Here is a 72,089-nt window from a genome sequence, read left to right as displayed (position 1 = left end):
AAGAGAAAATGCTGCCATGGTAGACAGAAATGACTGTACTTTCGGGACTGCCGATGATGGCAGAAATGATTTGCCGCCGCACGCAATATATATAATGAAAAATTATGTTTTAGTAACTTTCTGAGGCGATGTATTTTGTTACGAGCAGCCACAGGTGGCAGTATCAGTGTTTGGACACCCCACCCCTATCTGCCCCTGGACCCCTAATACAACCCTGAAAAAAAATAATTCAACACTCTAAGGCTTACTATAAGGTACCAAATACAAAACCACCGATGAAATTATATAAAAAAAAAAAAATTCCACTATCAAAATTATAGTTATCCAGGGGCAGATAGGGGTGGGGTGTCCAAACACTGATACTGCCACCTGTGCGAGCAGCGTAATCGCGAGACAGGAGTAAGCCCCGGAAAAATACTACAACATAATATTCCAATCTATTTAGTTTCACCCGTTTTTATTCATTCATTCATTCATTCATTCATTCATTCATTCATTTATTTTCGTTTAGGGCACATGTACATTATTTGATTTTGGGACTGTATGCCGCGTTTCATGGAATGACACACGTTTAGAGACCGATTCTAGGACTTGGCAACGGGACATATACATTTATTGGTGTTTGATTATAGTTTTGTTTTGGGTTATTTAATGACTTCGCACTTTGAAGGGTTTAACTCCATGCCCCACTGGTTCTCCCATAGATAATCAAACCATATTGTACACGTCTAGATCATGTTGGAGTGTTGGGGGTCTGAGGAGGAATTTATAGTTAGGTACGCAGTGCAGTATCATCTGGAAATGATCTTACTTGAGATCTATGGAAAGAAGAAGGTAGCTTGTTGATACGGAGAAGAAAGCAAAGGGGCCCTAGCTAGGACTTATCATTTGGCACCCAACCCTGTAAAAATGTAGTAACAGTCTGAAGCAGTATTTTCAGATAGTTTATGAGAGCCACGCAAATCGGCTGTTAGCAGTCCAACGCATGGGCACAAGAGAAAAGGTCGCACATACACAATTTCAAGTGTAACTTTTGGAAACTGAACAGGAAAATTTATCATATATTCTGATCATATTTAGTTACTTAGTACCCTGAATAAAATACTTTAAATTTAGTGGTGCTTTACTTAGTACTCAATCGCATCTTCTCGGCCCGTTCCGTCAAACTTCAGATAAATTAGAAACAGGGATAATCGACGAGGTATCCAAATGTTACGAAGCCACCGGAAACAGACTGGCGGTGCATATTCATATTTATTCTAGTGGCTCGATTGACCTTCGAAATAAAAACAAGAAAAATGTTCTCCAGAGTAATAGCCAGCACTACCAGAGCAACAAGAAAGTTTTCGACTACGGCCCGAAAATTTGAATATAATGATGAACTTATGCCTATGCATGTAAGAAATAATTTAGGGTTTTTTTTTTTTAGAAAAGCGCCCTCTCCAAAATTAAATTTTTTCTGTCGTAGTGTCCTAGTAGGGAAGTCAAGAGGTCTTAGAATCTAGCTGTTAGGAAAACCTTGTGGTATATTGAATTTTGTGTAAAACTGCATAATTTTCAATACTATTCTATTGCGGTACGTGCAGTTTAGGCAGAGAATGAGAGATGTTAAACCGCCTCTGTGGTGGAGGGGTTAGACTTAGAGTCGATGACTTGTAATCCAGGTACCTCTCTGGTGTGGGTTCGATCCCCAGGAGATGCTTTGGTAGTTAAGCGCGGAGGAAGGTAGTCTAGTACTGGTGTAACTCTCAGGGTTCTCGGGGACGCTTATTTCGGCGTCCCGGTACGCATGTTTATTACAGCTGGACGCAAATATTTCAGAGCAAGGATTCCACGTACGCTTAATTTTGCCCGGGGACGCATAAACATTACCGATTGTTTACAACCACAAATACACAAATGCGTCAGCGCGTGACAGTCTATATGTAGGCGGTCCTATGCACATCGACCCGTGAAGCGATTAGCCAATCAGCGATAACGCTTTCGATCATTATCACGCAATAGTGATCAGACTAATGTATACACGCGCTGTACAGTACATGTAATTACCAGATATAAAACGAGGTGATAATTTTATATCTTAGATCAACAGTTGATTGGAAAATTAGCAAATTTTACCGACAAAAGGATAAAATTATCGACTATTTACGCCGCAAGTTTAAAGACTGTTTTCTCAAATTACAAATGAGTGTAATGTTGAATGATTGTCGAATATTTTCGGCATTTTCTAGGCACAATTTTGCTTTAGTTTCATTCTTGCAAAAACTTTCGATAAGACTATTAAGAATTTAAGATATTGTGCCGAAATGCCAGGACAACAAACCAAAATACACATACGCTTTTCTTTGATATTTAGATTCAATCCGAAAATTGATCCCGAACATCGGCGATTTCACGTTCGCCAGAAACCCTAAAATTTCGCAAAAATTCTCGGTTTCCAAGCCAAACATGCGAATGAATTATTCCTTTATTATTTAATCTACATTAAATCTTTAAATATCTATCTTCAATTTGCCCCCTTTTGAAGATATTTGCTAAAATAATTGTCGATCGGATGAATCTCTTACACACTGTTTGAAGCTGTACACGATTTTCCTATTCATTCCGCTAAACACTGCCTATATACATTTACGTTTTTTTTTACAAATATAAACTTTTTGTCTTTAGAGTGGACTTATTTAACCAGAATAAAATTTGATTTGGTATAAAAGTGAAAAAAAAAAACGATTTCCATGTGTGGATGCATTATAATGAAATAATTTCATAATAAATATCAACAACAAAACAATAATTATACTATGTAGTTAAGAGTTTCTTTTGAATCACTATAAACTTTGGAAGTCTCTTGAAGATTCAAAATATCAGCAATGCTATTGTGAGCATTGAATAACTAATCTGTAAACATATTAATTGCGACGCGCTTTTGGACTCCAACTTTTTCAGGGTTGGGAGTCCATGGACTCCATGTTTTAAAGTCCTAGTGAGAACCCTGAACTCTCCAGGAACGATGGTTAGGAAACTACCCGCCTATATGACTGAAATACTGTTGGAAAAATGCATAAAATAAAACAAACAAACAAAAGAGAGATGTTAAATTGTAACAGAGATAAGCAGTGCCTATATACTGCCATTATATATAATCCATCGTGCCTATCAAAAAATGAAAAATTAGGCATTGTGTAACAAATTAAACTTACTATAAACTTTTAACTATGTTAAATAGGCTGGTGAAAATGCCCTATGTCATAAAAATCATATTTCTAGAAAGGAAGTGGCTAGCCGTACGGGCCCGTTGGGCTAGCCAAAAGTTCTAGCTGTACGTGAGTCACATACGACAAGCAAGGACACACTGTATTGGCTAGCCTTACGGCACTTTTCAAAATTATATGAAACAGGAAGTCGAAAATGCATATGTTATTTTATGACTACGCGAGGATTTTAACCAAGAAACAGCAATTGTGTTCTTATGTTTTAGAGATTAATCGCCTTGTTGGCTACAGTAAAGAAAGATCGAATATCGATCTTTGCCATCTCAAGACGTCGAGGAATAAGAGCGTTTGGTGGCAGTTAAAAAACATCAATTGAAATAGTTTACAAAATTTTGATAATAATCTTTTTTTGTTCCATTAAGTTTAATTTTCGACACCCTTAAAATGAAAAAAAAAAACAAAAACAAAAAAAAACACCGAAAATAATTAATTGTTGTTGGGCTCTGATAATTGCGTCAATTCAATTACCGACGGTACTGTATAGAAGTTTGTCCATCATTAAGGAAAGTTTGCATGTTCTGTGAAAATTCTATTGTCAGTCCCTGGGTACAGTAGGCTTTTAAATTAAGGCTTATTAATTGATTGTGCTTTTATGTTCGATATTTTTATCTTCTGTATTTGGAAACTATACAATTATTTTTTCACCGTTTTTTTTTTTTCAATTTTCTTTTTATTTATTTATTTATTGCACTCCGATCATTAATATTTATTTGATCCATGTGCTTAATTAACAACAATTTCATCTTTCATACAAATAAAACAACAAATCATGAGCATGAAATCAACGACGTTATAACTTAAATATAACATGCAACTTTGACACTTTTATCAAGATAGATTATACAACGCTTGTTCGTATTCATTTTTAACCAGGTTTTCCGAAGGAAAAACTGGTTATTAGATTGAGGTATGTCGGCGGGCGGGCGGTCGTAAACAATTTCTTCTGTGCACAACTCCTTCTACATTTCTCAACGGATTTTGACCAAACTTTCACAGAAGCTTTGTCATCAAGTGCCCTGGCGCATATTGTCAGGGTTTTGTGATTGGATAATATTTGACCTAATTATGGCCCTTTGTTTTTTTTCCTTATACAGTATATATAGTGAACAATTTCTATCGTGCGCAACTTCTCCTACATTTGTCAACGGATTTTGACCAAACTTTCACAGAAGCTTTGTTATCAAGTGCCCTGGCACATATTGTTGGGGTTTTGTGATTGGATAATTTTTGACCTAATTATGGCCCTTTGTTTTTTTTTTCCTTATACAGAATTATCAATATATTAGTGAACAAATTCTTCTGTGCTGAACTCGTCCTACATTTCTCAATGGATTTTGTTCAAACTTTCACAGAAGCTTTTTCATCAAGTGCCCTGGCACATATTGTCGGGGTTTTGTGATTGGATAATTTTTGACCTAATTATGGCCCTTTGTTTTTTTTCCTTATACAGAATATATAGTGAACACTTCTTCAGTGGCAATTCTCCTACATTATTCATGTTTTACATTGCACATAGTTATATTGTTTGTTGCTTGTACTTGTATTTCAAATACAATATATTTATCTACAATGGTGATAATTGAAAACCTGGTTTCATGGCATTGCCATGTTTCTTGTTATTAAAGTGAACACACGAGGACAAATGCGGAGACTTAATTAAAATCCTCGTTTAAAGATACAAAATAACATATGCATTTTCGACTTCCATATAATTTTAAAAAGTGCCATACGGCTAGACAATACAGTGCGTCCTGGCTAGTCATACGTGTCTCACGTACGGCTAGAACTTGATGAAGTTGTTGCACACATTTCTATTTAGAATTTTACATTACAATATAATTTTTATGACCTTAAAATATTTTGATTTTAGAAAATGGGAAAAAGTGAAATAATTCTATGAATATAAAAGATAACCAAACTATTTTTATTTGTATCATATATCAATGCTTGATAAACAAAACAAGTGAGAAAGAAGCATATAAGTTATTTTTCTAGAAATATGATATTTTATGTCTTCAGCCTGATCGGGCATTTTTCACCAGCCTGTTAAAATATTGGAAGTGGCTATCCATACGGGCCTGTACTGCTATGGAAAGTTCTAACTGTATGTGAGTCATGGAAGTCTAGCCTATTAACCATTTTACAGAATATTTATATCTACTTAACTAACAGACTGAATCCATTAAAAAAAAATTCTTTGAAAAAGAAGTCTCCTGTCAAAATTTATCTTGCTGTCTATTGGACAAGTTTTAGTGCTAGGAGATTTCTTATCCTTTCAGCTATCAAAACAAAGAAGTAGCTTGAATTTTAAATATTGTTAATGAGCAGTGAAAACATAATTACATGTGATGTGTTTAAAGTGCAATTAAGTTTGAAAGATTATTGTAATGTTACATTCTAATGACCTAAATCCCAGATTTTTGTTTGCCTGTTTGCAACTATAAAAGCTGATGCTAAAATGCTACTCCAGTTGAAATTGAAGGTTTTTATCTTCATCCTTGTTTCAGTCTGTATTTTGATCAACGCCAAGAACTTTACTTGGTTACAGGCCTAGTTACAAGTTGCAAAATAGTCATTCACCACACAATTAATATAGTACGTTGTCATTGTTTAAGGGCCTGCAATACTTAAGCTAATTGACAGGTTTATCAAGAGAAAATGCCTACAAGCAGTAGTCTAAGTAGTACTGGGGCAGTTTGACAATAACCCCAACAGCGCCACTTTTACTTTATGTTTCATTAGCGTAGATTCATAAAGTTTCAACATAATGTAAGCAATCTGACATACTAATATCAAGGAAACTAGTTATTTTACTAGAATGAGAGAAATAATATTTTATAGATTAAAACAGTATCTTTACTAGTTCAATATCTACAGTCTTCACGAAAAACTTTAAAAAGCACAGGACATTCGGGCCAGTAAAATTTTAATTTTTTCACAGGAAAATGTAGTCAGAAATTTCAATGTGTTTCATAAGGCTAAGGCAGTTTTTATCTTTCTCAAATACATAAACGTTTTTGACTACAACATACATTAAAATTTTAATGAACACCATTATGTCCACATTTTTACTTTTCCAAGGATGAGCAGTCAGAAATAGAGTTGAAGTACCTTTAATGATATTATGTATGCTACATGATATTATTTTCATTTCAGAATATGCCATTCAAGACAGACAACAAATACAAGTTCACCTTCTTTTTTGCCCTATTCTGCAGCACAGGTTTCTCAGGTCCATTCTTTATTGTGAGACATCAAACTTTGAAGAAAATGTAAACAACAAATAGGTAAGAATGACATTCTTTGCTTAATTTTTCTAAGGAAAAGGCTACATGTGATATTATATATCAATAGAGCTATCTTTTTCACATGTGCATCATTAAAAGGGATAGTAATAGTATGAACTGCTCATGGTGAGGTTATGTGAACACTATTTGTCTGGTGACAATGTCTGTCCATCCTTCCTCTGCAACTTTTATTTTCAAACAATATTTCATCTAAAACCACTGGGTCAGACTTCAGATTGTTTACTCCATTACTGTAGGGCCTAAGGCTTATTATTCGTATTTAGTTTGCAGCATTTGTAGTGACTCTAGTTGACTATCAATATCAGACTAATGAATACCAAATGCATGTTGTCAAGGTCTGAATGCCCAATGGCAATGCATATTGTCAAGGTCTAAGTAATCATAGAAGTCCTTTTAACAAGGATCTGTTGTGTAATACTTATCTTTGAAACGTTTAAACATGGTTTATATTGGAGCCAAATCCTAAAAAAACTTTTTATGCCCCCAGGCATATAGTGATTGAACCGTCCGTCCGTCTGTCCGTACGAGGTTAACCTAGAACGACAAGTTGGATTTTTCTTAATTTCTACCTGTACCAATGGCTTCATAGTTTACACATTTACTAATCAATACAAAGTACATGATCTGGGCAAGTTACATAACTCTGGCTTTCATATTTACCAAGTTATGGCCCTTTTCATCACTTCGAAAATGAATAATGGTTAACCTAAAACGGCAAGTTGGAAATATCTTAAGTTCTATCTATACTAATGGCTTTATAATTTCCACACTTACTTATCAATACAAAGTACATGATATTGCCAAGTTATATAACTGTGTCATCCATATTTCCCAGTTATTTCCCTTTTTTCACTTTAAAAATAGGGCCTTGTCTGGTTAAACTATTTCGGCAAGTTGGATTTATCTTAAATTTCTCCTAATTGCTTAATTTCTTTAATGATATCTTTCATATTTAGTAGGTGGATACCTTTGATGGTATTTTTTGTGGAGTAATCGGTCTCTAGGGTCAAGGTCACTGGTTTAAAAAATAATATAAACATTTTTGCTCATACAGCCTTTATATTTTAGTTGATGTTTTAGTTTAATACAAACATGGGAGGTTCTCCTTCTTTGGGTGTAGTAAGGGGTCATTTGGGTCAAGGTCAATGTTACCAATGTCAAGGTCACCAATGTTAAACTTGATTTTTACAATTTTACAGGTGTATTGACCTTCTTCTTTAGACAGATGTTATTTATAATTGATATAAACATAAACTTTGATGGAGTTAGTGGTCAGTTGGGTCAAGGTCACCAGTTCTAAAAATAGATTTTTACACATTTGCTCATACAGCCTTTATTAAGTGACAAATATATTTTATATTTGGTAGGAAGATAACTTGCATGGTCATCATTTTGATTGGGGTAGGGATCAGTGGGTCAAGGTCGCTTGTGCTGAAAATAGATTTTTACACTTTTGCCCATACAGCTTTTATTGATTGACAGATGTATTTCATATTTGGTAGGAAGATAACTTGCATGATATTCTTCCTTTGAATGGAGTAAGGGGTCAGTTGGGTCAAGGTCATCAGTGCTAAAAATAGATTTTTACACTTTTGCCCATACAGCCTTTATTTATTGACAGATGTATTTCATATTTGGTAGGAAGATAACTTACATGGTATTCTTCTTTTGGATAGAGTTAGGGGTCAGTTTGGTTAAGGTCACCAGTGCTAAAAATAGATTTTTACACTTTTGCCCATACAGCCTTTATTTAATGACAGATGTATTTCATATTCGGTAGGAAGATAACTTGCATGAAGTTGAATATTTTTCATCTTCACAAGTCAGAGCAATGACTTGACAACTTATGTTTCTCACAATTACAAAATGCTATGACTTTGTCAAGCTATATTACTTGTGTTTACAAGTTTTTGAGTGAATGGGTAAACATTTTTATGCCACCGCAGCATCTGCGATGCGGTGGCATATAGCGATTCACCTGTGTGTGTGTTTGTTTGTTTGTGTGTTAAATAGATTATATAGTGAACTTAAAAAATCTTCTTGTGAAAAACCACTAGTCCAATTTAGACCAAACTTGGCAGGATTGATCCTTGGGTGAAGGGCTTCCAAAGTTGTTCAAAGAATTTCATTCCATGCAGAAATCTGGTTGCCATGGCAACCAAAAGGAATTATAAGAATAAATTTAAAAAATCTTTTTGTAAAGACCCAAAAGGCCTAGAGCTTAGATATTTTGCAATAGGCATTGTCTGGTAGACCTCTACCAAGATTGTTCAAATTATAGCCCTGGGGTCAAAATTGGCCCCGCCCCAGGGGTCATTGATTTTCACTATATGTACATATTGTAAAAACTTAAAATACCTTCTTGTAAAGACCCAAAAGGCCTAGAGCTTAGATATTTTGCATAAGGCATTGTCTGGTAGACCCTTACCAAGATTGTTCAAATTATAGCCCTAGGGTCAAAATCGGCCCCGCCCAGGGTGTCATTGATTTTCACTATATGTACATATAGTAAAAACTTTAAATACCTTCTAGTAAAGACCCAAAAGGCCTAGAGCTTAGATATTTTGCATAAGGCATTGTGTGGTAGACCTCTACCCGGATTGTTCAAATTATAGCCCTGGGGTCAAAATCGGCCCCGCCCCAGGGTTCATTGGTTTTCCTTCTATGTATATAGTAAAATCTTATAGTCAAAACTTTAAAAAAATTTCTTCTAGCAATTGACAAATGCTAGAGGTTAGATATTTTGCATGAAACATTGTGTAGTGAACCTCTAGCAAGATTGTTCAAATTATAGCCCTGGGGTCAAAATTGCCCCCGCCCCGGGGTCATTGATTTTCAATATATACATATAGTAAAAAATAAAAAAATCTTATTGTCTGAAGGTACAAGGCTTCAAAAACTTAAAATACCTTCTTGTAAAGACCCAAAAGGCCTAGAGCTTAGGTATCAATACAGTGGCATAGCATTTTTCTCAAATGCAATCTTGTTTGAAATATTGCTACTGACAAGAATCTGAGCCGGGGGCATTTGTGTTTAACAAACACGTTCTTGTTTAGATATTATTATTCTTTGTATACAGTAACAATTCATGTTGATGATAAAAAGTTCATCATGTAGACACAATAATTGTTGTAATAATTAAGCAGGAGCATTCAAAGAAATGATTGGCAGTATGAAATACATCTGTATTGCTTTAAAGGTTGAATTTTTGAAAAGATAAATTGTTTCTGATGAAAAGAAAAAAATCTTAATATTTCTTTTCTTTTATTTTCAGGATATTTGGACCATCTGTGTATATTATGTCACTTCTGAAAACAAGCTTCATTACATGTGGAAACTATATGAAAATATTTGACATTTTGATTATAAATACTTTGAGAGAGAAAAAAAATGTTAGAAAAATAGAAAGAAGTGATAATATTTTTGAAAAATTTGTTGCAACCTGTTAAATTTTTAGCATAAACACATAAATTACGATTGAATATACAAAATAGAAATGGAACATGTTTTTACCTTTGTTTGAATTATTAGATCCACAAATGGGATTTAATAAATTTGATAAAAAAAATTAAATATACTAAGATTTTCTTGTTTTTATATGAATTTTGTTTTATTTGGACAACACAATTTTTATAGAGTCTATTTTGGTGTAATTTACTATACCTTAACCACATTATGTGGAGGAGGTTTAGTGGAATCACTTTGTGGTGTCAATTAGTTTGACCCTCTGTCTTCATTGTGTCCATTTTATAAATCCTTTATCCCTTAAAAGATTTTCTTTTACCTTTGCTCAGATGTTCACTTCTACAATTACAAGGTGATGTGCAAAACCCATGCCACCGCAGTGCCAAGTCAAGGTCACCCCTGGAGGCTAAGGGTCAAATATCGGTCATCCTTGGAGATCAAATATCAGACATTTTATGTCTACTCTAAAAATCCTATACCCCTTTAAGAATATTGTTCAAACTTTGCAAAAATATTCATCTTAACAGAGCAATGAGCAGAACCCATGATACAACCTTGCTGTCTCAAGGTCAATGCCACACTGATCAATGTCAAGGTCAAGTGTCAACAATTTTGTGTCTGCTCCATAAGTTCTATGCCAGTTGAAGAATTTTCTTTAAACTTGGTTCCCCTCAACAAGGCAATGTGCAGAATTGTGCTTAAGGTCACCTTTGAATGTCAAATGTCTGATAAGTTGTGTCGCTTTATTACTCTGTTACATTTTGAAGGCTTTTTAGCTCACCTGTCACAAAGTGACAGGGTGAGCTTTTGTGATCGCTTTTCGTCCGGCGTCCGTAAACTTTTACTTTAAATGACATCTCCTCATAAGCCACTGAGCCAATTTCATCCAAACTTCACAGGAATGTTCCTTTGGTGGTCACCTTTAAAAATTGTTCAAAGAATTTAATTCCATGCAGAACTCTGGTTGCCATGGCAACCGAAAGAAAAAACTTTAAATATCTTCTTTTAAAAAACCATAAGAGCTAGAGCTTAGATATTTGGCATGAAACATCTTCTAGTGAGTGTCTATCAAGTTTGTTCAAATAAAAGCCCAGAGGGTCAAAACTGGCCCCGCCCGGGGGGGTCATTGATTTTCCCTAAATGCATATAGTAAAAACTTAAAAAATCTTCTTTTAAAGAACCCAAAGAGCTAGAGCTAAGATATTTAGCATGAAACATGTTCTAATGGGTGTCTACCAAGTTTGTTCAAATAAAAGCCCTGGGGTCAAAATTGGCCCCGCCCCAGGGGGTCATTGATTTTCCCTATATGCATATAGTAAAAACTTAAAAAATCTTCTTTTAAAGAACCAAAAGAGTTGAAGCTAAGATATTTAGCATGAAACATGTTCTAATAAGTGTCTACCAAGTTTGTTCAAATAAAAGCCCTTAGGTCAAAATTGGCCCTGCCCCAGGGGGTCATTGATTTTCCCAATATGCATATATTAAAAACTTAAAAAATCTTCTTTGAAAAAAACAAAAGAGTTCGAGCTAAGATATTTGGCATAAAACATCTTCTAATAAGTGTCTACCAAGTTTGTTCAAATAAAAGCCCTGGGGTCAAAATTGGCCCCGCCCCAGGGGGTCATTGATTTTCCCTATATTCATATAGTAAAAACTTAAAAATCTTCTTTTAAAGAACTCAAAGAGCTATGGCTAAGATATTTAGCATCAAACATGTTCTAATAGGTGTCTACCAAGTTTGTTCAAATAAAAGCCCTGGGGTCAAAATTGGCACCGCCCGGGGGTCATTGATTTTCCTTATAATGTGTATAGCAAAAACTTAAAATCTTCTTTGAAAAAACCCAAATAGCTAGAGTTTAGATATTACACATGAAACATCTTCTAGTAAGTGTCTACAAAGTTTGTTCAAATAAAAGCCCTGGGGTCAAAACTGGCCCGGCCCCAGGGGTGTAATTGTTTTTAACTATATGTGTATAGTAAAAACTTTAAAAAAAATCTCCTTTTAAAAAGCCCAATGAGCTAGAGCTTAGATGTTTAGCATGAAACATCTTCTTATGGGTGTCTACCAAGTTTGTGCAAATAAAAGCTCCTGGGTTAAATTGGCCCTGCAACGTTGGGGGGTGGGGGTTGGGGGGCCTATATACAGGTGAGCGACCTCAGGGCCATCATGGCCCTCTTGTCTTTAAATTGGATCAAAATAATATGTTCACCTCAACAAAATGATTTGCAGAACTCACTTCACTGTTTTGCAGACTTGAGGTCAAGGTCATCCTTGAAGGTTAAATATGCAATATTTTTGTGTCTGCTCTTAATATACCTTTGAGTCATTTCCTTCAAATTGACTCAAATGCTCGCCTCATCCAGGCAATGTGCAAAACCATGTTGCAACTGTGTAGGCTCAAGGTAGACTTCACCCTTGACAGTCAAAATTTTATTCTACATTTTTCAAATAATTTTAGATGCCCCCTCCATGATAATGACAGGGGGTATAATATTGTTACCCCTGTCTGTCCATCTGCATGAGTTAGTGTGTTCGAAAAACGTGTCCTGCCCATAACTTCATGCATGATGTCATGCATCAAGGGCCTTTGAAATTACTTTAACAAATATGTAGTCTGATGAAATGGTGTGACATGGGCAAGACCTAAGGTCAAGGTCACACTAAGAGGTCAAATGTCAACCATAAAAAATATTGTCCTGCCCACAACTCTTTTATGCATCAAAGGATTTTCAAATAACTTGGCCCAAATGTTAAGTATAAGATTTTAATGTTTAGCATGATAAGATGTTGTCTCATATATAAGACGAAGGCCTCAAGCTCAAGGTCACACTTGGAGGTCAATGGTCTGTATTCAGTCAGAAACTCTTGTCTGGCCAATAACTCGAACATGCATCAAGGGATTTTGATATAAAAAGGCAAGCAATTAGATGTGTAATATGCAAGATCGAGACCTAATAGCTCCAGTGTCATGGTCCAATGAGAGGTCAAAGGTCAGCAGTAAGAACTTGCTTGGCCCATAATCTAGTCACATATCAAGGGATTTTGATACAACTGCACAAATATGAAGCATGATGAGACGGTGTGTCATGTACAATACCAAAAACCCCTAGCTCTTTGGTCCAGGTCAGACTTAGACGCCAAATGTTAGCAGAATTTTTTGTCCAGCTCATTATTCAAATCTGGATTATTTGGCACAAATGTTCAGATGTGTGTCAAATGCAATACCTCAGGACATGTGTTTTCCTCTGACCTTTGTATTGAAGTTAACTAATGCTACTCTAACTTGTGTAAGAAAGCCATCAATGCTCAAACAATGATATCAAACAGAGTTTGAACCCTGCAGAGAATGAAAAACCATGCTCGTATAGCAAAAGCAAGCTTAGATACGCGGCAGAACCACTTCATACTTCCAGAAACAAGCATGTCTAGTATTTAACAAGGTGATGGAGATGTAAAAAGGACATTAAAATTGAACACGGTGTCACATATAGACCTTGTAATAAATGCAGAAATCATTTAGGTATTAAAGGTTGTCCATGGTAGATACACATTTAGGTCTTGTGACAGAGTCTCTGAAATGTTAATGGTTATGTTTCCTGGTGTCATAAATAAGGACTTTAGTATGAGCAAGACAAAGGCATCTGACATGATCTCATCTGAAGATCTGACCAAAAAAAAGCTTTCTTCACGTTACAGTTTGGCGAGACGGGAATTTTTTGTTTTGACAGGCTAAAGGAAAAGTTATGGCAAATGTTCAAATAGAAATTATATTAGAAAGAATAATGAGCAACCATACATGCACCTTCACAACCTCTCTCTGATGGCAGTGACGGACCAGATGTGAAAAAGTACAGTGTAGCGGCGACATACAGGAATCACTTCTCTGTCGTTTGTCTGTATGTCCATCCGTTTGTCTCAAAACTTGTCCGGACAACTCTAAAAACTTACTAGTGTTTAATCCAAACATTACAGGAATGATCAGTACCATTTTTTTTGTGCGTATCGTCGGCAATTGCCAGATCAATGATTTTTGTCAGAGTTATGACCCTTTACTGATTTTTATTTAGACCACTACTCTTAAACTATTAATGTAATTTGAATGAAACTTTACACATATTTGACAGGTTTTTCGGTTGAATGATTTTTGGCCTGTTAGTGATTTTGTGTCGCTTGCTGCATAGTAGCTGTGACATACTAAGTATAAAACTTTACGACATGTAGGTCACTCGACAGCCAGTCGACCGATTAATCATGAAAGCATATTGTCTCTAAATCATATATTTATACCGTATGTTATTATAAAAATATGCAAAGATAAATAAATACTAAAATACTGCCAATATTTTATGCTAGTTGGCTTACATTTATTTTATATACAGTACTGTTTACTACGGACAAAATATAACCTTTCACAATGACCAATAAACAGAATGACGGCGCAAATGGTAAAGATAACGCACCGCCTTGTCCCAGTCGGTAACAATTATTTTAAGTGTCTCAAAAGAATTATCATTCAAAATATTTAAATTTAAGGCTTTATAAAAACTTCAATGTCCCTCGCACGAAATTGCTGAGCTAAAAGCGATTGATCCGTTATTAGTCGCTGTTTCGAACACAAACTCTATATACACTTAACAAATCTTATAACTGTGCACTTAATTATTGTCGTATAAAAATCAAATTTTCTCAGATACTAATAAACATAGGTCTCTGATATTTTAGCCAAATATAGTACAGATATGTGTAATGATGGGTATCGATTTTTATGTCAGGGCGATTTGTATTTACTGAGAAATCGCGATGTGTGCAAGATTGCGTGAAAACCGAAATTCACATTTCTGTAAAATGAGTGTTTATAATGGGTGCAAAAAGGTCTAAATCTCTTGATTTCACTAAAATACAAACATAAAACATAGGATTATCGATAGGGTATAATACTACAATGAATTCCAGGGCATTATGTCACTGTGATTTTAATATTTGCTTTATTGAATTTAAGTAAAGACTGGTTTATGTCGATCTCCGTAACGCGTTATACTCGGTTACTAAAAGCAATGCAAACACGATATTTTCATGAAAATGAAAGTACCAAGAAAGTTTGTTTTTTTAGTTTTAAAGTAAAATCTTAGTCAATATGTTTATTTGAGAAAATATTATGCAAATTTATTTTCAAAATGGGCGCCCGAAATGCAAATTCCCTTGCGTAAAACTTCTAGACGGCCATTTTTCTTTCAATTGCAAAAATTCTGCAATAAATTTATGTTTTTTGGATGTCTTTATTTTAATAGAATCCTTGATGGTCAATAATAACTTCATTTAGCGCCAACCTGTCATCCTCATGTGCACTTTGTTGTTTATGTACATGTCACGGATGAACGCACACAACAAAAATAACCGTTATTTCTGAATATAGCATTGTAAAAATAAACCATTCAAACGATGAATTCCAAAATTTTGGTAAAAAATGTAAAGTAATAAAAAAGTTATTCACATTTAAAAACTGCACAGTTATAAGTTTTGTTAAGTGTATACATATAATTAATTTATAGTTATATATACGTTCGGCCTGGCGTTACTGGTTCGTATCATTATCGCATGGTTTGGGACTTTTCCTTTGTTCTTACTAACCCATTATACTCAGTACACTTTCAATGAGCATTTGAAAACTGTATTGATATATAACAGTACAGTTTTTTCATTGACATATATAGGAAAAAAAACTCGACTGCTATATCGGTTGAGTTTTTCCGTACCTTGTATATATCAATGAAGTTTTTCACAGAGGCTCCAATGGGGCAGTGGTAACGAACATTCCCAGTCGCAAAACAAACAAATCAAAGCACAGAAGGCGCTGAATTTGTTTGGGTCTCAGAATGTAAGAAAGGTGCAGGTTGTGAGATTATATGTTTAGTGCCACCAATGCTTTCCAGCGTTTTAATTGTAGTAAATTGGCTATAAGACTAATTGCAACACTGATATTCAATCCAATGTTTATTTGACTTTAACAATTTAAAAAAAAATGAGTTACCTTTACTGGGATTTGAACTCCAGACCTCTCGCTTCCTAAGCGAGCCCGAAAACCCTTCAGCCACGGTTAAATTTATATGTAAACGGCCTGAAGAAAACCATATTATTCTAAATTAGGGCTTGTAACGACTTTTTAACTGTTGTTTAACACAGATGTAAATAATCCTGAAGCTTACTATAAGCATGTATATTTATAAAGAATCAAAGGCTTTCAAAGTTCTTTGGTATTTTCTGATCTTTGCAATCTAAATCGTACTGTATATATCTGTATGCATTTTCCTGTATAAGTTTATTTTTGTGTATTATAATTCATTTTGTAAGGCACATACGGAATTCTGCATAACTAGAGTTGCATCAAAAAATCATTTATGTACTTTTTTTTACGACAGCCACACTTTATCCTTGTAAATCATGGCTACTTCCTTTAACAAAAACAATTAAAAAAAGAATTTAACAGAAAAAAAAATTTCCTCGACTGGGATTCGAACTCGAGACCTCTCACTCACTAAGCGAGCGCGTTACCACTGTATCACGGAGAAGTTATTCACAGAAAATGTCTGAATAATATCAAGTCATTCTAAATTTTAGAAACTTCCATTGCATTCAGGTTTGTAATCCTTATTAATTTCGAGGTATTTTGTTCAGGGTAAACCTGTTGTAAATATTTTAGCGAAAATCCTCTCGCCCAAACAGTCCGACATGTAGAATCAATATATTCCACTACTCGGTTTGTGTGTAGTATTCGGTTAATCTACATGGCTAAAAATAGTATTTTTCATTGATAAAATCATATTCATCCGCGTAATTTGTGATTGTGCATTTATTGACAATTCTGTAAGCCAACGCTATTGTTTAACTTTAAATGCGTTGAAATTTGTTGGATACTTGTAACAAAATAAAATATTTCTTTCTTTTAAATCGCTAGTTTAAAAACTGTTTTGAGAACTACTTGTTGTTAGGTTTGTCATAAACTTCTGTGTCAGAGATTGAATGTCCGCTTTGTATTTAGTTATTTTTCGATCAGAAAATACCAGAAAACAATATTAGAAATCTTCGACCATTCGGGAATTACTTTGCTTGAAAATTTGATGCGCCTGTCTTTGACCATCTTTACGCAGTGATCTCCCCTGAATTTTTCGGCTTTAGTGTACATACAAAAGGGAAGTAACCGCTTCAAAAAAGTGGACTACTTTCGGCATTTGCAATTAAGAACATTAGACTCTGAAATTTCGCTACCATTATTTGTTTGGTCTGACGACCCAAACAAATAAAAATGGAATCAATAAAATAAAATAAAATAAATAAATGAAAAATATAAACAAAGATAATTAATGAAATTTTATTTTCTTTTAGATTAAAATAAATAAATAAAATGTCTTAATAAATAAATAAAATTGACTGTTACAAAAGTTTTTTACTAGCTACATCACTTGAAAATTGCTGATTTTACCATTTATTTAATACTAAATGATTAAGATAACTTACGCACTAACTTATTATTTAACCTCGTGTTTTCCTGAGAAACATCGGCGATTTGGAAATTCTTATGGGGAAATGACTAACTTCAAGGCAGCAATTTTATTCATAATTTAAAAAAAACCATTCAATATTTGTATTGGTATCATTGAAAAAAAATGTATTGGCACAAATTTCATTTTTTAAACAAAACTATGCGAGTATTTGGAAAAAAAAATAATAGAATTTTTAAAAACAGCAGCCACCGAGATTTCCTTTGAAATCAAGAAAAGTACTTATCCGTAGGCACATATGTGCAATCTTTAATAAGGTATTTTCGGTATAAAATAATACTTTTTTAATAATTTGAAGCTTATAGTCTTAATTTTCGTTCTATACTCATTCCCTATTTTGAAAATTGATTAATTTATAAAGTATCTAAAGGGAAGCGGCGTGATTTTCTTGCCGAATATACGAGTGTGGTTTTAAGAGAGAGAGCGAGAAAAAACAACGATAAGTTTGAAACAAAATATTTTGATACTAAGATCTATGTAATTATTTCTTTATTTTTTAAGGCATCACTAGAAAGGTCATGAAGGAATTCTTTCATTTGCACACCAAAATTATTAAAATTGATCAATAAATAAAAAAGTAAGTAGGGGGCGCCGTGTTTTTCTTACTTAATTTCAGAGTGTGGTTTTCAGAAACTTTTAAAACGAAAATTTTAATACTTCTCCTGAATCATTTTTATTTTTAGGCATTATATAATTATAGACAGCACAGTTTTATTTCAATCCAAAACTATTAAAATCTGATTACGAAATCAAAAAGAAAAGTTTGATGGGACGCCGTGTTTTTTTCTTTTTTTGGTGATTTCAGAGCGAAAAATGATAAAATTTTTTGAAACAAAAATTCCAATACTTTTATTCATATATAATACATTATAATTCATTTTTATTTCTGAAGCATCATAAGAAAGCTTATGGAGTAATCTTTCATTTTGATACCAAAATTATTATTTTTATAAAAAAAAATTAAAAAAAGTTAGAAAGGACATCGCGTTTTCCTTTACTTTACTGGAGAAATAGGAGATAGGCGCCGGGTTTTATACCTGTAATATATATCTATCTACCGTACATTTCCGCCATTGTTCTAAGTTTCAAAATACTCAAAGAGGGCATGACTCAAAATCGGTTTTAAAACTTAGTAAATCTACTTTTGGTTTTTGTAAACATGTTAAACTAAACGTCCTGATGCAGTTCTACAACTGGAAACACGTTTCTTAAACTCTTTTTTACTGTATTCGAGTTTTACATTTCATTTATATATCTTCAGATACGGTTAGATACCTATAATTAAAGCTTGCATGATAAGTTCTTTGGGTGGGCAAATTGCAATGGAAGATACGAACTTTGTAAATTTATTGCTGTTTTTTGCATGTTTAAGTCACTTATTAAGATCTACATGTAAACTTTGTTATTAAAAAAGCGGGTGTCTTCAATTAAAAGATTGGATTAAGAGGGCATATTATTTGCTGTGCACGAATACAAAAAAAAATGCTAGACATGCACGTTTGCATTTCAAAATGATCACTTTATATGTCTGGAATTTTGGCAACGAACGCCCTCCATAACTATGCATGCTTGTTGATAATTCACGCTTTTGATTTTTCATTTATTCGAACTAAATTCACAATCGAATTTACACGAATATTTAAGCGACCGAATATTAGCGTCAAGCCAACTCATTTATTTGCCAATGTGTTAAACAACTTTGAGGCTGTGATTTAGTGTCTCTATTAAACCTTTCTGTCAACCGTGTGGACTAACGCACCGTCTATTTGATTAAATTTGCATAGAGCAGCTTAAAAAAAACGAGGGTTGAAAATTTGATTGGGTCTATTTTTATTGGACGTCAAAAGTAAAGGGAAAAACCCCCATTTTGATTGTTTTGAACCCGAGGTTTGTATGGAATATCCAAAATATCTTCGTCATCTTGAATATATATCTGTAAGTAAACTTCAATATCAACCCATTATAAAAAAATGTATTTTCATTAAGCCACGAATTTTTTATGGTTTACATATTATTATTGTACATATATGGTTGAATGTTTACAGTTAAAAGCTGTCGAAAGGGAATCCCTCATTTGCTCAACCAAACGTTTAATTTTGAATAAAAAAACCAATTTTTTTCGGTTGATTTTCCGGTAACTGCTTCAAAGATGAAAGTAAAAGATTTTCTTATAATTATGCTTTTTCAATTGCTGTCCTTTCAAATGTTCTACGTGATCTCAGACGCCTAAATCGGCAATAATTTGAATAAAAACACACGGAATACACAGTGTGTAGACGCTGTGTTTATGCCGTGTGTCACTAGGGAAAACCGATCTTGAAATATTGTTCAGAATTCTGTAATTGAATGATTAAAATTTCGTCGTTTTGTGGCCCTAAGATTTCCTCATCTTAAGCAACAATCATTTTTTCACAGTCAAATTTATTTACTAGTTCTTCATTTTTTCAAGTTAACTTGCTAGAATTTTTCAGGAAATTTAGCGGGAACCAGTGCGACATACTTGCATAAAATGGACGTTCTATTGCGTATGTGATAGGGGTGTGGCTTACAATACACACGCGCATGATTTTTTTGACAACTCGCGGCTAATTGTTGTATAGTTTACAGCACTTGTTAATTTTGGAAAACACTCAAAACATGTTTTGAAAAAAACCAATCAATGTTTAACCAAAAAGTTTAAGTTCCATGTTTCAGAATCATTTCTCGAGTTATTTTTGACGTGTATTTGAAATATCACCCCTGCATTATATGTGCTACATTCGGTAAGAACGAAAGTTTGAACACAGCCATTTGTGCACAATGTTTCAAAATTATTGTTCTATTTCAAAAGCTGTATATTTCAGATATTTGTGTTAATGTGTAAACATTTAAATTTACTTGATATCTCACATATTGCGTTAAGCACATCACAGACGCAATTAAAGTTGGAGGTAATTAGCTTATTTTATTATGTTGTTACATCCCAGTAGCCTGAGTAGTAGAAAATCTAGTTAACTGTTTTTTCATGTTTTGAAAATATTGTTTTCTGTCTAAAAATCTAACAAGACTTTGACATAAAAGAATTGTAATGTGTTGATGGACAGAACACTAATGTTATAATTTGTGTTACAGTACATTAAACAATTGCTTTCCACCAAAATATTCAGAAAAATTAGGCCATATTCCCCCTCAAAATAGTAAATACTCAACATCACTAATTCCGCGTCATCATTAATTTCACGGTAATGGCATATTTTCATGTGACCAATATCAAAAATTGGTCAGAAGTGACATATTTTTTCATACACATAAACAACAGATTTTGTGCAAAATATTTTTAAATCTCTAGAATTTTACGAAAACATTTTACAAACTTCTGCAAAAAGCAACCACTAGTCCGTTAAATTGTGCATACGTCTGAAACAATCATCACTTCTAAATGTTCTTGTTTGTTGAAAAAATAAATTTTGAGTTTTAATGGAAAATACTTTTAATATTTAAAAATTAATGAAAATTAAATAATGTAGAAATTTTAACTGAAAACATGAGAGAACTGAAATTAAACACCATTTACCCGCGATTTAACATGAATGAATTACAGTTTTTTTCAAAATGGCCTCTGTATGGTCTACGTCTGGCCCATTTAAAACTGATTTAGACTTAACATATTATTGTTTCCTAGCGTGTCATACAAGCAAAAAATACCTATATTATACAGGCTTATGAAAATTTTTGTACCATCTAAGGGTTGCATTGTTGTTTTCATCCTGGTTTTCAAAGCGTTAAGTACCGTAAACTAAGAGGAAGCACAAGTAATTATGTTTTTCCCCCCTGGGAAAGCCGAAATTTTCCCCCAACAAAGCCCAAATTTGCCTGCAATGAATATTCATTTTTGGCAACTTTAACTCCCCAAAAAATGTTTTTTTAATGCCCTTGTAAGAACTTACTGTTTTAGTTTAAGCATTGTGTACAAATCATTCCCAGGTAGGAAACTTGTAAGGGGCTTTGGCATCCCAACAAGTTTTAACATGCACATTTTTAAATTCTGCTGTCGATATTTAGACCATAATATTAAACAAAAAAAGGACTTATTTTAAACTTGTGTTGCAAAGAAAACAGCTCCCATTTCTACCGAAAAAAAATTTAATGCTCACAACTATGCACCGGATTCGTTTTCGTTTCTTCCTCAATTGTGAAGGAATTAAAATTCCCCCTCCTTATTGCATTTTTCCCCCTCCAAGGGCAAACGACCCCCCTTTCCCCCAAAGAGAAAAAATACACTGGCATTGATAGCCAAGTTTTGCATAGTTTGCATAACTATATGTCCGCTTTTATTTGACGTTTGCGACAGGTAAAAGTTTATGGGTCAACCCTATTTGCAAAAGGCTACCAGAAATTTCCTGGCAGTCCGTGTGCATTACCATAAAACCCTAATTAAAAATCACTCTTTATAAATCAAATTTGGGTCAAAATAAAAATTTCTATGGATAACCAAATCATTTTTAAAATCAATTCATGTTTTTTTTTCTTAAATGAAACTTCAATGACATCGTGTACAGGGAAATATTGTAGAGATTGTTTATCAATATGGATTTGCTTTCAAATGAAATTTCTCGCGGGAAAACTTCCAAGAGATTTGAAAATTTTAGCATAGAATCTTATTTGAGTAATGGACCATTACACTTATTTTTAATACGGTATGAAATTTTAAATAATCCTGAATCATCAACTCAAAAAATATGAATCTAACATGTTTTTTGGTACAATGTCTTGTTATTTTGAATAAAATACAAACGTTATTCATAAATTGCAAAGCCATGGTTTACAATTAAAAATAGGACATTTGGGGTCACAGGTCATGCAAATTCATCCCAAACCCCAAAATTCTTTCAATGATGATAGGGCAGCAATGGCGGACGATTTATATGAAATGTTAAACTTTAGGCAATTATTTAAATATTTCATCCAATCCCTTTTCTTTCTTCAAAAATATAGACTGAATGTACAAAATATTATCTTAACTACCGAAAGTTAAAATAGGTTTTGTCCAGATAACGCAAATTTATTGAATAACAGCATGACATAAAATATGTCATAGTTCCCCGGTGACTTTCGATACAGGATTGGCTTCCCAGGGAACAGGGTGTAGCAACTAGCAGTATTATAAAACCTGGTTCTCTGAAGTCTCTTTAGCTTAGTTTTGTTGCCACAGACACTTGGGTGTTGAGGCTCAAAACACCTTTTAAAATCCAAATAAAATGTATTTTTGTCTAATCCCAGCACAATGTACTGATTATATTAAAATAAAACAACTTAATATAGGCCGTTTTGAAATAAAAATCCATAATTTCAAAGTTCTTTAATAATTACACAAGATTAAATATGTTTGCCTGAAGAAATTCGGCACACCTTTCCTCAAAATCACCATTAATTTTTTTTCCATTTCCAATATTTTCAACCATAGTCCTTTTGTCCATCGACGGCAGAAGATTGTTATTCCCTTCACGATGATCCGTTAAGAAATTAGGATTTAAAATCCACAAGGCTGGAAAATTCACACTATACCAAAAAACATTTACTCGGCAATGGATTCATTTTGTTCAAAACATGTTATAGTGCCCTCTAAATAACAGTAGCCCTGGTCGGGCTTGTTACTGAAAAAAGTTGGTAACCCGAGGAAAAAATTTAGTAGTCAAAGGGCATCGGACTAGGCAAATTCGGAACACTGAAGATGGTGTATTTTTAAACTTCAACATCAATCTATAAACAACCCGCAACAGGCGAAAAAAACATCAAGATTATCACCTGTTTACTCCCATTTACAAAAATTTCGACAAATTCAAAATTTGGCTTCCACAGCTTTAAACCTTTCAAAATGCCATTGGGCTTTGAAATTTTATGGGGGGTAACCATTATTAACCGAATGGCTCCGACTATAAGGCCAGACGGTTTCAATCTCAGGGTTTTTTCCAGGTTTTGGGAACATGACCCTTACCCCATGAATTGGGAATTTTAGGCAATGTTTTTGTTAAAAATGGAAAAAATTGCAATGACTTAAATTTTGCAGTAAATTTAATTTACATAAAATGGAATGCAAAAAATAACTGTCTAGGAAGGCATCTTCCAAACTTTTTTAAACACCCATAAACAGTGAAGAAAGCCCCTTTTTTTTTCCAAGATTTTAGAATTTGTTATTCAATATTTTTATTTTGTAAACCTTTCAATTGGGAATTTTTTTCCTGTGATTGGGAAAAATAATCACTATTTTCAATTGGGAAATGACCGAACGTCCCGATTATCGGCTATAAAATAAGGCAAAAAAATCCCTGCATCTTTAAACCTGTTTCAAACGAAGTTACATATCAGATCTTTTTTGCTGACAGGAAAACTTTTAAGCAGTAATTTTGATTGAATTATCCCCCGTTAAATTTTTTAAAAAAGATTATGAATGGCTTTTATTGTACTTGACTATTATCTGTCAGCTCTTGATCGGCAGTTACTTTTTCTAAACAATTCATTAATATTCCATTTTACCATATTTTATTTGTCCATTACCTGCATTTAATATTTTTCACATTTATATTTTTTAGGTTTTTTAAATTTTCTTGGGTCATGAATGTAATAGAATGCAGCGGTCCACATATAGAAGAAAACCAGTCAGCGAGAGTAGCACAAGGGGAGGGAAACTCCTACATTTCCATTGGAGCAGCAGGCGTTTGATTGGGGCTCCAGTTAGTGCCTTCCACAAAGGTTTGAGGGCGGCTGAAACCATGTCAGGGGAATTTCAGTTTCCACTTCAAAACTTTCCGTAATAACTGAACAAGCAATTTTCCACGGTACTTGTATTTTGCTGACCATAATATAACAACACATGTAGCTCTTTGCCCATGTCAGAAAGGGACAAAATGTTGTTAGTCACATTGTTTACATGAATGGTCTTTTGCTAAAAAGCTGCATTACATACAGATGTGTAAACAATTACCAATAAAAGTCAAACTTGCTAAAATTTACTCTTTAAAGTTTACTTCTTCATGAAATGAGTGTGAGATTGCATTTTCATTTTAGTTGATGTAATATTTTATATTTTTTTTTTTTAGTGGAGGTCAACCAGGTCATCAGCATGCTTCACCCATACAGTTGCCATCAAAACTATCACTGGGGAACCACCTGGAGGGCCTGGGGCTCACCTTTCTGCTGGGCATCCTCCACCATCTCAGGTAATATACTCTGAATTGCTGTCATGTATCAGTTTTAATTCAGTAATCATTATGGAATTGACTGATGTATGAGAACTTATTAATTTAATAAATAAACTCCACTAAGGTCAGAAAGCCTAAAAACATAAAATATGGGAATTTCTTAAATAGTTAAAGTGAAATGCTTAAATAATGGAAAATTGGGCCAAAGGATAATGATGAAAACATTCACAGAAATAAAATGGAATATTGTTTTTTTGTGTGATTCTGAGCCCAATTTCCCTGTGAAAAGCTTTGCAACGTGTCTCTGTTTTGTCATTTTGCGCAATAAAAAATTGTTTTTCAGGATGAACAGGGTATGGGAATGGTCTGAAAATGCAACACAAGATTTTTGTTTAAATTATCATTGAAGATAATTTCCAGTCCCGTCATGTCAAAAAGCCTTTGACAATCAGAATGGAATCTTTAAGCAAAGGGGATTTTAAAACAAGATGGACAGCAAGCTTCCAAGCAAGACTGTAACCACAATTTTTTAAAACATTAGTGTTAAAAACTTTTATTTATTTTACCTTATAGGTTTTCATGCCAGCACAAGTTTCAAGGTCAGCAGCAGCAGTTTCAGAGGTTTAAAGGTTGAAGATGCGTTGTCTTTAACCTGGATCAAGTGAAGCTTCAGTTTTGGAAATCAGCCCCAGGTGTATAAATGATTTTTCTAACATCATGAAGGAGTTCAAATCTCAGACGTAAGTTTCTTATTTCGGTCTGGAAAAAAGCATCCAGCCATTGAATATACAATAACTTGATAATCTTAAAATTTTACTTTACTTTATGTTTTGAAATCATATATTTTTGTAACAGACAGTTTAAGTTAAAAAAAAATGAATTAAAAAACCAAATATATCAAAACTTATTTGTTTTACAAAAATGTTTACTAGTGAAGGTTCATGAATACCATTTAAATATATGTTTTTAACTGTTATTATGGTGTTATGTATGCTTGTTTTAAATTCATCAGAAATCATACTAAATGAAAGTATGGTTTTCCTTGTAATTATAATCTTAATGGACATTAAAAATTCAATGGTTAAAGTTAGCCAAGAAATAGCAGAAGAAGTGACTTTCCATCTTGTCACAAAATAGAAAAAAATATTTTCACAAGATTGGGTAGAAATGGTATCTTTATTCTAAATTGTGAATGAAAGTAAGAATTGACAGTTGACTATCATGATAGTGATGTGGCAATTATACAATGACAGCCCAAGGTGTTCTATACCCAGGTGTCTGTCTGTAATAATATAGGAGGCACATTATTCCACCCATATGAAAGCTGGAAATTGATGCTCAGTGGCAATATAAAAGCCAAATTTTTACAAAAAGTGTTGAATGTCAGATTGTCAAACTTTTTCTGAGAACCCAGCAAGAATAATTATATGTTAGAAAGGCCAATATTGATTTGGTACCCCTTGTACTTTTTAAACATACCAATTAACATGTTTGCTTTTCATCTTTCAGTAATGAACACCAAAGGCGTGATCAATGGGTTTTTCCAAACTTGTTTCAAAAGGTTCATCCAGAAGCTAATTGTTTGGATTTTAACACGTTCTGCCACAGGGCTATAAGATAGAAGTTCAGCGTGGCAAATAGGAATTTAACGTCCATCCCAACCAGGTCAACAAACTGTGTCCCAATTCTTACCTTTAAACCAGAATGCAACAAGCTGCCAAGCTAATACAACAACTAAAGTAATGTAATATGACTATGTGGTATGTTTAATACTCTGAAACTATTTCTCCATTCTTAAGTAATTTTTCAGGGGCCTATTAATGGCTTTGAAGTTTCTTTGAATGAATTTTAAGTTGAGTCCTAAGATAAGGTTTATTGTATGTTTGTTTGTCTTGCTTGAGGTTTAAAGGGTCGAATACAATAAATAGAAGGAAATCTTTTTTCCTTTTCGCTGAAATTTGGAATGATTTTCCATTTTCTGATTAAAGGTTTTGCTTTTATTTTTTCAAGGAATTTCAGAATGTTGTGGACTTGGTTTTTATTACACTTTTGCTTAATTGCCTTTTGGTGGTGAAATTTTTACAACTACAAACATATTTTCCACTTGAAACTAATCTTTTAATTAAGAGGTTTTCTTCATTTGAATTAGAAAATTAAGTTTCAATTTAAATAAACATAAGGAGATGTTCTTATCTTTGTGTGTTGTTGATATTCAATTTTCTGTTTACTAAATTGGGAACTTGATGGGAGACTTAAAAAACAATTGACCCAAACCTTCCTTTGAGATTTTTGTTTCCTCTCTTAAATACGTTATTAAAGACATGATTCTATTAAAAGCCTCGAACAGTAGAAAATCCTAATTCACCAACAATTGGTTGAATATTTATTTAGTTTCCAATATTGTATTTTCCAAGCAAAAGGGCCCATTGTCAAAAAGTCATGTGACCAAATTACGCAGCTAACAACACACACCATCCCCACCACGTACACCAGTCACCCAAGGCCGGGCCCCCGACTCGGTATAATCATGGGGCTCAAAACAGTTAAACCAGCCTTTGGCCAGCAACCAGTTGGAGTTTCAATCAATGCCAATAAAACAGTGAACAAAAAAAAGGAAAGGGCAACACATGGACGACAATCAGTAACATTAAAATCATTAAGCCATTATTCTGTTAAAATTTGTGTAAATTCCTTTGAAAACATAGAATCCAATTCTTTTAATATATAGAAATAATCAATTTAATATTGTTTCTGTTTAAAGAAAATTTAATTTGATGCCCAAAGGGAAACTTCTGTAGGCCATCAGTAAAATAAAGTTATGTAATTGAAAAGTGATTTGTTAAAATTTTTTTGGGTGTAGTATCAACATACAAAAGATGTTAAAAAAAATAAAAAAAGACACACAACAAAAAGTCAGTTTTTTTTTTTTTTATTGCCAGAATCGTTTCCAAGGTCAGCCAGAGATATACAAAGCATTTTCTGGAGATACTGCATACATACCAGAAGGAACAAAGAACTAAAAAGAAGGAGGCCTGGTAAATATTAGATCTGTCTTATATGTTGAGACCCAACTTTTTAGCAAAATACTCAAATACTCACTTCTTCCTGTTTAAGAGTTAATCCATTAAGTAATCATTTACAAAATTTGCCAGTCTTGTTGTTTCATGACTTGAGATTTAACAATTAACCGAAATTTCATTCCATGAATTGATAAATTGGATGAACCAAGATTTCTTCCCAATAATACTTAGGCTTGTATAATTGGTGAAAAACACAAACCAGGAGAAATACTAAAGGACTAATAACTTGAGCTTTTGAATTCTCTTTGTTCTGGAATTGTCAGTGTAAACATAATTATATGAATTTTTTTAAAGATGTTTTACTCTAAACATGTACTTCACAATAGGGTCAAGTTCAGTTAAAGTTAATTTTGTAGGTGGTTTCCACATTTCCCATTTCAGGCGACCGTTTAGTCTCCGGGACACAAGCCTCTCACTGAAGCAGAAGTTTATGCTCAGGTTGCCAATACTTTTCCAGAACCAGGAAGATCTGTTAGCAGAATTTGGACCAGTTTTCTCCCTGATTGCAAAATGGTTCATCCATCATACCAGGGGTTATGTTAGTGTATGTGTTATAAAAATTATTTAATTATCCAAGCTCACGACAAAATCCATGACAGTAATTTGTGTATCTTTTAGATTTCCGCCAAAATGAGTTTTTTATTATATGAGTAGTATTTTTTTTTCAAAACATAAAAAAAATTCCTGATATATTCCTGTTTTCTTACCTAAATGTTTAAAAATTTGTGGAGAAAAAAAAAGGTATTTCTGGTTTGTTAAAACATTTTTAGCTGTGTTATTGTTCAGTTGTTTCCAATATGACTGGTATAATTTTTAGTCCAAAAAAATGTTTTAAGACGAGATGTGACCTAAATAATGTTTTAACTAAAATGTCCTACGTATAAGCTAATGTTTTAACTTAAAGTGTCTATGTAATAAGCCTTTGTATAAAAATGTAAATTTCTTTTTCTGACCAAAATGATAGGAAATAAAAAACAAACTTTCTTTAACTTTCAGTCCCTGTTTGGTGCTGATTCAGTTTTGGGTGTACGGAATGACCACTCCTCTACAGTAAAGAAGCCTGGGTTTCCTAACAAGAGTCAAACTGCGAAGGCTGCAAATCAGTTACGAAGGTCAATTTCCTCTAGTGCTCAACAGCCTATCATCAAGGTAAAATTGATTGTTATATGTAACATACATTTAATTTAATTTTACCTTAGAGAACCAGTATAGATGACACGAACAAAACTCTTTAAAATATTGTGCACAAAGGTTATTAAAGGAGAAATAATCCCTCTCCTTAAGTGTAATAGTAAGGGTTGTCCATGGCTGGTAGGTTAAGTATTTCAGCTGTAAACCACTTGCCACTCAAACAATCAAATTCCTACTGTGACTTTGGATTCTTTGATGTGAAGAAGCTGTCCAGTAAGGTTATGGAACATTAGGGGGTTCAACTTAGGTGCCCGTTAGTGCTGGAAAGTCGCCATTCTTCTAGGTGTTTTTAGTTTGGTAGGAAAAAACAAAATTAGAAATAAAGCATTAAAAGATATTTTAGAATAGTGAAATTAACAAAATGTTACTTATTGGTTTATATTACCTTCCTATATAGTAGAATAGGAATGCAAAACTTGTCATAATTTCACCATGCCTGAGACCAAAACTTAACATCTTTGCCACTAGTGTTATCAGGCCAGCCTATTAAGGTTCTATACTGTTTGCTCAACAGGTTCAGGAGACCATTTTATTTAAAAATTATTAAATATACCTGTGCAAAAATGTAATGTATATCATTTAATATTTAAATACAGAAAGCCAAGGAATTGAAAACATTAAAGGATGTTTTCTGCAGAGGCTTTGTAAAGGCGGAAACACTAAAGAATATGCTTTCTTTGACAAAGGTTAAATTTTTTAAATCATTCCTTTTTTTTTCTGTTTAAGGCAGGATACGCTCCACATTTTTAGTTTAAACACAGATCTTAGGTTTTTTACTAGCCTGGCAAAAACATGTAACCATAGAAAAATTATGGTGATGTTATTTATAAAATTCAGATATATTTTCAATAAGATTAAGCTACTAGCTTCACTGAATTTTAATGGCAAATTTCTTTAACCAAATTTAATGTATTTTGGGTTTTTAATAAGATAAATACATGGGGGCCATAGGTCTGGTCTTCAAACCAAAAAGCTTTAATATGCCATAGTAAAAAATCCAATGGACTCAAAGCTCGACCCCAACAAAGAAACAAGAAAACAACAAATGCATGCTTTGGGTCACACTGTTTGTACATAGTCAGAAAAGCAACTCAGTCATGTTTTGTCACCCATTAACTTCACATTGGTTAATGACGTCCAAATCAATGACGTCCAAATCATTTATATTTAACATGTGTTTTATGTAACTGTTGTCTTCTTACCAATGAAAACAAGCAACATATTAAGAGCAATATGTTTATATTTTAGGTAAGGAAAGCATTACGACATCAAGAAGTTTATGAGAATTTTCTACGTTGTTTGGTGTTGTTTAATCAAGAAGTGATTTCTAGATCTGAGCTTGTACAACTGGTACAAACATTCTTAGGGTAAGTGACGTGTGCCACCTATATCAGGTATATCAATGACATATTGAAATAAATGGTAAGAAACTGGGTATTGTACATTTTGAACGCTATCTATACCAGTGGCTTATTTGTTTGTGAAAATAAAACTATTTTGGAACTTTTAACCTCTCGATTTGGGAAAAGGAGCTTCTTGAATTCATCTGTTTATGTAGATAATTGTATTTAATTCATACATATCGAGTTAATTGGTATATTAACTTTTTCAACTTGCAGCATAACTATCCATATTAACAACAATAAATACATGTTTTGTGTAATGCATTTCTCATTTTCTATATCAGGAAGTTCCCCGAGTTGTTTAAATGGTTTAAAGATTTCCTTGGATATAAGGAATCAGGTGGCTCAGTGGAGTCAGTGCCTCAAGGGGCTACTGGCAAGGAGAGAATCAGTGGAGAACTTGCTATGGAAATTGGTAAGTTCTGTAATGTTTCAGTAATTTTAGATTAAAAGTTATGCTGAAGATATTTTTTTTCTGTCAAGCCTGTGACAGAGAGTGGTAACATTGCTGGGTTTTCATTATTAACAGATTGATGATCCATATCATAAGTTAAAATGCCTCTAAGTTGGTTGTATTTTTAGCGAGTAGATTAAAATATCCCCCTTGACCCTCGGCCAAATGGGTTGTTTTTAGTCGGCACATCTGTTGCTTAGATAAAAATGTAAACCCTGCATTGTCTGATGTTGATAATAATTGAAAAGGATACTATGAATAGCAATATCATTCAGGGGTTTTTTTTGAGCTCTTGCTTACTTATCACAAATATAATTCATATGACATACAAGTATATTTAACAAAGAATAAAAGTAAATACTGTGGTTAAGGTCATTGACTTCAAATCACTTGCCCCTCATCCCTGTGGGTTTGAATCCTGACAGGGACTTTTGGTTCTTTCATGTGAGGAAGCTATCCGACTAGCTTATGGAACCTTTTGTGCCTGAAATAATGCACAGAAAGGCACCGGAGGTCTTCCTCCACCAGTAAAGCTGGTAGTCACCATATGACCTATACAGTATAAGTGCAATGTAAAACCCAACAAAACAAAAAAAAAAAAAGAATGTAAATACATATGTGATGATTTATTTATTATAACAGACTATGCGACATGTAAGAAGTATGGAGCAAGTTACCGAGCGTTACCCAAGACGTATGTTCAGCCAAAATGTTCAGGTAGAACATCACTGTGTAAAGAGGTGTTAAATGACACATGGGTGTCATTCCCTTCTTGGTCAGAGGATTCAACATTTGTAACATCACGGAAAACGCAGTTTGAAGAACATATTTATAGATGTGAAGATGAGCGGTTTGAGGTATGTAATATGGTTATCACCATTTGAACACATTGCAGATATTACTAAAATAATAAATCATAATTTTGCTTCTGTCAGTTTTAGTGAGGAAGGGGTAGTAGCTTACATTAAGTACAACTGTCAGTTACCAGGTACAGTCAAATCAAACCTGCTACATTGTTAGTTATGCTGTGCTAAGACAGAGTTCCCTTTTTTCACCATTTTAAATGAAATGAAAATTAGTGTCAAAAAAATAATAGTGACATTTCTATTGAAAATTAAATTGACACAACACTTTATCAAATTTTCGTTAAAGATCTTGATTGAAAAGTTAATAATGATAGGTCACCTTCCAAGACCCTCAATTTTGCTGAATTATTCCTCATATACTCGCAGGTCATTATTGATGTTAATATTTGATGGTTACTCTTGTTTTCTTTTTCAGCTTGATGTTGTCATAGAAACCAACTTGTCTACTATTAGAGTGTTGGAATCTGTACAGAAGAAGTTAACAAGGATGGCACCTGAAGATGCAGCTAAATTTAAGTTAGATAACTGTCTCGGGGGAACATCAGAGGTTCTACATAGAAAAGCTATTCAAAGGTTTGTCTTCAAATATGTACTGCATGTCTTTTGTAGAATTTGAAGAAAAATCTCATGAAAACTTCAAAATTTATGAGATATTTTTTCATGATTTCAAAATTAGATTGGTGAATAACATGCAGGTGTGCAGATAACTAAAAAATGAGTACCTCTTTTATCATGCAAAGCGAAAAAAATTTTGTTAACAGTTTTCATTCTGCCTAAATCCTGCTTAAAATATATCCTTTGCAATTTCTAATATTGGGCCTTTAATGGGAAAAAGAACAAGTTTTTTTAAAAGTTATGGGGCCAAAGAGGCAACTTTTTTTGATCCAATTAAATATAAATATAGTTTTTGACTATTTTTTTAATGTTTACAGAAAATATGGTGATAAAGCCCCCAGATTATTGTTGATGGCTTTTAAAGAAAACCCAGTTTTGCGGTGTTGTACCCCTAGTTCTAAGAGGTAAGTGAATTACTTATCATTGCAGTTATTTACGAAACAAACCAGTTTGACTCTGTAAGGTTAGACAATGGTTTTTAGTTAAATACTTGTTTTTGTTATGCCCCCGCCATGTAATGGCCGGGGCATATAGTGTTACCCTGTTCCGTCATTCTGTCATTCCGTCATCATCAGTTTCTGTTCATTATCTTAGTAACGGTTGCACACATTCAACTCAAATTTGACATATGGATATGTCATGAGAAAATACAGGTCAAGTTCGAATTTGGTCATGGTTCGATGATTTTTGGCAGAGTTATGCCCCTTTTACTTTGAAAATAATATGAAATTTTCAGTTTCCGTTCATTATCTCCCCAACGATACAACACATTCAACTCAAACTTGACATATGGATATGTCATGAGAAAATACAGGTCAAGTTCAAATTTGGTCATGGTTTGATGATTTTTGGCAGAGTTATGCCCCTTTTACTTTGAAAATAATATGAAATTTTCAGTTTCCGTTCATTATCTCCCCAAAGGTACAACACATTCAACTCAAATTTGACATATGGATATGTCTTGAGAAAATACAGGTCAAGTTCGAATTTGGTCATGGTTCGATGATTTTTGGCAGAGTTATGCCCCTTTCACTTTGAAAATAATATGAAATTTTCAGTTTCCATTCATTATCTCCCCAACGGTACAACACATTCAACTCAAACTTGACATATGGATACATCAAAGGAATGCGCAGGTCAAGTTCAAATTTCATTTCCAAAGGTACAACACATTCAACTCAAATTTGACATATGGATATGTCTTGAGAAAATACAGGTCAAGTTCGAATTTGGTCATGGTTCGATGATTTTTGACAGAGTTATGCCCCTTTCACTTTGAAAATAATATGAAATTTTCAGTTTCCATTCATTATCTCCCCAACGGTACAACACATTCAACTCAAACTTTACATATGGATACATCAAAAGAATGCGCAGGTCAAGTTCAAATTTGGTCGTGGTTCAATGATTTTTGGCAGAGTTATGCCCCTTTAACTTTGAAAATAATATGAAATTTTCAGTTTCTGTTTATTATCTCCCCAACAGTACAACACATTCAACTCAAATTAGACATATGGATATGTTTTTGGAATGCCCAGGCCAAGTTCGAGTTTGGTCATGGTTCAATGATTTTTGGCAGAGTAATGCCCCTTTTACTTTGAAAATAATATGAAATTTATTTTTACTTTGAAAATAATATGAAATTTACACTTTCTGTTCATTATCTACCCAACTGTGTTACATATTCAACTCAAATTTGACATATGGATATGTCAAAGGAATGGGCAGGTCAAGTTGGAATTTGGTCATGGTTTGATGATTTTTTGGCGGAGTTATGTCCCTTTCACTTTGAAAATAATATAGATACATCTTAGGAATAAGCACTCATACTTTTGTGGAAAGTTTGAATTTGGTCGTGGTTCAATGATTTTGGACAAACTTATCTTTCTTGAATGTTGGAAAAATTTTGAACTTTCAGTTTCAGCACTCATACTTTTGTGGAAATGTATGTAGCCATTATTTTGGCTACAAATATGAAATATGCTATTTTCAAAAGGTTAAGACTAAATAATTTCAGTGGTTTGAACATTGTATGAAAATGGTTTGTGTTAACATTGAAAAGTTTTAAGGGCTTTGAACTGCAAATGAAAAAAATAATTTGTGCAAACAAATTTGGAACTAAATATTATAACATCTGAAATTTTGGCTGCATGCGGGGGCATCCGTGGCATGATGACACATTTCTAGTATTGAGTTAAATATTTAGTTTTTCTATAGTTCTGTTTACTAACTCAGTATATAGATTTGAGTGTATGAACAAACATTGTAATTTTCTTTTTCTATAACTGTTTATGCTCATGGGATTGTTTGAAGTCATGTGTTCAGGAACCTTGTGGAGAAGCAAAAAAGCAGTTTGATATTACTGGAAGAAATAAATAAAATACACATGAATATGGTTGTAAACTCAAACTTCATATAATTCATTTCAGTTTTGTGTGTCAGGATTTTCCCTATGGTTGTTACCCAGTGTTTTATCTACACTATTTGGCAAAATTTTTAATTTGATTTAATTTAATATTGCATCATGTTAAATTTCTAAGTCTGGAGTTGTTATTCTTTATTTTATTTCTCCATTTACAAAATAGTAAATTTGACTGATTTCATTGTTGGGCATTAGATACTTCTGCTAATTTCCCATGAGTTGTTGCCCTTTGTTTAATAATTGAATTAAAATATTTTTATTTAATCAGGTTAAAAGCTAAAGAAGAGGAATGGCGGGAAGCTCAGAGAAATTTCAACAGAATTTGGCGAGAACAAAATGAAAAATATTATCTCAAGTCACTGGATCATCAGGGAATAAACTTTAAACAGAATGATATTAAAGCTATACGATCTAAGGCCTTATTGAATGAGATAGAAACTATCTATGATGAGGTAAACATATATTTAATGTTTTAATCCTTACAGTTGAATTTAACTAATATGCTTGATTATGTAGTTGACAAAACTTGTAAGTACTTGGAGACTTGCAAGAAAAAACATTTTCCACGCAGTTTAGCTAAAGATCTGTCGTGTTTGGAATATGGATTTACAATGTACTTACAGAACCTAATTTAACTATACCTTTTTGAATATTAAACATTCTACATTGTGGCATGTACATTGTAATTGCATTAAGAAAAAAAAAACATTTGAAGATCATTTAAGTAATATACTTAAGAATGGTTTAATCCAAGTTTTATTTTCAGTTTGTCTTGGAATATTAATGCTCAGTAAGATATTTTAAATTGGACAATTTCTTGAATTTGAAATGTTTGTTAAACCCTGTAGGGTTACCAAAAATGAGAATGTCGGTGGTTTTTCTCATATGATTGGAAAAAGACCTTAGATTCTTGATTTTAGGAAAAAATATCACTTAAACTGCTAATTTGGGAAGTAAAAAAGCTGGTGTAAGTTCAGATTTTTTTTTTTGAAAACTGAATGATTTTAAAGAAAATTTCAGTTGGGAAGAGGCCTTTTATAGGCCTCTGTTATATAAGATGAAAAATCTTTGTACATGGATAGTAAGCTATTAAAGTCCGGTCATATATTTTATTTCAGCGTCAAGAGCAGCTACAGGAAGGTGGTCCTGACTTTGGTTCCCCACATCTCAGTTTTGTGTTCAAAGATAAATCTATCATTGAAGATGCTGCTGGACTGATCATACATCACATGAAAAGACAAACAAGTATATACAAAATAAATTCATTAATTACCTTGACAGGGGCATATGTACAGACAGTTAACAGTACATCTTAAGCCATTTTGTTGCAATGTGGATTTCAGAATTTTGAGTCACACATGTAACTGTAAGCTTAATGAGTTTTAGATCTTTGGTTATACTATAAATGTAGTTATACTGGTCCTCCATATCATTATGGCAGTAGTATTGGTAAGTCCAAGAAGGAAAGAAAAAAGTTATGTTGTAAATTTGACCTGAACATTTTGTAAAGACCCAAAACTAGTTAAACTGGGAAGAAATAAGTGAACAGTTCTAAGTTTGGATAAGTGTGTTAAAAACCACCTTGAAAGAAATTGAATTCCAAGTACTAAAGAAATTTTTATATAATAGGTCCAATTAAAGTGATTTGGGGGACAGGGTGTAAGAAAAGCACTGCTTTTGTCAGATATTAACTGTTTATCATGGTTGTTTTCTCATGAATTTGTTTTGAACATATTACAGGTATACATAAAGATGACAAACAGAGAATTAAAGTATTATTGAAACATTTTATCCCTGATTTATTCTTCACTGCACGTCAGGATCTCAGTGATGATGAAATGGACAAAGATGATGGTAAGTTTTCTCCCTTACAATTTTACCTAGTTACTTTATACATATCTATTTTAGTCTGATTGTGTTGGAAACTGTAAGCTTATTCAAACACTGTTCCAGGAATCAACCAGTATTAAGCATGAGTGTAAAGTTTCTTGCTTGCAGAAACAACGGTTTACCCCTAGTTATAGAAGTGATCTCTATTGATTTGAGAAAAAGAAAGTTAGTTTTGTCCATTTGAACATGTTATTTATTCTAGATTAACTTTTTCTTCAGTAATTTAGGAACATGATTGAAGAATAAAATCTTAGCAGATATATTTATATTATATTTACCAATCATGTTTTCAAAATGTCTAACTGTATATGATTAACAAATTGCATTAAAATTGGTCAATTGATTACTGATTTTAAAATACATTTTCTTAAGGTAATGCATTTCTTCTGTAGAATGGGTTTTAAAGAATTGAGAAATACCCTTGTTTGACTTTGTAGTGTGCAGAATGCAAATGTGATCTTGAATTATAAGCTGTGCTGTATTTGTATCCTTTCTTTATTGTAGATGAGATGGAATCTGATGATGGTGAAGGTGTAACAGACAAAGAAAAAGATAATACAGAAAAATCTGATAATGAAAAGTCTGACACCAGTAAATCATCAAATACAGTAAATGTGAAACAAGAGAAAATTGACTCTGAAAAAACTGATACACAAAGTGTAGAAGTAAAAGAAGAACAGATGGAGGTTGATGAAGATGTGAAGAAAGAAGTGAAAGAAGAGAAAGAAATAAAGGAGGAACAAGATGATGAAGTCGACTTGACAGATGTAAGTAAAAGAACATATAGTGTCCCCAGCATGCCATTGTTATAGTTGATTTTAAATTTGGCCTTACACCTACCAACACTTGCCACAACTTACTGTTTATTTATTGGCCAATATGTTTCAAATTTGGAAGGTAGATAGATACCTTTGCTTTGGTTGTCCTTCAACTTTGTTTGGAGTCACTGGATTCAAGGTCTTTATATTTCATTAGCCATAAGTAAAGTAAAAGATGTAAGTAAGTAAAAGAACATATAGTGTCCCCAGCATGCTGTTGTTGTAACTGATTTAAAATTCCTCCTTTTATGGCCCTGGGAATGTACTGGTTGAACCATTTACTTGCAGTTTATATTGTCAAGTTGAAAAAGCAATGACTATTTTGACAAGAACAGCTGGTCATGACTTTAAGTTATGTAATTCTATTTACATTTATTCTTGACTGAGTGAATGGCAAATTAATGGCTTGCAAAAATTAGGGAGTTAAGCATATGTGTTAGCCTAACATTATATTTGTGTAGGTTACATTTAAAAAGTTTCAGGTTAAAATTTGATGTTACATATAATGAGCACACTGATATAAGGATTCTCACACTTCTATGATATGTTACAGGATGATTTGTATTCACTGTTCTTTGTGAACAACAACTGGTACCTGTTCTTTCGACTACATCAGTTATTATGTGAGCGTCTACACACAATTTACTGTCATTCCCAAAAAGTTGCCGAGGAGGAAGCTCTATGTAGAAAGGACAGGAAAGAATCTACAGCTGTTGCATTGAGATTGAAGGCTCCTAGTAAGTTCATGTTTATAAATTAATTTATAATATTTGAAAAAAGCGTTTTGTCCTGTCCTCAGGCGTATAAAGTCAGGCGTATAAAGATTGTTTGTAGTATCTTTAAAGCACATGGCCAATTTAATGCAAGTGGTTTCCTGACATTGTAAGTTTGAAATATTGTACAGACAGGATAATAGTATTTCATAATATTGTTAATTTGGAAATATTAATTAATCCTTTATTGTGAAAAAGTTTAATATAACACTTGACCTTTATTGAATATACATAAGTAAGTTAATGTGCTTCTGTAAGCAGCAAATGAAGTTGGGGTATCATTGTCCTATTGACATATTAGCTGTTGTTGAGAGGCATAGGGCCCCATATGTCTAATGTAGTGTAGGGAAAAACATAAGTGATTTAGTATATAGATTAATATATTGTTTTATTTGTAGGTGAAATAGAACCAGATGAGTATTTCCCATATTTCCTTGATATGATAAAGAATGTATTAGACGGGAACCTGGAGAGCTCGTCATACGAGGATCAGCTTAGAGAAATGTACGGCATTCATGCTTACATCGCATTTACCATGGACAAATTAGTACAGAATATTGTAAGACAGGTAGGAGCTCACATAATTAACCTACTTATCTACTCATGGTAGTTTGTAATTTAAAAAAAAAAGTAACAGTGGTTTTTCTCTTATAATTTGGAAGAGTTCTTAGCCTCTTGAATTTGGGGAAAGAGCCTCATGAACTTGGAGAAAAATTAGCACTAAAATTGCCAGTTTGGGAAATGAATGATTTTGCTTTCCTGAAATGGTTTCTAAAACATTGGATTACTTTTAGTATACTTTTTTCTAGTATCACTTGATAATGTTTGCTGGTGGTTTCTAGATTGTTCTCAGTGTTGAAATTGATTAACTATGTCTCAGAGTATGTCATGCAAATACATGCCCTTCAACATGCCTTGCTAAGACACTGTGATATCAGCATATTTATACCATCTTGTATACATTATATATTAAATGTGGATTATTATATACTCACAGTTGCAGCATATTGTATCCGACGACAACTGTGTCAAGGTAACAGACATGTTTTATGAAGAGAAGAAAAACAAGGCAACAGGGGGCGCTATTGCTACGTTCCAGCAGAGACAGCTAATGGAAAACACATACCAGAAACGTACTGAACAGCTGTTGACCGAGGAAAACTGCTTTAAAATTATTGTGGTATGTACACACCTTACCATAAAATATTGAAGAATCCATGTGATGTTTATGTTTTTAACATTTCATTATGTTTACGTCCAATATTCATGTGTGTTAAATTTTGAGAATCAACCATAAGATTATGGAAACAATATAATTTAAATTTTATTGATATTCTTTAAAAAAAAATTAAGTTATAGCTTTATACCCTTAAATGTTCAATGATGTGTAAAACAGTTTCAATGATCAATAATGTGTAATTACAGTTTCAATATTTGCTAATAATTACAGTTTCAATATTTGCTAATGTGTAATTACAGTTTCAATAATCAAATACCTGTGATACAGTTTCAATGTTCAATAACGTGTAATTACAGTTTTAATGTTCAATAACGTGTAATTACAGTTTTAATGTTCAATAACGTGTAATTACAGTTTTAATGTTCAATTATGTGTAATTACAGTTTCAATGGCCAAATACCTGTGATTACAGTTTCAATGTTCCATAATGTGTGATTACAGTTTCCATGTTCCATAATGTGTTATTACAGTTTCAATGTTTAATAATATGTAATTACAGTTTCAATGTTCAATAATGTGTTAGTACAGTTTCAATGTTCAGTTATGTGCAATTATAGTTTAAGAAAGAGTGTAAGCTGACAGTGGAATTATTGGACACTGATCATGAGAATATAGAAGATCCGGTGGAGGTAGAACGTTGGTCAGAGTATGTGGAGAAGTATGTCAACACCGGAGAAAATGTTGAAGAGGAATTAAAAGATGTCTTGTCAAGAAAACCTGTGTTCTTACCAAGGTTAGTAATCCTTTGGAAAATGTAAAACATAAAAATGAAAAGGAAAAATAAAATCTGAAAAATATTATTTATAAATATCTTTGAAAGAAAATAGAAAGAAACAGATAAAGTTGGCAAAGATTGTCCATGAGCAAATCAGCTCAAAATATAAATTTTAAACTAACAAAATTAGTTTATTTTAAAGTATTTGAAATTGTTTTGGAAGACTTATGTTGTCATTAGGATTAATTTACATGAATAATTTACATATTTAAACACTTGGCTATGGAGGCTTCCTTTAACTAACAATGTAAGTTGTTAGTGCTATATTAAAATATAAATGATTCAATATATAGGAATGTGCGTCAGTGGAGACAGAGAAACAAGGAACAAACTGACAAAGTAGAAATTGAGACTAGTCTTAAAGAACTGACAGAAGCCAAAGATAAAAATAATGGCGAGAACTCGCAGGAAAAATCTGATGAAGAGAAAAACACTGAAGAGGATGATAAAGAAGATGGCGAGAAAATGGACACAGATTCTAGTGAAAATACAAACAATAATAATGCTAGAGATGGTGTAAAGGAAGAAAGTGGTGTTAAGCAGTCAGATGACGTTATAGACGATACTGACTGTAAATTTAACGTCAACTCATTCAAACTGGTGTATGTTGTGAACAGTGAGAGTTATCTTTATAAAAGAATGGCATTACAACGTGCAAGAGAGGTAAATCTTATCTTCCTTTTAGATTGGAGACATCTTTATTTTTGAAATATTAACATTTTAGCTGTTATATAGTTGGTTGGAAATGATAATGGCTTTCCTATGGCATCAGTACTGCACCAGACATTGACAGTATTTAGACCTGTCAGAATTGACCTGATACTTTTGGCTGTTGAGATTGGAAACTTTAAGCTCTTTATTACAAGCAAGACACACCCAATTAGCAAACTTTACGGGTGAAATGTGTTAAAATTTCTGTAAAAACCAGAAAAAGAAAAAAAATATTTTTGGTCATGTACTTGGGATGTGAAAATTGTGTGTTTAAGTTATCGGAATCAAATTTTAAGCTTGGCTTGCTCTGGTGGAGTGTAATTTTCCATGACATTTTAAACACAGATTTTGAAATTTTCTGTGATTCTTCTGTGATATTCTTACATGGAAATTGTTAACAATAAAGTACTTTACAGATTGCTGAACAGAATTATGTTCTTGTTAGCAATGATTACCACAAAAATCTATAAAACTTGTAAAAATATAATTGCAGTGTTTGATATTTACAAAAGTTATTGAACAAACAAAACTTGTCCAACAATATTTCAGAGATTTTTCATAATATGTGTTTGCAGGTACTAATGTATTTGACATTGTTATTAATTTACTTATGTTGGACAAGATTTTTCACTGTTTTAGAAATAATTATTTCATGTTAAGTGATATAATGTGAATATTGTTTATTTTCCATTTCAGTCTCATCAGAAAGTTTCCTTGAAGCTTCACAACAAATTCAGTTCATGGGTTGAGAAATGGAGAAAAGGTTAGCATGTCATACTTTATGCACCAAATGATAACATTGTTACATTACCCCTCTCCTGTTGTGAATAGTTTAGTTTTTGGTCATACATGTATTAATACTATTGATGTAATTTGTGACTTTTAAGGAATACCCAAGGCTCTGTTGAATAATTCAGGTCTTAAGTTTGCATCTAAGTAGAACATAGACATTTTATTTTTCAAACTTCCTGGATAGCTTCCTTTTATAAGGCTTGATTTGACCCAACAGTGGTATTTTGTATGAAATTCAAATATCAGAAACCTGTTTTCGCTAGAGGCAATTAGATGTTTGAAGTATTTTACCTTTTGTGCAGTGAAAAGTATAATCCTTAAATAAACCCCCTGTTAAGTGTCTGAATGATTAAATTATTCATATCTTAAAAATTTATATATGAATTAACTGTATATTACAAAATCAGTTTACAAACATTTTCAGGAAACGTAACAAAGGAGATGGAGGCAAAGTGTAACAAGTGGTTAATGGGGGAGACTGATGACAACAGGCCGTGTGAAACGTCGAAAAAAGAAATTGACAACCCGGATAAATCTCCATACTATAAATATTACAAATATAAGGTCCAGTTCTATAAGGAAAGTCCAGACCAAGACCAGGACTGAATCATGTTAAAACTGGTTGTTTTCGTAAACACAGAAAAATAAAAATATGGATTGATAATAATTTGGTTATAGGGTGGAAACGTGTGTGAATAAATGGTTTTTGTGAATATCTATGAGAGCTTCACATTGAATTGGATGGCAATGCAATATAAAAGTTAGGGAGAAAGGACAGGTTGAGAAAGAAGACAGAATGGGTCACATAAGGGCAGAATTTAGTTGCCTGTTTCCCCTGATTTAATTAATTGGTCAAAGAAGGAGCAAGCTACAATGTCCAAATTTAATAAATGAACCCAAAGATATGTTTGTGAAATGACATTGGTAAAATTAGGCACAACCCAAGTTGTATGATCAGGACCTGATTTTAGAATAAAGTATTCTATTAGATTAAGTCTGTGAGACTGTAGATGTAGTTTGAGTTGTGGCTGTACTAATTTTGAAAAGTGTGCCTGTATATTGAATATATTTAAAATTTTGTTGTTGAAATATTTGATATTGATAATGTGTTCCTATTTCTGACATTGGACAGTGTAGTGTATTTGTTTTAAGTGAATCTGTAAATACAATTTGACTCATCTGTCATGCATTTTATTAGTGGGGTTTATTTTGGGGGGGGGGGTAGTAATTATGTTGGTTAAATGGCATTAAGATTTTAAGACCTTAAACTCTTCGCAACAGAGTCCCCTTGAAAATTGTAGTTTCTTCAGTATTTCTTCAGACATTGATAAATAAAAAAGAAGCCTGAAATATTATTAGATAATGAGAGGAGACGGCATTGATGGAATAGAGACAAGTATGTTGCTATGGAAACTATTTTGTACTACATTTACTTAAAACATTTACTGTAATAAGGTGTTAATACATGTACAAATATCATGTAAATTAGCTCTAGATATTTATTTTTCATTCATCCTGTAATATCATTCATTTTATTCACAACTTTGAACAACGGATATTTTGTGTTGTTGTTTTTTTTTCTTTTTGAAGGTATTGTACATATCAGAATTTTGTTTGTAAATTTATAAAGATAACAATTGTCTTCAGGTAAAATGTATTTTAATGTTTTAATAAATCATGCTTTATTGTTAGATAGTATAATTTATATGGCTTTCTATATGCTGTGAAAAATATGTGGCACATGTGTACAGGATTTAATATTGAAATAATAAATGCTGCAGGTTAAACACAGAATAGTTTTAAATTGACTTATTATTGTAGTACAGTTGATCATAAGCCAACTTACTAATCTCTTAATATTCTCCTCAAAAGAATTTTATGTAGTGCATTGGAAGCTTGAGCAATAAGTTTAAGACCACATTGAAATAACGATGGTGAAATTGGGAAATATTGGGCCACAAATTGATGACATTGGACATTTTTAGGATAATTGAAACTGCAAGGTGGAATTGGGAAGCAATATGTTACAAAATGTTTTCTGTTTTAAGTTGTACCGGCAGTAAAATGTTTTAAGCTTTCACTTTCTTATCCTATTACTGTACTCCCAGGAATGGTCACCTTGTCTTACTCCAAAGCATCATGGCCATAATGTCAAAATAAATGGTTGTTACCTTTTGCTTTCATAGGGAAAACATGCTGTGGTTTATTTTGGTTAAGATGCGTTTATACTTTTTTTGATCAGAAATGATATAACAATAAAAAAATCTCAACACTTGCTTTAAATTAAAGTCAGCAAAATGGCACTCAGATGATGATTTTCACATCATGTATGGGAACAAAACACATCTAGTATTAAGTAACATCAGCAATGCCTCCGAGGATTTGAATTTTATAGGGTGATGGGGAGAGGCTTGATTTTTTATGTGTATCAATAAATTGATCTCGCTTCAGATAAAATTACTGAAACATGTAAACAAGTCTTGGAAGGTAGGACAAAACCTATCCTTTGTAGACAGAGGTAACTTGTACAGCATTAAATCAAATTTTAAAACATAATGTTAATGGATTTCTTGTTTATCAGTTTTTAACGGTTTACAGATAAGGTTAATGTTTTCATTGTAAACAAAAGCTGTTGTTTTTCTAACAGGAACATAATTATTGTAAATGACATCACCATTGTTAGGTTGTCCTCATCATTATAATTATTAGTATCACATCACTGTAATGAAATGACATCATCATCATTGTACCATTTTCACTGTCAGATATTGTTTCACAAATTGTTAAGTTTCTGTATAAATTTCATTTTGGATGCAAATTCTCTGTGTATATATTAATAGCCTTAAGTCGAATAGAGAATTTCTATTCAAGATAGAAAACTTTCATCTATATGTACTTTTTGTCATAGAATAAACTTTTGATTATTATTGGAATAGATAAGTAATGTGTTTTCTTATTTATTTGTAAATTGTATGGCCTTATATGAAAGGGTATAAAGCTTTCACTTGCAAAAGGCACAATGTGTACATCTATAAAAATAAAAGACCTGATACCTTTCTAGAGAGAGTTTTAACAAAAAGTGTCTGTTGCTCATGAGAAATATATGAAATAAAATAAAACATTCACTTACAAGATAATGAACAGCTGTCTTCAATAGATTAACTTCAACAGTTGTTTCAAAACAACGTGTGCATTTAATCAAAATCTTTTAATTACAAGCAATCCAATATAAATTTATACTCATTGAAGTGAATTTGATTTTATATTGTCCATTATATGTTCCAACTACATGTGAACCTAAACAGGCTATCCCATTGTTCATCTGTTTAAAGTTTCATATAGTCATTGGACTGAACTATTGTTATACAAGCAATATAAATAGTCCCCTACCAGTTTAACCGGAGGGGACTTTAGGTTAACCCTCTGTCCGTCCGTTCGCAAAATTGGATCCTGCAGTAACGCAAAAAGTCCTGAAAATATTTTATGAAACTTGATATATGGATAGATGGCAGTCTTGATATTATGCACGTCCTTTTCTTTTCTTCCTATATTGAAAACTGGTTGCTATGGCAACAAACAGACTGTAGGGGACTTATGGATTGCTCGCAATACTATGATTAATTGCTTGTTTAAATTGGATGGCGGAGTAAGTTGCCTGTTGTCAGATGAGGTAAAGTTTGACAAATTTCAGGTGAGAACCCCTAGCATATGTAAGTTCTATATACTGGTGCCAGATAAAATGCACATACGTCACCTAAGTTTTCTTGGAGGATTTCATGCTATTCTATTGTATACTGTAAGTATTAAAACGTATAAGTCTAAATTAATAAATGAATACTAACCTAAAGAAAACTGGGTGTAATTTGCACATTGGTGTATACACATGTCACTTAAACTGAATTCAAGATTAAACTTGTATAGAGAGAATAACAGACAACAAATATGGACACACTGTGTAATATATAGATCCTGATTTACATTTTAGGCGGATCACAGGAAACCAAGGTTTTTAGAAAAAAATCACCCCTTCTATCAATGAAAACACGTACAGAACGGGTGTTTATTACTTGTGGGCAGATGTATATCGTGAATTCTCAAAAAATATTTCGTTCCTAGAATCTGCTGTACAAAAAATCTGAACTCATATATTTTCAGAATTCTTACCAGAACAGTCTTAAGAACCCGCCATTTTTGGTATGTACATAGTTATCCGGTACTTTCTGCACATTTGCACAAATGATAATAAAAAATAAATTGTTCTAAAAATAGTAACATTTGTGTTCCAGTTTTTGGCTTCATACCTGTTATCATATTTTATTTTTAAACTCATTACTTTAATTTGATGTAGTTATGATTTGTTTAATCATGTAATATTAATTCTTAGTTTTTTTAAATGACATATTTCAAAGCCAATCGGGTAACAATAATGACAAACTATTAAATTGTGTTATTTAGTTATGATAAATTGTCATATTTTACACTTATGATGAGAAACTGCCTTATTCAAATTTTCGAGCTTCGCCATTGTTGGTCCAAACAAGACACACTATATAAAAGGCTTCATAACAGGTTCAAAACAGCCGGATAGCTATTGGTATAACATTACACAAATACCCTACATATCCGGGTTCTGTATTTAGATATGTATGGTGGTAAGGGTTGGTACATGTCTATGCACTCGGGTATGAGTACGTACAACCCTTGCTCCCCCCAAGGGCGACTGTGGCTTGTCCACAATGTGCAGTGTTATAACAAAACTTATACGACTTTAGTATAAACATTTCCTGCCTTGTCTTTGGCTAGATGTATGAGGGACTCGACAAGAGTTGGAAAAAAAACATTTAACAAAAAAAAAAACAAGTATCTTTTAAAAACGGCCGAAGTAAAACTGGCATATAGAAATGTTAACATAGCTTGCATAACAATGACATAATAATTTTTGAAGGGTTATTAATCTAGAAAAATGGAGGGTTATCAATCTTGAAAAATGGAACACTTTAAGATGTATGTGTTTCTTCGGTAAGTGAAAACTAACGTCGGTAGGCAATTATTTTTAGCTCACCTGTCACAAAGTGACAGGGTCAGCTTTTGTGATCGCTTTTCGTCCGGCGTCCGTCCGTCCGTCGTCCGTCCGTAAACTTTTACTTTAAATGACAACTCCTCATAAACCACTAAGCCAATTTCATCCAAACTTCACAGGAATGTTCCTTTGGTGGTCACCTTTAAAAATTGTTCAAAGAATTTAATTCCATGCAGAACTCTGGTTGCCATGGCAACCGAAAGAAAAAACTTTAAATATCTTCTTTTAAAAAAGCATAAGAGCTAGAGCTTAGATATTTGGCATGAAACATCTTCTAATGAGTGTCTACCAAGTTTGTTCAAATAAAAGCCCTGGGGTCAAAATTGGCCCCGCCCCTGGGGGTCATTGATTTTCCCTATATGCATATAGTAAAAACTTAAAAAATCTTCTTTTAAAGAACCCAAAGAGCTAGAGCTAAGATATTTAGCATGAAACATCTTCTAATAGGTGTCTACCAAGTTTGTTCAAATAAAAGCCCTGGGGTCAAAATTGGCCCCGCCCCAGGGGGTCATTGATTTTCCCTAAATGCATATAGTAAAAACTTAAAAAATCTTCTTTTAAAGAACCAAAAGAGTTAGAGCTAAGATATTTAGCATGAAACATGTTCTAATAAGTGTCTACCAAGTTTGTTCAAATAAAAGCCCTGGGGTCGAAATTGGCCCCGCCCCGGGGGTCATTGATTTTCCCTATATGCATATAGTAAAAACTTTAAAAAATCTTCTTTTAAAGAACTCAAAGAGCTATGGCTAAGATATTTAGCATCAAACATGTTCTAATAGGTGTCTACCAAGTTTGTTCAAATAAAAGCCCTGGGGTCAAAATTGGCACCGCCCCGGGGGTCATTGATTTTCCTTATATGTGTATAGCAAAAACTTAAAAAATCTTCTTTGAAAAAACCCAAATAGCTAGAGTTAAGATATTAAGCATGAAACATCTTTTAGTGAGTGTCTACAAAGTTTGTTCAAATAAAAGACCTGGGGTCAAAATTGGCCCCGCCCCGGGGGTCATTGATTTTCTTTATATGTGTATAGCAAAAACTTAAAATCTTCTTTGAAAAAAAAACCCAAATAGCTAGAGTTTAGATATTAAGCATGAAACATCTTCTAGTAAGTGTCTACAAAGTTTGTTCAAATAAAAGCCATGGGGTCAAAACTGGCCCGGCCCCAGGGGTGTCATTGTTTTTAACTATATGTGTATAGTAAAAACTTTAAAAAAATCTTCTTTTAAAAAGCCCAATGAGCTAGAGCTTAGATGTTTAGCATGAAACATCTTCTTATGGGTGTCTACCAAGTTTGTGCAAATAAAAGCCCTTAGGTTAAATTGGCCCTGCAACGTTTAGGGGGGGGGGTTGAGGGGCCTATATACAGGTGAGCGACCTCAGGGCCATCATGGCCCTCTTGTTATAAATACTTGATTAATATGCAAAAATATACTAAAATTATTAATGTTATATCTGTTGAACACATCAATAATCGTATAGCAGACACTTTTTGGACACCTAATATTATTCTCCTTATTATGGACAAGATCTTAAACTCAGATCTTATGTAAAATAAACTCAGTAAGTTCTTTATCTTATTGCTCTCTAGAAAATGTAATGAGATATCTGAATGCATGAAGTATTGTTAAACAGAACTTAAATATCTGAGCAATTTATCTAGAAAATTAATTAAAAGAACTATCTTGTACATTCTATTTTAGAATGACCAACGAGATTCCCAGATTTCATTTTGTAATTTTAAAATGGCCTATGAAAACTTTTCTTATAGTGCCAGGAAGTCAAACTGATTTTAGACCGACCTTCGCCCGGAAAAACAAAACAGTATTATAAATCCTGGAACATTAAAACCATATATGGATTGATATATAATTGATTTGAATATTAAAATGATGATAAACAATGGTAAATTAATATGAAATGACATTGACATACAAATTATACAATCATGCATGAAAGCCACGAATTTCGTGTAAACATTTTCCTATAAGTTTGCAAGACATTATAGTGCATCCCTTTTGCATCATCTTTTAAATAAAACTGTTCCTTTCAAATGTTTTTTTTTTCGTAATTAATGCTTTTGCGGAATTCTGTTTACACAGAATATATTTTAGGTTGATTGTGTAGGAAGCTATAAATAGCTTATAGACAAACTTTCGAATTCATCCGTTCTTGATGCCAACCAGTGCAGAGCAATGAGTGCAAGGAAACAGCGACTTGCCCCTGACGGGCTTTCACTAACGTTCTCAAACTGAGATAAATCTCAACTTGAGATTGTCTCAATATTGACTGAGATTTTATCTCACTTGAGAAAACTCTCAAGTTGGCTTTCACTAAACTTTTTCTCAACAGTTGAGATTTTTCTCAGCTGAGACTTTCATTTTCTCAATGCATGAGCGGCCTTCTTCACACTTCCGTCGAATCGCGCATTGAAACGTCATTTTCCGCGAGAATTTTCCCGTACAAATGTCATTCGTCTGCTTCCAAAATATGGACTCGAAAGTGACAAAGAGAGCTCCATGGCCAGAAAAAGCCAAACTTCTGGCCATGGAGAAGTATATTGAACAGCAAGATTTTCTAACGGGGAAATTTAAAGGTTGCGGCGATGGAGGGGTGTCGTTCAAAGAGAAAGAAGAGATTTGGCAAAGTATTGCCGACTCCGTCAATGCGTAAGTAGTCTATCATCTTTCAAAAAATATTTTATCTTTCTGTGCTGAGAAGTCGAAGAATAAGGTAACTTGAAGTTTAATAAAATCTGACAGGAAAAAATGAAAACCGGACTGTACTGAGTTAACAAAGTTCTGGATCATTATCGACATTGGAATTTGTTGCGAAGTTGTTTCCCCTTTTCATAAGAAACAGGAAGTTCGACATTTGCAATTGAAAAAAAACGATAACAGTATTTCGACAAAACTTTAAGGATATTTTTAAATAAAACCTAACAAAAGAGAATACCAGCAGTTTTTTCGAACATAAATGTCAGGTTAACAATCGTGGATTGGCTGGAAGCTGTCATTTGGATAGTATCCTCGACTACCGTAAATCCGCGACGCTAAGCATTCTCCGGCGTACCAAACAATAAAAGGTCAACAAGTAAGAAATATACGTCACTAACCTGCTAAAACAATTTATTTCCTCATAATTCTCACGATTATTTCACATGTATAATCTTTAACAAGGTCAATGTCACCTTTTGTTTACATTTATCAATGGAGGCGGCCATTTTGTTTCACTTCCCGCCATTCGCGGATGTGACGTAATCCCATAGTTCTTTGCAAAAAAAGTACAATTAGGCCACATCTAAGTTTGAATATGTGGTTTTGGTCACTACTTGGTCCAAAGTGAGCATTTAATAAAAAATAACTGTTCTAACACATTTAACAGATTAACAGTAATATGAAATTAGGTGCTACCTAAACATTGAAAATTGAATTATACTTTTTTGTTGAATGAAATGTTTCTGGTGGTTAGAGACTGACATGTCCCACACTATAGAACATTTACCAACATTATTTACAAAAGAAAATGTGTTGCAAAGTAAAATTAAATTGATAATATGAAAACAATCAGTGATGAAGAAGGGGTTTCATTTAAATTTTTGCTTCAATTTGTGAATATATCTTGTGTTTTAATACAGTAAACATAGGATGAGACTTGATCCTTTTGCCTAGGAGAACAGCATATTTGTTCTGCTGCAATATAAATACCTTCTTGGAATGTGTATCTATACCCATAATCAGACATAGTCAAAAATGTTTAACTAGATAAGCCTCTTCAAGCTGACTAAACAAAGGTGCTGAGCCCATAACAAAATTTTCTGGTTAAAATTTGCCAAAACTCCTGTCTCTTTAATGTGTTTTTTTTGGCACACATTACATTTTAATACAGATACACCATATTCCCAACAAATCTGTTAGCATTTATTAGTGCTGTTGGGGAATATAGTCTGAAGATTTTCTTCATTGACTGTGGGTTAAGCTTAAATTTAAAAAAAAAATATTAAAAATACAGGACTGAAAATTTAACAATAAAAATATGCTTGGCCTTATTTTTTGATAGGTGGCGGGTGATTCCATATATGGAAAGTTACTATGAAGCAGACGAATTATTATTTTTTTGAAATTCAGACAATTTTGCATTAAAAATGGATTTTAAATGTTATAGATATTTGGGAATAAGGAAAAAGGTAAGTTTTACATTGAAAATAGTTTTGAAGGCTCTTACATCTTTAAACAGCATGATTTTTGGTAATGTTTTTGAGGTCAAGGTAAATTCTCCCTAGTAAAAATTTTCCCACGGTCACGCATGCGCAGAAACCAGTCAGTCCGAGACTATCTTGGAAACAAAGATGGCCGCGAATTTACGGTAGTCGCGAAATAAGGGGAGTTGATGATATATACAGTTTGGGATGAAATCAAAGGAGCCGACATAAGCTGAGTCATTTTTACTGTTAAAAGTTTGATAATTGTTGATTGTAATTACGAACAGGATCAATTTTACTTGAGATTAACTATTAAACACCAAATGCTTAAGGATTCTTCAAGATGGAGCGAATAAAATAATTATCTTTATTCAACTGTTTTCAGTTACGATTATTCATTCAGTATTCATGTAAAATTCAAAGTGAAGTTTATCACCAGTGTCTTATATTTCAGTGTATCTGATACCCCCATCAATGTTGTCCAGCTAAGGAAACAAATAACCAACATAAGGCAAAGAGGTGAGCATTTTCATTAGAATTTTCTTTGACATTGCTCAATATGTAAACTTATTATATATATTTCATTAGTATTGTAAAAAATATGTTTTTATCTAGATAGTGAGCGGATGCATATTAATCTTGTAGCTGAAGTTTTTTATTTACTAACTCTAGCCTTAATCTTTCATATTGTTATCAACTGAATGATATGCTTCAAACAGATGAAAGTTTTAGAAATCTTATAGATAAATTCAGATTTAGAGGCGCAGTCTTCATGAACTTTTATCAAGATTTATTTATTGCAATTGAATACAAAACAATAAATATATAGTTAATACTTGGAACGTGTTTGATTTGGTAACTGTTATTCATAGACTGGGTTCCTACACTCATGAATTATTTGCAAACAGTATTTTGGAATGGTGTGTTTACATTGAAGGTATAAATTTTCTATTACAGCCAATGAAAAGCTGGACAACAACAAAAAGACTGGTGGGGGAAAGACTTCAGCGTTCACTCCCAGTGAGAAGCTATGGATGGAGGCAACATCCAAAAAAGCCTCTGTCCATGGCTTAAACACAAGCCTTGACACCGAAGGTACAAAAATTTTGTAACACATTAAGATGAAATTATTATTTTCTGCTCTATAAGTACAGTCATATAGGTTTATTTATTATAAAAAAATCTAAATTCATTGACTTTACCTTTAAACAATAATGCTATTAAGCTTAATGAAGGATGTTATTTATAATAGTGTACATAAGTAGAGGACAATTTTGGCGTCTTAAATCTTTGATTACTATAAACATGTGTATCATTCAATAATTCTCTTCCTCTATGTTTAAATGTAACAACATCATCACCAGTAACTAGTAAATTATACCTATAACATAACAGATAATGAAGAATGCCATATTTCAATATTTGACTACTTAGAAAAAATATTTTTATAGAACAAAATAAAATAAAAAATAAATATATAAAATTGCTGGTTGTGTTAGAATTACTAGTAATTAACATATTTGTTGGTTTAGTTAATATTTCATTGATATGTGCTCAATGTTTTTAAATTGTTTCTGGTTTAGGAGCTGTGTGTGCCAACAAGGCCTTGACAAATGCTAGAAAGCTAGTACTGCCAGATGACCATGACCTAGGTAATTTGTTATTTATCATATGAAATTCATCAGGACAATCATTTATATACATCAATAGTGTACTCAGGTTTTTTTCCCAGGATTTTGGAACATGACACATAACCAATAATAAGGCATTGTCTGGTAGACCTTAACCAAGGGGACACAGTGACTTACTTTATTGTCCTTTGATGTACAGCTTTGACATTTGGACATTTTTAGATGAAAATCTAACTGGGGTTATGTGCTATCTTTATATGTTTTAATATAATTAAACTTTTAAGTCTTTTAAGTCTTTTTTTTCATTACTTGCCTGTTACTCATAATTAACATATTTCTTAATTAAGTTAATATTTGATTGATATATGCTGAAATTTTATTTATTGTTTCTAATTTAGGTGCTTTGTGTGCCAGCATAACTGTGGCAGATACTGGTAAGCCACTACCAGATGAGCATGATCAAGGTAATTGGAAATTTATCAGGACATTGATTTATAATTCTCACTGATGAAGAAATATAAATCAAGAAAATCAATAGTTTACTGATAGAATAATTAGAAAATACTTTGCTTCTGTCTGTTTTCTACACCATTTATCAGGTTTAAGTTTGTTATGTGTGTGTTTTTTATTTTAATAACCAAATGACCTTTTACAAAATAACATTTCTGTTAGCTGTTCTGGTTATTTAAATTATTGTCTGCATGTAATTTCAAAATCTTAAGTACAGAAAAGGAATCAAACTGATTCAAATTTGTGTTTGCATGACTCATCAATGCATGCCTTTATACTTGTTTTCATGAGTTCATATCATTTTTCAGATGGCAAGGCAAAGAATGATGTTTCCCTGCTCAGAGTTTCAAACTATGGTAAAGATGGTTACTTTGTTATAAAAAAGTTATAATTAGATTATTATTGAATGCAGTGTATTTCAAGTGCAAGTAAATAAAATGTAGTATTATCGCCAACATTTAGAATCACTTGAGAGTGACATTGAAATGGCATTACCTTTCAGTCCATCTATCACTTGAAGTATGTACAACTGGTTGAAACTCTAAGTCTCAAAACAATATTAGTCTCAAAACAATGTTGAGTTAAGTGAAAGTGTTCTTTATTTCAGGACATTCTTCAGGCAGCAGTACAGAAAGACGACGTAGGTCAGAAAAGGAATTAGAAAAAGACAACTTAACTCTCGACAACAAAAGAATAAAACTTGACACTGAAAGAATAATAAAGGAAACTTATAAATTAGAAAAGGAAACAGCGAAAATCGAAAAAGAAACAGCGAAAATTGAAAAAGAAACCGTGAAAATTGAAAAAGAAATAGAAAATATAAAATTGAAAAAATCAATTTTAGAATTAATGTTGTCAAGACTGGCAGAGGATCCCCATTCTGTCAGTTTATTAGATAAATTTGATTTTGATTTTTAGCTATTGTAGTCATCCGAGCATCGGCGTCTGCGTAACCACTTATGTTAAAGTTTTTGTAATACCTCAAATATTTTCAAAGTCCATTGACATATGGCTTTGAAACTTTGCACACTTGTTCACCATCATGACCCCAACCTGTATACAGGAGGAGGTAACTGTATAAAGCATTTGGCAGAATAATGCTCCTTTTTCCACTTAGAATTTATATTTAAGTTTGCATACCACCTCAGATATTTTCATATTCTATTGACATCTGGCTTTGAAACAAGTTGATATTTTATACTCTTCTTTTAGAGCATAATAGGACTTTCTTCAAGGCCTATAACTGTTACAGGTTTAAAAAAAAATTGCCTTTTTGTTAACTTAGAAAATTTTACATTATCAAGTCTGTCCATCTGTCTGTCCATCACAAAACTTGTCCGGAATACTCCTCATAAACTACCAGTGCAATTTCATCCAAACTTTACAGTAATGATCAGTACCAAGTCTAGTTGTGCATATTGTCATCTATTTCAGGTTCAATGATTTTTGTCAGAGTTATTGCCCTTTAATAATTTTTATTTCTAAAGTTTGTTCGGACTTCTTCTCTTATACCACTAATGCAATTCCATTGAAACTTAACAGGGTTGATCTGTAGCTCAAGTCCTTGCGCATATTGCACGGGTTTTTCCGGTTGAATGATTTTTGGCCGAGTTATGGTCCTTTGATAAAAAGGTGTTTTTTTTTTCTGTGTGTTGCCAGATACACAAAAATTTGTCCGGACTACTCATGAACTACTGATGCAATTTTATCCAAACAATACAGGAATGATCAGTACCAAGTCTAGTTGTGCACTGTCTGTCCGTCTGTCACAAAATTTGTCACAACATGAAATTGGCCATCATGAGGCGACACATGTGATCACTGATCGCTCTTGTTTTACTATCAAGCACTAAGAATAGTAGAGCGTTGCTGCCCTACTGACAGCTCTTGTTAAGACAAAACTATAGCCTTTTTAGATCACCTTTCACAAAGTGACAGGGTGAGCTTTTGTGATCGCTTTTTGTCTGGTGTAGCTTTTGTGATCGCTTTTTTGTCCGGCATCCGTAAACTTTTACTTTAAATGACATCTCCTCAGAAACCACTAAGCCAATTTCATCCCAACTTCACAGGAATGTTCCTTTGGTGGTCACCTTTTATATTTATCTTCTTTTAAAAACCCAAAGAGCTAGAGCTTAGATATTTGGCATGAAACATTTTCTAGTGAATTTCTACCAAGTTTGTACAAATAAAAGCCCTTGGGTCAAAATTGGCCCCGCCCCAGAGGGTCATTGATTTTCCCTATATGCACATAGTAAAAACTTAAAAAATCTTCTTTTAGAGAACCCAAAGAGCTAGGGCTAAGATATTTAGCATGAAACATCTTATTATGGATGTCCAACAAGTTTGTTCAAATAAAAGCCCTGAGGACAAAATTGGCCCGCCCCAGGGGTCATTCATTTTCCTTATATGTGTATAGCAAAAACTTAAAAAATCTTCTAAAGAGCTAGAGCTAAGATATTTAGCATGAAACATGTTCTAATAAGTGTATACTAAGTTTGTTCAAAATATGTGTCAAACGGCGATTTCCCACAATATGCTCATAGGATAAAAGGTTAAAACAACAATAGGCCAATTTTGTAAAAACTAAGAAAGATCATTCCTTCTATTTTTATAGTGTAGAGTCTTTTTGTCAGATATTTTGTATTTTCAAATAATAATCCTCAAGTCATACTTTGCCCTGCCCCAGGGAACATATATTCTCCAAAACTCAATAGGGGTCATCTACTGGTCATAAACAATCACCATACCAAGTTTGAAAGTTCCTAGGCCTAAGGATTGTTTAGTTATTGATCAGAAACCGTTTTACCTACAAGGTTGATGTGACCTTGACCTTTGACCCCTTAACCCCAAAATCAAGAGGGGTCATCTGCTGGTCATGACCAATCACCATACCAAGTTTGAAGTTCCTAGGCCTAAGGGTTCTTTAGTTATCACTCGGAAACCATTTGGTCTTCGGACCGACAAGTGCAAAGCAATGTACCCCCTCTTCTTCAAAGTGGGGGCATAATAAAAGAAACTAAAAAAATCTTCTCTAAATCTACAAGAGCTAAAACTCAGTACCCATGGTATCAAATAACTCCATAGCAACCAATGACTTTTTATTAGCAAACTGGAACTTTGCTAGCAACCAATTACTTCTACAGCAAACATTAACTTTCCATAGCAACAACTGAATCTGTCTTTGTATTTCATAGCAGGCACTGACTACCAAGGAAACTTTTAATTTTGTAAAGCAACAGGCGACTTCTTATGTAAATGTTGTTTTCCTTTAGCAATAGCAACCAGTTGTTTTTACATTTGCACTATTTCAGGTACAAATATGAACTTTGTTAAAATCAAATAATTATTTAGAATTTATATCTTCTTTAGTTTATAGCTTACAATATTACTTTTTCCTTGTCATTGGGAATATAAATACTCAGATGAGCTAATAATGGACTTGAAACTCTCAAATATTGAATACAACAAGAACATAATTTATGGTTTCTAGTATTTATTTTTGCATTTTGCATTATTAATAAATAACAGATTCTTTATCAAAAATAATTGTAAAAATGTAGAAAACGATATTTGTTTTGATTTATACAAAGTCAATGTAGTAAAGCAATTTTTTATACAGATTTTCTTTCTATCTTCATAATGAAATGGAAATATATATCAATACTACAATAATCCATGTTTTATTGTTTAAGAACTTTGTGATTCATCACTCAGGCCTACAAAAGTCTTTGACTTTGTGTGTGTGTACCTTTAAACACTAAATCAGCTTTAATCGGCAAAATAAAATCACTCAAAAGTGATATAGTTTTGTGAAATAGATAACTGATACCCATATCTTTTACTGTTCACTTGGTCAAATTATTTCAACTTAACTTTACAGAAATGATCAGTTATTATTTTGGATATGTGATAAAAAGAAAATCACATTTGTGTTGATTCATTTCTAAAGTTATTGAACTTGTTTAATATTAAATATTTTGCTCGCCAGAGGCTAGCATGATATTATTTTATCCAACTTGTTCGATTTCATTAGTACTGAACATACACTTGTTCAATGTCCTTTATTTATTTTTGATATCTGCTTATATTTTCAAAAAAAAAAGGATTTAAGTTATACATTTGCTAATTACCTAAGCAATCTTTTTCTGCTGCTTATTTTGGCAATAAATACATTTGAGCTGCGTCTCGACAAAGCCAACATAATGGGTTTGCAACCAGAATGGATCCAGACTAGCCTGCGCATCCGTGCATTCTGATCAGGATCCATGCTATTCGCTTACAAACTCTATAATAAGTACAGAAACTGATAGCGAACAGCATGGATCCTGATCAGACTGCGATTATGTTGGTTTTGTCGTGACACGGCTCATTTACAGTGTTTTAGCAATTTGAATGGAAATAAAAATAATCCATGGTTTACATTTCATTACTTTTACAAGTATGACCAAGACTTTCACATTCAGCTCTAGATTTTCCAGGCAATAAATTGTGTACATCTAACATGCTGTTAAGTCATTTATTAAATGTTATGAACCTCATATTTGCCCTTTTTTAAGAAGGAAATATTAAAAGGTTTCTGAGGCATAATGTGCCTTTAATTCTTGAGTATAATGAAATGTATGTTAACATCAACATAATAAAATTTGAAAATTCAAAAGTTCTGTTTTCATTTAGATTTCTTAATTTCGTTGAAAAAAGGAGAGGCCTATAATCTGACAAACCACTAGTGAAATTTATAACATATAATTTTCACTGCAGCTGGACTATATCTGAATGCTGATGAAAAGAATACCATAACTTAATTGAACAAGAGCCATTTTTACATGACCATCCCCTGCCGAATGTGTTGAATGATATGTACTAGAGCAGAATCATTCAATTTTAAGAGGTCTTTAGGTAAATAAAACTGATGGCTGAAGTGATTACAGACATGAAACCTATGTGAATACTGATGGCTGAAAATAACAAAGGGCAAAAACTGAAAAATAATGCAGGTTAGGTTATTATATCTTGTGTGCTGCACTCCTCAATGAGATCTATCCACCTATGAAGTTTCAAGTTGATACCTCTAATACTTTTTGAGATATGCTCCGGACAAAAAATGTCGGATGGCAGAAGGTTGGATTGACGGAGAGAGATTATTTCTATATCCCCGGCCAGTTTTCAGCAGGGGATAATAATAGGCAAAAAAAATGCTCTCATACATAAAGTTCGCTTCTCCAGGAAAAAGAAAGTCAATGTCATCATACATCATGTTAAAAATTAGAGAAATGCATCATACATCATGTTAAAAATTAGAGCAATGCAAAAGAACAATATTTCAAAATTGATGATGTGACGTAATTATGTCATGACGTCATAAAGTAAATGCACAACCTAACAGTATACATCAAAATCAGTAAAATAATAATTAGAATCACTTAAAAAGCATGCAATGACTAGAAATGTGTGCATAGGACAAAGGTGCCCTACTACATATTTTTGGACGTTGAAAAGTAAAAATCTTTTACTAAGTAAAGGGCAAGAGCTTTACAAATACTGAATAAATTCACAAGTACAACTACACATGCTGATCATTGAACATTCCTGTAAAGTTTCATGACTCTAGGTCAAATCCTTTTCGAGTTACATGCGACACAAGTTGAATATTGCAAATTTTTTACTAAGTCAAGGGCAGTAACTCTATATCAATAGAATAATTCCACAATTGAAACCCCAGGTGCACAACTTCATATACTGAGCAACATTCTTGTAAAGTTTCATGATTGTAGGTCAAATAATTTTTTAGTTACATCGACACAAGTTGAAAATTGCAAATTTTTACTAAGTCAAGGGCAATAACTGTAAAAGATACTGAATAAATCCACACGAAAATAACCAGGTGCACAACTACACGTGCTGATCAATATTCCTGTAATGTTTCAGGACTAGGTCCAATCCTTTTTGAGTTACATGTGACACAAGTTGAAAAATGCAAATTTTTACTAAGTCAAGGGCAGTAACTCTAAAAACACTATATAATCCACATGAAAATACCGAGGTGCACAACTGCTCATGCTTATCAACAATCCTGTAAAGTTTAATGACTAGGTCAAATATTTTTTTAGTTACCTGCGGCACAAAAGAGAACGAACAGACGGACAAGGGTAAATGCCCCACTTTTAATTGGGGGCACAAAAAGAAAATTTATTTGTTTTACATATTAGATTGAAATATATTTCATTTGCATACTCCAGATATTCTATAGAGGATATTGAATGAGTGTAAGTTCAATACTGAATTTATTGCACGAGTTGATTAAAATTATATTATGCGAGCCTTTGGCGAGCATAATATTATTTTATTCAACGAGTGCAATATATTCAGTAATGAACTTACACGAATTTAATATTCTATTTATCACATACCATAAAATCAAGACCGTTTAAAGTGAAATAAGAGTCATTTTTCATTGACGCGCCTATACTTAAACACCAACATTTAGCGCGTCTTAACACTATGTTTGTATAACGCTAATGACGTCACGTCAAAATATATGCACGGCCGTGCAATACCATATTTACGGAGTCGCAAAATCGGCACGGGTGTGTGATAAATAAATATATTTCATTATTACATACAATACAAACAAATATCCTCTATAAAATGAAGGTTTCCTTGCCTACAGACACAGAAGCCTGAAGTTTAAAACAAAACAAAAATTCAACAATATATACATAATATAAGGGTGTGATGTTTCCTTGGTTGTTGAAATACTTTTGTTTTGTTTTAAACATCAGTTTCCTGTGCTTAAAAGAAATTTTGACATAAATGTTGGCGAATTCCAGATCCATCGTTATGTTCTGGAAGGCTAACATTGCTGGCATCATTTCCAATGTCAACTTCGCCAGTGTCGTCAAGAGGTTCATCCCTCTGCATGGCAATGTTATGGAGGACAACACATGCCATTGTGACAAGTGCAGCCCTCTCAGGTAACATGCGAAGCCCGACCTGTAGGCATGGAAACCTTCTCTTTAAAATACCAAAACTTTGTTCAATAAGGACTCTCGCCCGACACAATGCTGAATTAAACTTCCTTTCCTTTTCGTCACTAGGTTGGTTGAATGGTGTCATTAGGAAAGGGCGACATGGATAAGCAGAGTCCCCAACCAAAAGTCCATCATACTGTCCTGAAACATTAATACATACATATTTTTGTTGGCATCAAACTGATATAATAGAAAATACATTCCGAAGACATGTCATTTGCTTATAGTGATTTACATTCATATATGAATTCATGATTACATTAGAGATTGTGAATATCTTTAGCATTAAATGTATTTTTATAATACAACTTTACTTTTATTATAGAAAAAATTATGATTTAACATTTCTAAACAAACTAATATTACAATGATTATGAAGATGGCTTAGGCCATCCTTAAAACAAGAGCTGTCGGAAGGACAGCACGCTCGACTATTCTAAGTGCTTGATAGTAAAAGAGCCTTGATAATGTTAAATTTTTTAAGTTCACAAAAGGGCTAATTTTTTTTTATAAATTCATGTTATAGGCCTTAGAGAGAGTCTAATTATACAGTATTGGCTTGACTATTCGGAAGGTAATGTCACAAGGGTGTTTTATTGAATATAATAATACTAATTACCTATGAAAAATAAATTTGACAGACAAGGTACAAAGGCTTGTTATTAAGATGTTTTATCAAGAAATCACTGCTTTATTATTATGAATGCATAAAATTGTCCCAAAAAAGGCACAAAGTGACAAACCCTTCAGTAGTTATTGAGATAACAGCTTACAAACAAAACTTTACCGTGAATTTCTAAGTTGAAAAAGGGGAGAAAAATCAGCCTAAATGCAAGATAGAATTATGGATCTTTGTCAGTGACCTACAATTATAACCCTAAATGCATATGTGAAGTTTTAAATAAATACCTTTAATAGTTATTGAGATATGTAAAACTTGCATGTAAACATTAACCAAGAGACTAAGTAGAAAAGGGGATATGAATCAGCCTTAATGCAAGATAGAGTTATGGAACTTGGTCAGTGACATACAATTATGACCCTCCAATTATGACCCTAAGTGCATGTGTAAAGTTTCAAGTAAATATCTTTGAATACCTTTAACCTTTAACCCAAATTACTAAGTTTCAAAGGGGCAAATAATTCTGCAAATATTGCAGGCAGAGTTATGCAATTTTTGCACACTGATGTACATTGTTACAACAAAAAAGTATTTTAAATTTCAATTGAATATCTCAAGCAATAATTGAGATATTTGACTTTACAAAAAACTTTAACAAAAAAGTTCCAAAGGAGCATAATTCTGTCAATATTGTAGGCAGAGTTATCCCACTTGTCAATCTGATGTACCTTGTTACTTTAAATAAGTATTGTAAGTTTAAATTGAATATCTCAAGCAATAATTGAGATATTTGACTTTACAAAAAACTTTAACCAAAATTTCTAAGTTAAAAAGGGGCATAATTCTGTCAATATTGTAGGCAGAGTTATCCAACTTGTCTATCTGATGTACCTTGTTACTATAAATAAGTATTGTAAGTGTCAATTGAATATCTCAAGCAATAATTGAGATATTTGACTTTACAAAAAACTTTAACCAAAATTTCTAAGTTAAAAAGGGGCATAATTCTGTCAATATTGTAGGCAGAGTTATCAAACTTGTCAATCTGATGAACCTTGTTACTATAAATAAGTATTGTAAGTTTCAATTGAATATCTCAAGCAATAATTGAGATATTTGACTTTACAAAAAACTTTAACCAAAATTTCTAAGTTAAAAAGGGGCATAATTCTGTCAATATTGTAGGCAGAGTTATCAAACTTGTCAATCTGATGTACCTTGTTACTATAAATAAGTATTGTAAGTTTAAATTGAATATCTCAAGTAATAATTGAGATATTTGACTTTACAAAAAACTTTAACCAACGCCGACGCGGACGCCGACGCCGGGGCGACTACAATAGCTCTCATATTCTTCGAATAGTCGAGCTAAAAATGTTTGTTTGCAGTAACGCGACCGACTCACAAGATTTGCCACTACTCAAAAAAAATTTTCATGGTCTGGATAAAAAAAATATTTTTTTTTTTGAATCAGAAAATTATGCCTTGTGATTTGTTTTCCTTCTTTTAAAGGTTAACTGAAGAAATAAAATGTAGGTCTTATTAAATTAGAATTCAGTTATCAATTTATTAATTGTTAACAGATTATCAAAGCATAAAATTATATTGTCCAGCATTTTGAAATTCCATGTTTATTTGGGAGTACAGTTCAATATAAAAAAAAAGCGACCTACCTACCCACCTTGAAAATTCTGGGTCGGGTTACTGCAAACAAACATTTTTTTAAGGATGGCCTTAATTCATGACATAGTAAAACTGAGACAGACTTCATGTTAGTGTCCGGGAATTATAAATATTTTGAGTCCCAATCACTGTGGATATCTGTTAATGATCATAGCTCAGAAAAAATTTAATTTTAATTTTTTTCTGTATTAAATTTATTATGAATAAAGATTTGAAGATGATAAATAAGTGAAATTAATTGTATGTTAAATATAACTGAGAGCATAAAGGAAAGAAAGTGTTAACTCACCATTTTCCAAACTTTCACAGAGTTTACTGTTCCTAAAGACCCTTGCGTCATGTGTGCAGCCTGGCCACTCTGCTACACAGTTTAAAAACTTAAATTCAGCATCACAAACCATCTAAAACAAAATTATATTCAGTTTGTATAAATATTCATGTCTAAGTCGTCTCCTTTATAAAAACATGTTATATTCGTATTTTGTAACACATGCGCTCACATGTACAAATAACTCTAGTTCTGTCATTTCAAAAACTTGCACAAGCAAGTTTTCGTGCACCTTTTTGTAATTTGATACAAGTTATGTACAAAATTTAAACCTAATGTCAACAAGTAAAAAAGGGCGGCCTGGTGGGGACTCGAACTCAAGACCCTAAGAAAGCCATACCGCAGCTCTTCATACTGAGCTATCTGACCACTTACAAACTATCGCCCCTAATTAGTATCAGTTCAATAATATAACATTAAGATAAGTAAAAAACAAGAGTCATGTCAAGAATAAGGTTGAAAGCCAGATACAACAGAGACTGTGGTTGTCAGTCTGCCATCTAATTGTTGTTTTTATAAAATTATCCATGGGACAGAAAATGGATAACATGTTTCTTTGCAATCATATGATTTTTAATGAATTTGATTAACACCTTAAACTACTAACATTATTTTAAGCTTTCTTTGTAAACTAATTACAGAAATAATTTAATAATCATATACCTGTACATTAATCGAATGAAACCCTTTTCTGTTTACAAAGTCACTTTCATTGTTGGTTGGGGCCTGAATCTTAACGTGCGTACAGTCCACAGCTCCAATTACATTTGGAAATTCTGAAGCAAAGCATATATTAAATCATGTAATACTGTGATAAATTATTTACTTGAACATCATAGTATATTATCTACTATTTTAACACAAGCCACATATTTCCCCACTGAACACAGAGAACTGAAATTTGTGTGTTTTTATGCAACAAAATCACTGTTGAGTCATTCTATATTTAAATATGTGAAACAAACCATTGAACATGTGACGTAACCACTAAAACAATTGACGCAATGAAAATAAGTACAGAAACAAACGAGGCACATTTTAGCTTATTGATCCTGGTGGCAGCAATTATTTGTTGATGTCATGTTAGAATCCAAATAATAAATCACAAACTTTGATTTTATCACTTGATAAAATCGCTGTTTGTCGTACAGATGCACAACATGATATCTCGTGGGCCACGCCCTCTTGACATAATTCATCGAATCCAATTCCTGTGATTTTATTGAGCAATAAAATCACAGTATGGGATATAATTTCATAATTTAAATTTTTATTAGCAAATTAATTAATACTTACATATACATTAAAAATGACTGTCTTGTATACATGTTTGATCATTTAAAAAAATGTATAAGTAAGGTGCTCAAATTTGATATCAAATTTAGTATTGATACATGTACTATAGCTGTTACACAGTCTCTTTAAATTAAATGAAATAAACATATTTTGACTTCACACAAATGAAGATATGTTATGTCTAAAATTATACTATAAGGCTACATGTGGTCACAATATGAATATAAAGTGTCAATCAAAAAAGACTGGTGGTTTATTTAAGACAAGAACAACTACAAAACGTATGCTTTAGGCACCTTCTTACATTTTACCTAGTTTATTAATTCTTTTAATCAAATAAGACTTAGATCTATTACTATTAGATCTATAAGATAGATTTCTGTGATAAAAATAGTTTACTCAATGACGCGTATATATAAGATATCTTAAACATATTTTGATATCTGTTTTTAAATGTTTTAATTATAAATGTTGGCTGGTTATATCATAATAATGGTCTTTAATCGTCGAGTACGAAAATGTTTGGGAACGAATATACTGAAGTAGTTCAGCGTCCCTGTAAAATTGATTTCTCATATGCACAAAAAGTTAATCAGACAAATTGAGGCAGATATATATGGAGCATATTCAAACGATTTATCAATTAAAAAACTTATCTTTAAGGATTTGCTGAATCACTTTTTGTAAATCCTTCAATCGTTAGCAGCCATTTGCAATTCTAGCCTCGCTGTAAATATCAAGGTCAGTCCAAATTTAGTAACAATAATTTTGGAAATTCCATTTCTTTTCAGTAATGCTATTTTTAGGTACATAATGTAAACAAAAGAAAATTATATAGTTGACTTACTACTGATACGATAGAACTTTTCCTTTGTGATCCTTGTTTGGGAAGCCGAAGGCATGCGTATAAAATCCTTGGCCGCAGAAACAAGTGCCTTGGCGACCCTTATCACGCATCTCGAAACAGACGATTCTGACAGCCCAGTAGAATCGCCGACGAGGCGCATGAAAGACCCCGTGGCGAAAAACCGCAGGGCTGTCAGAAGCTGAAGCATTGGTGGCACAGACTGGCTCCTTCTCGTCGATCTAATCAAAAATCTCTCTACTATAGCGAGTATGTACAAAATGGAAGCCTTAGAAAATCTGTATCTTTTCCTAAGTTCTCCATCATCCATATCATCTAACGAGAATCGTTTTCTAAAAACTCGTTTGTCACGCCGACGACGAAGGTGTACTCTTCTTGAAAGCGCCATTTTGATTGTCTGAGACAAAAACTGAGACGGCAAACCTTTGTCTCAATAAATCTGAGAAAAATCTCAAGTCTTAAGTTGAGATTTTTCTCAGATTTTGTTAGTGAAAGCCAAACTGAGAAAAATCTCAATCTCAGTCTCTGAGTTGAGAAAAATCTCAGATTTGAGCTGAGATTTTGACTTTGAGAACGTTAGTGAAAGCCGGGCCAGTACAGTAGATATCCACTATCCTGAGCTCTAGATATTACCAGTAAAACACAAATTGTAGCCGAATCAAATACGCCCAAGCACTTGTTTGATCATGATCACACGGGTTGAGAACCATGACGAACATCAATAAAATTTATTCGGTATTCATGTTAAAATGACATGTTTGTGTACCTTTGACGAATGATAGAGAGACAGAGAAGAGATAGAAGTATGTATTGATATTATTTTAGCATTATTTAGGTATGAGGAACGGGCGCCGATGAGGAACTAACCGAGACTTTGATATGCACGAAGGAATTTATAATTATATGGTTAAAAACAAAACTAAACAACATTTTAACACGACCCGCATTATCCTCTATTGAACATAGATGGACGGAAAGGGTGTATAAATATGTAAGAAAATCACTGTTTGACATCATGTGTTTTTTATAATTAAACATGCGATGCGCTGATAATTATTATATACGGAAACAGATTGCACACACAAGCTTTCTAAAGAGTTGAATTGTTCCAAACTGCAAACAGTGTTTCCAGGTCAATACACCAATAAACACTTTATGAACTAGTAATGTGGACAACATGCTATTCTTATCAGTAGTTTTTCAAGGAAAGATAAGTGTTTGCGTATCTCACTAAATATAAATCGTATGTAAAATGGTCTGACATATATGGTAGGTTTGACAGTTAATTATTTAACAAGTCCAGTATTGTTCTGTAGAATAGACTTTCTTACTGTTAAAAAAGTGTTATATTTCAAACCACATAGTATTAAATTGGAATATGGGATACAACATGTAGCACAGTGTCATGCAATACCACACCTGAAGAAGTTTAGAGAACTGACTGTGTCATAAATGAAATCTGGTTGCGCTTAAAAAAGCTTATATAGCACATGTAAGAAAACATATGACCACTTGACTGAAATAAAATTTTAGAAGAAAACAATTTATTCTTGCATCATTTGTTGTTGACAGTGATACACTTTTGGCAGTGAAGAAATTTCTGGTTAATTTGCATGAACTTTCTTGCCATGAATTCATTAGGTGAGTAATTGTTAAAATAAACACCCTTACATATATATACAATCAATTATTGGCATCTTATCATAAACCTCAACACTGTTTACCCTGTTTTCTTAGTTATCTAGGGCTAAGGACTAAACTGGCATTGTTGAACTTTACATATCATTTTTTTTTGAAGAAAAAATATTGCCTGAGTGATACAAACAAAAAATAAACATCAACCTGGTTATAATGCTTTTGCACCACATTATATATATCTTCTATCTCTGTAATATTTTAAGCCATGCTTTTTAAAATGATTTTGGGCTTGTGTGGTTTACCTAATTCATCAATGTCTGCATGTCACAGCTACAGTTTGAATTGGAGATTTTATAACATTTTGATAACTAACTTGTCGACAGGTAGAACAAACAAAAGAGCAGATCAAAGCTAACTTGTGCATGCTTTTCACATCTTCTACCCTAACAAGTGTCCTTAATTACAATTATTGTACTTGAGTGTCACTTTAACACTGTAACAAGCGTTACAGTGGATATGGCGCCATAAAATAAACATGAAAACAAATGAGCGGTGTCATGACATAACCAACATAATGGGTTTGCTACCAGCATGGATCCAGACCAGCCTGCGCATTCTGATCAGGATCCATGCTGTTTGCTTACAAACCCTATAACAAGTAGAGAAACTGATAGCGAACAGCATGGATCCTGATCAGACTGCGCGGATGCGCAGGCTGGTCTGGATCCATGCTGGTCGCAAACTCATTATGTTGGTTTTGTCGTGATGTGGCTCAAATTAATTTGCAAAATGTATGATTTTTTTTGGAGGGAGTGAGCCATGGTCTATGAGCGTTATACTAAGGTTAGCGTTATACTAAGGTTAACATTTTAAAGAGCTGGCAGTGTACCATTTAGACATTATAAACAAAGATAACGTCATACATTGTAATTATAAATATAGAAGAAAAAAAACATTTTAAGACTCTGTAACACTTATGTACACACATTTTACCTTGTTGCCCTATGTTAAAGTTAATCTGAAAAAGCCTTTACCTCTTATGTACCGGGCAATTGTAACCACAACTTCAGCCATTTTGACCACAGCAGACGGGTGAAAAGGGAAAACAATCACATTTTTACCTCCCAGCTTTTATTATTTTGTTTTAGGGTGAAAATATCATCGAATATTTCATACTTACAAAGAAGAGCCATTTAGCTGAGACTTTACCTTGTAAATGTCCCCACATTGTGGGGCTATTACCAGGCTTTTGATATTCCAATATTTAGAGCTTATTCAATGGCCTTAAATGGGGGGGGCAATGTTTACAATCCACTGGTGCATAAATAGCAACTACATGTCCTATCATCCTGCACAAGTATTAAATTGAATGACAGTAATTCTGTCAATCCCAGACCATTTTTCCCATTATTTGTCCCATACCAACAAACAATTTTCATTTTCAATAATTTTACGCTTTTACTTTCATGCTGCACCTTCTTTTTTTTGCCTAAGCCTTAACATCTGCAGAAGTTCTTGGATATATTAAAATCCCTAGCGCTGTAGACTCAGGCTTTAAATGCAGCCTCATGTTTCTACAAATGTTAATGCATGAAAAAGGTGCATTATTAATAACCCTAGTTATTACATTGAAAAAAATAGGTAAACGGCTGTTTATATTTTAACATAAATTTAGTCATTTTTATAATGTTTGCAAAATATAAATTCTTATCTGTAAACACATGTAAATTTATGATGATGATCTTGATGAATTCATCCAAACCAAGACAAAAAAGTGTTTGAAAATAAGTTGAGAATTTATGTAGTCCATGCTGCTTGAATCCAAGATATAAATTATCCAATATCATCATGCATTTTAACATTTTAATTATGTATTAGTTTTATTGTATGATTTGTTTTGATTTCAAAGATTGAACTCTTTCTACATCAACATTGCACAGTGTTGTACAAAAATCTATTTTTGGAATTTCATTCTCTGAATTTAAAGGCCCATTAAGCCTACAAATGCTATCTTGTTACAGTTTGCAAAAAGATTCTAACTGACCATATAATTATCTGAGTAATAGTTTGCATCTTTTGGGTTTTGACAATACAAATTTACTGATTCTGACATTATTAATTTTGATTGGAAGTCAAAATAGCACAAATTATTTCACATTCAGTGTTCCTTTTGATAGGTTATAAGCATTTCACATGTTCTAAATCCCTTATTACAATAGTATTTGTATACAGATGGTTTAAATTAAGTCATTTCTTAGACTTTATGAGCCTTTAATAATATTAGCTGCTGTGAGTTATAAATTTACATGTCAGTCACATAGGCTCAATTATTTCAGTTTATATAAATATTTGTCTTTCAATTTTAGTAGTATTACATGTACATACTTGATTTGTACATGTATGAAAGCTATGACATTTCCACTGTTCAAGATGTTTTGCAACTGAAAGTGTATGAATCTAGAAACATGTATGATGAAATTTCATCTTTATTTTATCACAGAAAGAGGTCAAACTGAGCAAGTGGTGGAGTTGAGGTCAGAGGTCAAAATGACGGAGGAGAGTTCAGTAAAACGGCCATATGGCCTGATAGCAGGTGTGATACTAATGTACTGGTCAGTGTCTATTTCAATGGTATTCCTTAACAAAACCATTCTGAGTGGAGCATTCGGTGAAGAGGAATTGACGATCTTCTCCGCCTGGTTTCAGAGCATGGTCGCAGTTGGATTCATTCTGTGCATTAGATTTGGCTTTGCTAAGTGTGGAGTGCAAGCCAAAGTGCCGAAAGTGGATCCGAATCAGTTATATTCTAGGACAATGCTGATGTTGTCAATGAGTTCAGTATGTGGATTAACATTCAATAATTTAATGTTGAAGCATATTGGAGTTGCATTTTACCAGGTAGCTAGATCGTTCACTATTATCTTTACTATAGGATTATCTGCACTAGTTCTTGGACGTGGGTTGACATTAAGAGCTGTGATATCTTGTTTTCTCGTGGTATGCGGGTTCTTCATAGGAATTGACCAGGAGGACGTTTCGGGCACGTTGAGTGTTTTTGGCGTCATTTATGGAATATTGGCAAGTTTGTCGGCTGCTGTTTCGGGAATTCTTTTCAAGAAAGCGGAGACATTGCTGGATGGCGATTCACTCAAATTAGCATATTACAATAACCTTAATTGTATGGTCATATTTCTGCCTTTGTGTCTAGGCTCGGGGCAATTTTATTCAGTGCTTAATTCAGATTTAATCTATCAGCCAAAGTTCTGGTTTATATTAATAGTAACTGGTTGCCTGAGTTTGGCAATAGGATGGGTTAGTGCACTACAGATCAAATATACGTCACCAATAGCCCATCATCTAAGTATAAACGCTAAGTCAGTGATGCAAACTGTTCTGGCAGTACTGTTTTACCATGAATCAAAGACTTTGTATTGGTGGTTAGGAAATTTTTTCGTAGTAGCTGGTGTATTAATGTATACATTAACAAAAATCTTTCAAGATGCTAGAAAACTACAGGGAATGCTGGGAAGTATGGAATTACCCGTGAAAACTCCTAAACCAGATAGTAATGGTCATATAAAATGATGCAAATCGTTTGATACTATATTTTAAGATTTATTCTAGTGTTAAGCCTACATGTAACCAGTGTGCAAGTATACGGTAAAGATTTGTTTATGGTACCATACTAAGTGGAATAATGATTCATCATGTTATTTTACTCTTACAGCAAGAACTAATACTCACACAGATGCAAATGTTATTGTATTTTTTTAAAATTTTATTATAGATTCTTCGTATAGTAAATCTTTAATTATTTCAAGGTTTTTAGCTTTAATGTTCTTTTACTATTGAGAAGTTTTCTGTTTTTTATTCCCCTCCACATTTTTAATTTATTTTATAAAGGGGAAAGGGTTGAATTTTTGAGCAATTTTAAATGTTTTGTGGAAATTTTGTTTCAAAAAATGCTCAAAAAGTAGGGTAAATTTTATCTCCAAAAATATAAAATAGTTACCACTACCGCAAGATGGAAAAATAATTGTCCATATTGCCCGGGTGCCCCCACAGCCTCCGGAAAAAGGGAAAATATCAAAAATTAACATAAAAAATTGATAGGGACAAGTAAGAAATACTTTAGAGATTAAAACAGAAAAAAGAGTCAAATAAAGGTTTTTTGCCAGTGGTTAAGGTGTTGATTTAAACCCATTTTCCCCCCTCCCCATGTGGTTCAACCCCTAAACAGGATTTGATTCTTTCAGTAGGAAGCTATCAGCTAGTTTTTACGGAACATGGTTTGGGTTCTACTGGGGTTGCTTTTAAAAAATGTTACGAGAAAGGGGCACCTGAGGTGTCTCTCCACCAGTAAAGCTGGAACGTCGCCATATGACATATACTGTGTCGGTGTGACGTAAAACCCAATCAAACAAACAAACAAACAAATTCAATTGTTGAACAAATTTGTTAGAATAAATTAATGGGACTTTTAAGGTCACAGATTTTTATTTTATACTTGACCAAAATGATAATGATTCATTCTAGTCTAGATGTTAGGAATATCATGTATTGAAATCCCTTATGTATAAATATAGGTATTTTAATACAAAATGTATGCACACAGGATATTTTGTGTTGTACATACAAATAATTGAGAAATTTGCATATAGATATTGTGTTTAGTGACAAGTAATTGTTTGATAAGCCATATTGATTTAATGATATGGCATATTTATACCATCTATAGGGCATGTTGATTTATAAAGCCTATGATAAGATATTGTTTGTTTACACTTTCATGACATAGTCACAAAAATTGTTGCAGTCTAAATTGTTTTATTACTTACAAAATTTAGGGGGAGGAGGTCACTTTACAGTTCTGTCAATATATAACAATAATGTTATTGACGTTTTAAACTTCAAACAGAGGCTTAGAGGCTATAAACAATGATTTAACAAGTACATGTTCCTGTTTGTAAATCCAAATAATTAAGATACGAAAATGAAAAAAAGAAGATTTGAGATAAAAAATTATTTTACACATGTAGAGCAGCAGAGTATTCTGTAGGCTGAGTTCAGCATCCCTGAGTTTGAGTGCTTGATTTTTGTGATCAGGGATTTTAGGGTGCTTGAATTTCTGAAGGACCTGTGTCATGGATTGTGGGAGAGAAAACAAATATATTTCTGAGGCTTACCTTCTATGGGTGTTCTTAATATACCAAAAAACATTTCAAGTGATATGGTATACAGTTTTAACTGTGTTATTTCACATTTTGAATACATCTGTTTTGTATCAAAACTGGAAAACTAGAAACAGTAGTTTAAGTTTAACAGATAAGGATATGTTGTTGTTTTGTTTTTGATTGTTTTTTTTTTCTTTTTTTTTTACGATATGTATTATTTTTTTATGG

General features: G+C 32.9%; 4 protein-coding genes across 4 annotated transcripts; 3 read left to right on the top strand and 1 right to left on the bottom strand.

The window, feature by feature from the left end:
• Nucleotides 1-29,161: 29,161 nt before the first annotated feature.
• Nucleotides 29,162-43,012, top strand: LOC132750092 (paired amphipathic helix protein Sin3a-like). Its single transcript, XM_060740031.1, is given in 18 exon segments — nucleotides 29,162-29,266; nucleotides 30,297-30,415; nucleotides 30,736-30,866; nucleotides 31,548-31,762; nucleotides 32,187-32,344; nucleotides 32,704-32,761; nucleotides 32,763-32,794; nucleotides 35,077-35,260; nucleotides 35,927-36,053; nucleotides 36,549-36,662; nucleotides 37,203-37,465; nucleotides 38,070-38,253; nucleotides 38,688-38,857; nucleotides 39,287-39,469; nucleotides 40,087-40,262; nucleotides 40,598-40,967; nucleotides 41,712-41,778; nucleotides 42,232-43,012. Coding segments are annotated over 18 exon segments (2,838 nt in total). The 3' UTR covers nucleotides 42,414-43,012.
• An 8,357-nt stretch (nucleotides 43,013-51,369) lies between these two features.
• LOC132750091 (uncharacterized) lies at nucleotides 51,370-57,884 on the top strand. Its single transcript, XM_060740030.1, has 6 exons — nucleotides 51,370-51,605; nucleotides 52,044-52,181; nucleotides 52,670-52,738; nucleotides 53,116-53,181; nucleotides 53,536-53,583; nucleotides 53,835-57,884. The coding sequence occupies exons 2-6, from the start codon at nucleotides 52,121-52,123 to the stop codon at nucleotides 54,143-54,145; spliced, it is 555 nt and encodes a 184-aa protein (XP_060596013.1). The 5' UTR covers nucleotides 51,370-51,605; nucleotides 52,044-52,120; the 3' UTR covers nucleotides 54,146-57,884.
• On the bottom strand, nucleotides 57,330-65,641 carry LOC132750090 (putative nuclease HARBI1). The gene is made up of 4 exons (XM_060740029.1): nucleotides 65,032-65,641; nucleotides 63,552-63,664; nucleotides 62,850-62,961; nucleotides 57,330-60,396 (listed from the first exon to the last, which is right to left on the bottom strand). Exons 1-4 carry the CDS (start codon nucleotides 65,435-65,437, stop codon nucleotides 60,017-60,019), a joined length of 1,011 nt encoding a protein of 336 aa, XP_060596012.1. The 5' UTR covers nucleotides 65,438-65,641; the 3' UTR covers nucleotides 57,330-60,016.
• A 57-nt stretch (nucleotides 65,642-65,698) lies between these two features.
• On the top strand, nucleotides 65,699-70,549 carry LOC132750089 (GDP-fucose transporter 1-like). The gene is made up of 2 exons (XM_060740027.1): nucleotides 65,699-65,852; nucleotides 69,188-70,549. The coding sequence occupies exons 1-2, from the start codon at nucleotides 65,825-65,827 to the stop codon at nucleotides 70,270-70,272; spliced, it is 1,113 nt and encodes a 370-aa protein (XP_060596010.1). The 5' UTR covers nucleotides 65,699-65,824; the 3' UTR covers nucleotides 70,273-70,549.
• The last annotated feature ends 1,540 nt before the right edge of the window (nucleotides 70,550-72,089 follow it).

Source organism: Ruditapes philippinarum, unplaced genomic scaffold, assembly GCF_026571515.1.
Source record: "Ruditapes philippinarum isolate M1 unplaced genomic scaffold, ASM2657151v2 ctg6116_1_1_1_1, whole genome shotgun sequence".
NCBI lineage: Eukaryota > Metazoa > Mollusca > Bivalvia > Venerida > Veneridae > Ruditapes > Ruditapes philippinarum.
This window is presented reverse-complemented; position numbering and strand designations above follow the sequence as displayed.

Excerpts from the sequence above, each read along its gene's own strand:
- LOC132750091 (XM_060740030.1), top strand. The coding sequence starts at position 52,121 with ATGGAGGCAACATCCAAAAAAGCCTCTGTCCATGGCTTAAACACAAGC. Across the intron at positions 53,182-53,535 it reads ACCAGATGAGCATGATCAAG|ATGGCAAGGCAAAGAATGAT; the intron begins GTAATTGGAAAT and ends ATCATTTTTCAG. Across the intron at positions 53,584-53,834 it reads GCTCAGAGTTTCAAACTATG|GACATTCTTCAGGCAGCAGT; the intron begins GTAAAGATGGTT and ends TCTTTATTTCAG.
- LOC132750090 (XM_060740029.1), bottom strand. The coding sequence starts at position 65,437 with ATGGCGCTTTCAAGAAGAGTACACCTTCGTCGTCGGCGTGACAAACGA. Across the intron at positions 63,665-65,031 it reads AAAGTTCTATCGTATCAGTA|AATTTCCAAATGTAATTGGA; the intron begins GTAAGTCAACTA and ends GCTTTGCTTCAG. Across the intron at positions 60,397-62,849 it reads CTGTGAAAGTTTGGAAAATG|GACAGTATGATGGACTTTTG; the intron begins GTGAGTTAACAC and ends TTAATGTTTCAG.
- LOC132750089 (XM_060740027.1), top strand. The coding sequence starts at position 65,825 with ATGATAGAGAGACAGAGAAGAGATAGAA. Across the intron at positions 65,853-69,187 it reads GAGACAGAGAAGAGATAGAA|AAAGAGGTCAAACTGAGCAA; the intron begins GTATGTATTGAT and ends ATTTTATCACAG.